Source organism: Urocitellus parryii, chromosome 16 (assembly GCF_045843805.1).
Source record: "Urocitellus parryii isolate mUroPar1 chromosome 16, mUroPar1.hap1, whole genome shotgun sequence".
Classification (NCBI taxonomy): Eukaryota; Metazoa; Chordata; class Mammalia; order Rodentia; family Sciuridae; genus Urocitellus; species Urocitellus parryii.
In genome coordinates, this window is record NC_135546.1 from 20,112,699 (window position 1) to 20,171,834 (window position 59,136).

The 59,136-nt window shown below is 60.9% G+C and overlaps 4 protein-coding genes across 8 annotated transcripts; 1 reads left to right on the forward strand and 3 right to left on the reverse strand.

The window, feature by feature from the left end:
- Nucleotides 1–396: 396 nt before the first annotated feature.
- Abtb1 (ankyrin repeat and BTB domain containing 1) lies at nucleotides 397–7,307 on the reverse strand. Of its 2 annotated transcripts, none has more exons than XM_026410914.2 (12): nucleotides 7,183–7,307; nucleotides 6,216–6,278; nucleotides 6,072–6,127; nucleotides 5,564–5,708; nucleotides 5,265–5,424; nucleotides 5,067–5,112; nucleotides 4,689–4,805; nucleotides 4,483–4,601; nucleotides 4,287–4,385; nucleotides 4,043–4,210; nucleotides 1,546–1,746; nucleotides 397–946 (listed from the first exon to the last, which is right to left on the reverse strand). In XM_026410914.2, the coding sequence occupies exons 1-12, from the start codon at nucleotides 7,236–7,238 to the stop codon at nucleotides 740–742; spliced, it is 1,437 nt and encodes a 478-aa protein (XP_026266699.1). In that variant the 5' UTR covers nucleotides 7,239–7,307; the 3' UTR covers nucleotides 397–739. The 2 variants fall into 2 exon arrangements, with proteins under 2 accessions (XP_026266699.1, XP_026266698.1); XM_026410913.2 differs by having other exon boundaries at nucleotides 5,010–5,112.
- Nucleotides 7,308–7,861: 554 nt separating this feature from the next.
- Podxl2 (podocalyxin like 2) lies at nucleotides 7,862–26,711 on the reverse strand. The gene is made up of 8 exons (XM_026410940.2): nucleotides 26,636–26,711; nucleotides 18,629–18,904; nucleotides 13,655–14,439; nucleotides 12,352–12,426; nucleotides 10,792–10,948; nucleotides 10,264–10,325; nucleotides 8,612–8,791; nucleotides 7,862–8,087 (listed from the first exon to the last, which is right to left on the reverse strand). Exons 1-8 carry the CDS (start codon nucleotides 26,709–26,711, stop codon nucleotides 7,875–7,877), a joined length of 1,824 nt encoding a protein of 607 aa, XP_026266725.2. The 3' UTR covers nucleotides 7,862–7,874.
- A 2,689-nt stretch (nucleotides 26,712–29,400) lies between these two features.
- Mcm2 (minichromosome maintenance complex component 2) lies at nucleotides 29,401–39,826 on the reverse strand. The gene is made up of 16 exons (XM_026410936.2): nucleotides 39,768–39,826; nucleotides 38,788–39,017; nucleotides 38,246–38,421; nucleotides 37,896–38,156; nucleotides 37,346–37,565; nucleotides 36,946–37,153; nucleotides 35,654–35,788; nucleotides 35,022–35,213; nucleotides 33,819–33,912; nucleotides 33,170–33,420; nucleotides 32,811–32,937; nucleotides 32,366–32,478; nucleotides 31,253–31,504; nucleotides 30,824–31,006; nucleotides 30,380–30,535; nucleotides 29,401–30,145 (listed from the first exon to the last, which is right to left on the reverse strand). The coding sequence occupies exons 1-16, from the start codon at nucleotides 39,771–39,773 to the stop codon at nucleotides 30,035–30,037; spliced, it is 2,715 nt and encodes a 904-aa protein (XP_026266721.1). The 5' UTR covers nucleotides 39,774–39,826; the 3' UTR covers nucleotides 29,401–30,034.
- A 132-nt stretch (nucleotides 39,827–39,958) lies between these two features.
- On the forward strand, nucleotides 39,959–51,966 carry Tpra1 (transmembrane protein adipocyte associated 1). 4 transcript variants are annotated; one of them, XM_026410920.2, is made up of 12 exons: nucleotides 39,959–40,092; nucleotides 42,816–43,120; nucleotides 46,282–46,411; nucleotides 46,697–46,829; nucleotides 48,392–48,508; nucleotides 48,590–48,662; nucleotides 48,779–48,858; nucleotides 49,222–49,332; nucleotides 49,424–49,484; nucleotides 49,645–49,747; nucleotides 50,570–50,650; nucleotides 51,345–51,966. In XM_026410920.2, the coding sequence occupies exons 3-12, from the start codon at nucleotides 46,296–46,298 to the stop codon at nucleotides 51,607–51,609; spliced, it is 1,140 nt and encodes a 379-aa protein (XP_026266705.1). In that variant the 5' UTR covers nucleotides 39,959–40,092; nucleotides 42,816–43,120; nucleotides 46,282–46,295; the 3' UTR covers nucleotides 51,610–51,966. The 4 variants fall into 4 exon arrangements, with proteins under 4 accessions (XP_026266705.1, XP_026266707.1, XP_026266704.1 ...); XM_026410919.2 differs by lacking the exon at nucleotides 39,959–40,092 and adding an exon at nucleotides 42,438–42,730; XM_026410922.2 differs by lacking the exon at nucleotides 42,816–43,120.
- The last annotated feature ends 7,170 nt before the right edge of the window (nucleotides 51,967–59,136 follow it).

Sequence of the window (59,136 nt, forward strand, 5' to 3'; positions counted from 1 at the left end):
TGGCCACAGGAAGTTCCGCCATATTGACTCCCTCATTTCCTTCCCCATGGCCCACTACCTCCTGGGGCCCTGGACAGCCTCACACAGGAAATGTTTTGCCATCACACTAAAATGTCACAGTCCTTGTAGGAAGGGCCACCAGGGGCTCCCTGGAGAGGAGATGGGGTCTAGGCTGAGGGAAAACGATCCTCCTGGAAGGAGGCCCAAAGAGGCCCACCACAGTCAGAGGCCAGAGGCCAATGGAGGCCGGAAGTGGAGGCAGAGACAGGGCCAAGGAGGCCTGGGGCGTCCAGGTCGGCTTCAAGCCTCCGGCCAGCCTCTGCACTGGGCTGCCTCCCCACCCCCACCCTCCCCAAGCTGTCCCCTGACACAGGCTGGGGACCTGCCGCGAAGTCACTCTTTATTACCACACATGCTGCCCGGCCCTCCCGCCTGGCCCCACACGCGGGAAGGGTCAAAGCCAGCCAGGACCGGGCTGGGCCGAGGCCAGATGCCCGGGGAGGGAGGCCTGAGAGGCCGGAGGCCCTGCCCCGGGTTTTCCTGAGTGTGCCCGGCCCGGGGTCCTGGAGCTGGTTTGTGCATTGGGTTCCCCAGGTCCTGGGTGGGCCAGCGAGCCCCCTCCGCCCACCCTGATGCTCTCAGTGTGCCAGGAGCAAAAAGACTCCACGCGCAGACGCACACGCACGCCCGTGCCCGAGGGAGGCCCAATCTGGAGGCCTGCCCGGTCACAGGCCTGGCCTCAACAGTCCAAGCCGATAGACACCAGCAGGTCCTCCAGGGCCCGCAGCCGCTGCTGGGCCTCCTCGATGGCGCTGTAGGTCTGCACGGTGCTGGCCACGTGGAAGCGGATGTCGTCCACCAGGGGGATGGAGTCCGTCTCCTGCCGGGAGGCCACGGCCGCGGCCTCCTCCCTCACGGCCTCCACGAAGTCCTCCCGCTCCACAAGCTGCAGAACAGGCGGGCTCAGCGGGTGGTGGACACCGGGTGCCCCGCCCACCCGCCTGTAACCACGCCCACCCGCCTGTAACCACGCCCATCTGCCGTCACCCCGTCCACCTGTCCATCACCACGCCCACCTGCCCCTGCCGTTGCCCCGCCCACCTCCCTGCTGCTACGCCTACCTCCCGGTCACGCCCACCAGCCCGCCCACAGCCCCACCCACATGCCCGTCGCCACGCCCACCCCACAGCCCCCCCACCTCCCTGCCGCCACGCCCACTTCCCAGTCTCGCCCACCTGCCTGCCGCCCCTCCCATCTGCCCACCACCACGCCCACCTCCCGCCCTGCCACCTCCCTGTCGCCCCGCCCACCTCCCTGCGGCCCCGCCCACCTGCCCACCACCACGCCCCTGCCCTGCCACCTGCCACGCCCACTTGCCCATCGCCACGCCCACCTCCCCCACCCCCGCCCACCACCACGCCCACCTCTCTGCCGCCACGCCCACTTGCCCACCGCCCCGCTGCCCCACCCACCTCCCTGCCGTCCTGCCTGTCGCCACGCCCACTTGCCCACCGTCACGCCCACTTGCCCGCTGCCCCTGCCCACCTTCTCGATGACCTTGGCCATGAACTCCGTGCACTGGTCCTCCAGCCGCGCCAGGCGGAACAGCTTGGCCACGCGCCACACGCCCACCACGCTGTCCTCGTCCAGCAGCTGGGCCAGGCTGCGGCCACACAGCCTCTTGAGGCCCGGCAGCAGGTACATGTCCGCCACGCTCAGCACGTCATAGGCCGCCTCGGGGGGCAGCTGTGAAAAAGAAGGGGCGACGGCGCGGCCCCAGGTCACCCGTGGCCACTCTCAGACCTGCGTGGGGAGGGCGGGGCATTCCAGGGAGCAGAGGCCACTCAGGCTCTTAAGCCTGGCCCAGATCCCCACCTGTGGGGACACAGGGACAGAAGAGAACTGAAGGGGTGCCTTCCCCCCACCCCCCGTGTCTTGGCTGAGCCCCCAAGCGCACAGACCTGGGTGGACTGTGCTACTTCTAGCTGTGTGACCCTGGGCAGGTCACTTAACTTCTCTGTGCCCGTTTGCTTGTTCGGGTAAGGCGGTCAGGGAAGAGGAACTGCCTGTGGGGACTTGGGAGCACCCAGGGCTCTGTCCCTGGCAGGGGAAGGCTAGGTGACCGACTAGTGTCAGGCTGCTGGCCCTGTGCCAGGCCAGGTACCCTGCCGGGCCAGCCGTGACATCCGCATTTGCCCAAGACCTGAGGGAGTAAGGGCAGGCATTATCCCAGGTGCTTCCAGAGGGGATCAAGGAGACACAGAGAAGTTAAGTAACTTGTGTGAGATCACACAGCTCAGGAGGGCTGGGCCAAGCTGCAGGATAGGAAAAATGAAGTAGAGAAGGAGGAAGGGAGGCCCGAGGAGCCAGGTAGAGGCTGAGGGCTTCACTGAATGACTGAGGCTGGCCTCCAACTTGTGATCCTCCTGCCTCAGCCTCCTGAGCCCCTGGAATGACAGGCAGGGCCACCCACCGCACCCGGCTTCTTCTCCCCTTCTTAAAGTGACAGGGACTGTTTCCCAGCCTCCCTCGTTGGCAAATGTGGTCACTAAGCAATCTCCGGGGGAGCGTGAGATGTGACAGGTGCAACTTTCAGTGATTCCTGGAAAAGGAAACCACTCGCCCCCATCTTCCTCTTCCTCTGACAACAGGAAGTTGCCTGTGGCTCAACTTCTGTAAGCAGAAGGTGACGCCCTGGGCAGGTGGGTGAGCCTCAGCCTGGGGGCCGTGGGTGTAAATAAAGTTTTATTGGAACACAGGCCCTCAGCCTGGGAATGCAATGGCTTCTGCTGTGCTAGAGCCAAGGAGCTGAGAGAGACCGCCTGGCTTTGAGAGCCTGAAAGAGTCACCTACAGAAGGAAGGTCTGGGGTCCCCTTAGGGGTGGCAGGGAAGCAAGAGGGAGAAGACAACCTGGGTCCCCAGCATGCCACCTGCCCTGGGACACTCGCCTCAGATCCTAACCAGAAACAAGCTTGGAGCTTGTGTGGGGCTCTTCTTTTGGTGCCGGGGACTGAACCCAACGGTGCTCAACCACTGAGCCCCGTCCCCAGCCCCCTTTGTATTTTGAGTCGGGGCCTCACTAGTTGCTGAGGCTGGCCTCCAACGGGAGATCCTCCTGCCTCAGCCTCCTGAGCCACAAGTGGGCACCGCGCACCCGGCTAAGCTGATCCAGAGTCAAACCAGCCTTGGAGCTGGGCCGTTTTGAGTGCCCAGTGACAGCACCACGGCCATCACACCCTTAAACACCCCACCAGGGGGACGGCCAACAGCACCCACTGCCAACCGGGAGGCCTCACGCTGGCGATGCCTCAGGGTAACTGAGGGCAGAGGGAGGCACCGGGGGAGGAAGTGACAGGAGAACCCAGGACCCCAGGAGTCTGCGGCCCTGGGTGGGCAGGAGGGTCGGGACCCTTAAGGACATAGGGTTACAGTCCCCATGCGGCCTATCCGCTGGAGCAACTGGGGATCGTGAGAAGTTGACCCGATGCCCCCAAGGACCGGAGTCTGTCTCCCGTTCTTGGTCGGAAGCCACCAGGGCCCCTCTGTCCAAAAGGCACAGCGCCCCCCCCACGTAGCCCCCCCATGACGTCACCACCTATGAAGACCCCGACATCCCACCCCCACATCTCCCCCCAAAGTCTCTCCCCAACATCACTCCTCCACGTCTTCCCCCACATGTCAACCCCCGACGTCACCCCCTGACGCCCCCTTCCCAAGTTACCCTGGGTCCACTCTGACCGCAGTATCTTCCTCCCCATGTTGACCCCCGACGACACCCCCTGACGCCCCCTTCCCAAGTTACCCTGGGTCCACTCTGACCGCAGTATCTTCCCCCCCATGTTGACCCCCGACGTCACCCTCAGACGCCCCCTTCCCAAGTTACCCTGGGTCCACTCTGACCGCAGTATCTTCCTCCCCATGTTGACCCCCGACGTCACCCTCGGACGCCCCCTTCCCAAGTTACCCTGGGTCCACTCTGACCGCAGTATCTTCCCCCCCACGTCTCCCCGTCTCCCCCGACGTCGCCCGGCCATAGCACACCTCGGTGCGGTCGCTGTACACGTAGTAGAGCACGTGCGTGAAGACCTCGGGGGAGATGCCTTGCAGGGTGACAACCGGGGGGTCCCCAGAGGCCGCAGGCTCCTCGTTCTCTCGGAAGTGGTCCTCCAGCAGGGCCCGGAAGTAGTCACTGCGGCCGCAGAAGAAGGCCTGGGGGAGGCCGGGCTCAGCGGGGGCCGGGCAGGGGCAGGGGTCGGGGCAGGACGGGCGACCGGGGGACAGGTACCTTGTGACACAGGAAGCTGCAGCCGGCCACGCGGAAGCACACGTCTGGGCAGCTGTTGAAGCCGTCGGGGCAGGGGAAGGGCAGCTCCCCGAGGTCGCCCTGGGACACGGGAGAGGGACCCATCGGCGCTCAGCAGGGCAGGGGTGGCCCCGGCGGGGAGCCCGGGGCGGGGCAGGGCCACCTGCAGCGCGCTCACCCGCAGCTCGGGGGGCAGCGCGCAGTCGGCCAGCAGCGCCAGGTCCTCCCGGAGCCGGGGGTCGGCGGGCGGGGGCTCGATGGTCAACACCTTGACGCATGTGCCGGGCTTGGAGGCCACTGCGGAGCGAGGCGCCATCAGGGCCAGGCCCACCCCGCGGTGCCACCCGGAGCCCTGCGCCCAGAGCGCCCCCCCCCCCCACGCACCGAATTCCGACACCTTCTCGCACTTGGCCTCCAGGTCGCCCAGCAGGTCCCACAGCTGGCACTGCTTGGCCAGGCGCTCGCAGTCGCTCACGTGCTCCACTCCGATGTCCAAGCGGCCTGGGCGCGGGGCGGACCGATCAGGACCTGGAGGGGCCCTCGGGGACATCCCATGCCCAAAGGTGCGCCCTAGGTGGTGGCCTGGCGCTGGACTGAGGGGAGGGGACAGCCACAGGTGGCCCAGCGGGCAGGCCCAGGCCACTGCCCACGCCCCACCCGAGAAGGCACCGTGGCACGGACGGGGGCCTAGAGGTGCAAGGTCACCTGGCTGTCCAGCGAGGTGGCCCTCGCCCCGCCCACTGCACCTGAGCATGGAGTCACCTGTGTACAGGTACTGCAGCAGGGCTCCGAAAGCCACCGGGTTGATCTGTGGGACACAGAGACCGGGGGGCAGGACGGTCAGGGGCGGCCGATCAGTGATCAGCGCATGCGCGGCCGTTCTGGGGGCAGCCGATAAGCGATCAGCGCATGCGCGGCCGTTCAGGCCCCTGGACACCCCCCCCCCTCGACGGGGCGCACCAGCGGATGCCGCAGCGCCACGACGCTCCGGCCCTTCCACTTGGTGTCCAGCATGTTGGCGAAGTAGGCACTGCGCGCCCCCAGGACGCAGCGATGCGCGCGGAAGGACCTTCCGTGAATCACGAAGACCACGTCACTGTGGATGCCCTGCTCCAGGAGCCTGCGGACACCGGGCAACAGCGACACTCACTGGACGGCTCAGATCAGGGCGCCTTGCACAGTGTGCGCCCAACTGCGCATGCCCAGCGCATGCAAGCCCCATCCTCTGCGCATCACCTGGTGCCCAGGGCCCAGCTCACCTCTGCAAGAACTCATCATAGTAATCCCGGCGCCTGCAGGAGGCCGTGACCTGCTTGTAATCCCGCAGAGCCCGGCGGATGGGGTCGCTCAGTGCCCCATAGAGACAGCGCTCGCCATCAAAGGTATTGGCCTCGCAGCGGGCTCCTAAGGGCAGCAGGGCTCGGCCATCAGTGGGTTGGAGCCTGATGGAAATCTGAATCTCCCGCCCCTCCTGCTTACCGCTCCACCTGTACAACTCATAAGCCCTGACGCCCCCTTCCCAAGTTACCCTGGGTCCACTCTGACCGCAGTATCTTCCCTGCAAGGTACCGGGCAAGGCAGGTAGACATATACACTCAGATCTGCAGTATAGACTGTACCCACAACTCTGGGGCTGGCCATAAAGGACACAGCCTCCCCCCCAACAGGCCCCTGAGCCCATTGAATTTACACTCTAGTGGGGCCCAAGGGACAATGCACAGGTTCATAAGCGACAGTTACATGTCCCCAGCGGGCTCCTTCTCTCACCGTTGGCCAGAAGGTAGAGGACCAACTCTTCGTGCCCACAGAGGCAGGCATAGTATCTGAGGGAAGGAAGGATGGGAATGCAGCGGCCAGAGGCGCAGGGGCCCGCCGTGCCCATCCAGACCACCCCACCAGCCTGGCACTCACAAAGGGGTGCTGTCCCACTTGTCGCGAACGTTTACCTCCACGTCTCGCTGCTCTAGCAGGTACCTGGTAGGAAGGAGGTCAGAGTTCGGGGTCAGAACGGTCATGGTCTAGGGAAGGAGCCTCCCCTAGAGCAGGGCAGACCAGAGGGAGGAAGGCTTTTGAGGACAAGTAGACAGGAAGAGCTGGACACTGAGCATCAGGTGTGGCGGGGGATCCTGGGTGCAGAGGCCAGGCTCAGGAGGGGAGAAGGATGGGACGCTGAGCTTCCTGCACTTGGGAGAGAGGCGATGGGGCCCCGATTTCAGCCAGAGCCCTCCGGCTTTGGGGGGCAGTAGGCTGGTTCTGCTCTAAAGCCAGGGGGAACGACGCAGCTCAGGTATCAGGGACAGGGGCGCCGATCTAAAAGGGCACACGTGGGACATGGTAGGTGACCCGGGAGAGAAAGTGAGAGAGGGGGTGATGCGCCAGCTCTGGGCGGACGGGCAGCCAGGAGACGGCCAGGGAGAGACCCGGGAAGGCGGAGGCCACTCAGCTCCGCGGCTTATCCACCAACTCCCGGGTGCCACCTGAAGTCGGGGAGGGCCCCCGCCTGGGATCAGCTGGGGGAGGGGGTGTCAGAAGTCCCGGGCGAGGGAGGACCAAGGATGAGGGGTGCCCGGGTCCCAACGGGGCGCCCCTGGCCTCCCCGTCGGGCCCTGGGAGCTGGCGCGAGCTGCACCGGGAACCTCTGCCTCCCGGGGGACCGCGGTCCGGTCCGCAGCGTCAGGTACGAGAAAGGAGCCACGTAGGGGGTCCCAGCCTGCCCCGGGGTCCGCACCCGGCGCCACTGGGTGGCAGCGTGCCCTCCTCCAGGGAGCCCTCCGGCTGCGAGTCCGCCCCGGCGCTCCGCGGGTGGGAGCTGAGAGCCGCTGCACGCCCGCCGGCCGGGGCGCTCCCCCTGCGCCCTCCCGGGACCGCGGGTCCTCACCGCACGCGGCCCACGTCGCCTTTCCTGCAGCTGGCGAACAGGTCGCTGGTGTCCATGGTGCGAGAAGCTCGGACCCCGGCCGAACAACCTCAGGCGGCGACGCGGCGCGCCCGGCGGGACGTAAACATGCGCCGCCCCGCCCCACAGCGACGCCGGGTCCCGCCCCGCCCCCTCGCCCCGCCCCACAGCGACGCCCGGTCCCGCCCCGCCGCAGGCCCCGCCCCTCACCCCGCCCCACAGCGACGCGAGCCCCGCCTCTTTCCCCGCCAACAACGACGCCCGGCCCCGCCCTGCAGCGCCCAGGCTCCGCCTCTCTCCCCAGTCAACACTGACGCCCGGCCGTGCCCCGCCCCCGAACACGCCCCAGGCCCCGCCTCCCGGAAGTAAGAACAGGCGAGCAGCGGACTGGCGGCCCGGCAGTCCCCGGGCGGGTTTAATGAAGTCCCGGGCGGAGCGCTCAGAGCGCCGCCCGCCGCCCGCGGGCCGGGGTTCGCGGGGCCGGGAGAGGGGGCGCTGTGCCGAGGTCGCGGTGTGGAGTCGGGGGAAGCGGGCAGCAGCCCCGCGTCGAGGGCCTGGCCGAGGGTCGCGGTCCGGGGAGGGGGCGCGGGCGCGTGCGGGCTCCGCGGCGGTCTGCTTCGGGGCCGCGCTGCTCGATCCCGGCGCGGCCCCCGGCCCGGCTCGCAGGCCCGCGCTCACAGGTGCGTGTCCTCCTCGAACACGTCCGAGTCCTCGGGGTCCCGCTTGCCCCCCATGAGCGCGCTCCAGCTCCCCGGGCCGTTGATGGCCCCGCCGCCGTTGAGGCTCGGCTGCTTCTCCTGCATCTCCGACTGGCTGTCGCTGGCCACGTCCAGCGTGGGGTTGTCGTGGCAGCCGTTCTCTACGAAGCGCAGCTCCTCGCCGTGCGACTGCAGCGGTGGGAGAGGGCGCTGGGCGCGGGCTCAGTAAGACCCGACCGGGGCACCCCCAGGGGACCCCCTGAAGCTGGCATGCTCCCACTTTTCTGGTGCCACGCCGAGCTCCTGAATGATCCTTCGCACTAGGACACCCTGTCGCCTCCCTGGGGTCGTGCGATCCCTTCCAACATCCTTTGCAAGTCAAAGCCAAAAGGCGCGCTTCGGTGGGCTTTGACCCGGGCCTGGCTCTGGGGAAACCTCGGCTTGGCGCCTGCGCAGCGCCACGGAGGACCCTGCAGTGCCACGCTTCGGGGAGGAGGAGCTGGGGACCAGGTGGGACCCCAAGGATGAGGACACATCCCCCTCCCGCAGTGCCTGTGTGGTCCTCAGCACAGCCCTGTGCACCCGGGACACTCGGCCACCACCACGCCATGCCTGCAGGCGCGGGCACTGCGTCTGGTCCTTCTCCACCGGCTCCCTTCCAGGCCCAGCCCCGTCCCGTCCCGTCCCGTCCCGTCCCTGTCCCCTGGGCTCACCACGTGCTTGAGCTTGGGCAGCCGGCGCTGCCAGCAGTTGTAGAGCAGGCCCAGCACGATGATGACGAAGCAGATGACCCCGATGATCACCAGCACCACAAAGAGCGTCCCGTAGTCACTGCGCACCTGGGTGGCCCGTGACTGGCAGCTACTTGTCGTGGAGTAGTTCTGAATGCCAATCTGGGGGGGGAGGGGCCGGGGTCCGCGGCTCAGGACCTGGGGGGGCGGCTGGAGCTTGGGACTGGGCTGGGGACAGGCACCTGTGCTCGGTGGGGACTGGGGACCACAGGCTTCCACCTTGCAGCGGGCGCGAGGGGATTCTGGTATGTTCTGGTCATTATGGGCCAGCCAGCTTCACGTCCCTGGGACAGTGCTGGGTAGTTCCTGCTGGAGTGTCACTGAGACATGGTGACAAGCACACAGCTGGTGGTCTGTCCCAGGCCTGTCCTCTCTGCCAAGAGGCTGCTGTGCCCTGGAGCTGAGCCCCGAGGGCAGTGATGCCAGGTGGCTGTGTGGCAGGCCGGGGTGCACCGGGATTTTAGTTCTTGCCGTTTCTGTGACCCAGCTGCACGTTTTGGGGACTTGCGGTTAACAAGGGTCAGTTTGTCTTGCTAGAACCACCTGCCAAGGTCCTTGCTCAACTCGTGTGCTTACATCCTTGCAGAGACCTGGCATGTCGTGGGGCGCAGTCCAGCGGCATCAGGGCCCCGTGAGGACAGAGGACCCAGGGGGAGGGAGGCAGGTGCAGGAGGCCAAGGCCAGCCCAGGCCTCCACCGTCCCCACCACCACAGTGTCCCCGAGCCCAGGATTGCAGAACTGGGGAAGATCCGATAGGCACGTGACCTCCCTTCTCTGGGTGTGAGGTCACTTGCCTATGGAGTCTGGGGCACCCAGAGGGTGCCCTGTTTGATCCTGACAGCCTGGGGGGGAGCACCCAGGTCTGGCCCCGCGTGAGCGCTGTGTTCACCAAGATAAAGCACCAGCACGGAAACAGGGTCCCCTTGCATGTGACAGATAAGGATGTGGCCCAGGGTCACGCGTTCGTATCTACTGTCACATATTGCAGAGCTCAAGAATCAAGGGGACTGACAACGCGTCACTGGGTTCCCCGAGGGGGGGTTGAGGAACGCAGGGTCCTGCCCTTCGGGGGAGTGGGTAAGGAGACTGGGGACCTCGGCTTCCCTGGGCTGCCGTCTGTCCTTCCGCCCAGGTCTCCCCAGGAGGCCCCCGGCATCCAGCACCCAAGATGGCAGTCCACGTCTGGCACCCCAGGTCCCCAGCAAGAGGAGCAATGGCGGCTGGCCATTGGGAGGTCCTGGGCTGGTGGCTCCTGGGCATACCCAGGCTTCCAGAACATTCTTGAGGTTTCCAGAACCTGTCACGCTCCCTCTTCCAGGTGCTACGGGGGTCCTGCTGTTTACCCCCACCCCCTCTTCTCCAGGCCCTTCCCTGACGCCCCCTTCCCCAGGGCCTGGTTGGGAAGGGCCCCAGGCCCCCGAGGCCTCACCCCGCCCAGACCCCGGTCTGTCTGGGCTTCCTTGATCCACGTGCTGTGGGGCCCCTCAGGGAAGTCTGCGTGTCCCCAGAGCTTGAGGGACAGACAGGAGCGAGCTCAGGAGCAGCTCAGGGATCCAAGTCCCTGAACCCTTACCTCCTCCAGGCTCCTGCGGATGTCACCCAGCATGGAGAGCACATCTTGGGTGGGCACCACCCCTGGGAGGAGAAAGGCCCCCATCAGCACGGCCCTGGCCCCTGCGGCCCCTCTGGGGGTCCCTAGACCTAGACCCCCTCTGGGACCACTGGCCTGAGTCCCTTCAGCCCCACTTTCGGGCTCTAATGACACCCAGATCCTCGGGGCGCACAGGCGCAAGCGCGCACCACCAGCTCCTGCGGAAAGGGGCGCGCCCTCTCCGCGTCCTCGGCCCCCTGTCCGTCCAGCTGACCCAGCGGGTGACCAGGTAACAGGTGTGGCCGGATGTCACCTCTGCAGCCCCTCCTGCTCCTCCCTCCCTCCCGCCACACCGTGGCGTCCCCACCTGGGCTGGAACGCGTTTCCTTGCGCCCTGCCCCTGCGCCCTCCACCTTTGCCCTGAACCCAAGCTTGTCAGTGGCCTGGAGCCCGCGACCAGGGGGTGTGCTGTCCTGGGGACCCAGGGCCCCGGCCGCCCGCCGTCCTCACCCTGCTCGCCCACCAGCGCCATGAGCAGGTGCTGCTCCTTCTCGCTGGGCTTGCTCAGGGAGATGTGCCAGTCCCCGTGGCGGCCGCTGCGGTGGCGGGGCAGCACCTCCTCCACCAGGGCCACCAGCTGGAGCCCTCGGTGGCGCCGAAACACCTCCTGCAAGTCAGAGGCCCGGCTCAGGGAGGGACAGACCCGGGTCACCCTGTGCTCCGTGGCCAGAGGCTGAGAAAGACCCTTGGGCTCCTCTGACCAGCTCTGGGGACCACCTGGGAGCCGGAGCCGGGCTGCGGGTGGGACAGGAGGACGCTGTCCCTGCTGCTCTGGCCGCTCTAGGTGAGGATGTCCCCAGTGGAGCTGGGAGCACGGGGACAGGTGGCTGCTCCTCGTGCCTGGGGTCAGAGCACAATGGGGTCGGGCATGGGGTACAGGGAGGGCTGGGGACGGTGAGGACGCACATCAGAACAGCCACTGGAGGAGCGGTGACAGGGCTCGTCGCCTGCCCACCACAGCAGCGAGGCGGCCCCCAGGATCTGGGGAGAGGTGGCCCGTGTCCCCTCTGCCACCAGAGATGTGGCCTGCGGTGGTGATGAAAAGAGCCACCGTGTGCTCTTATGCTGGTGTCCTCAAGAGACAGACGGCCCAGTGGCCCCTGGACCTGGGGACAGGGTGGAGGTGCTGGAGGTCGGACTTCTGCCCACCGGGCGCTCTGCCCACCTGTCCGTGTCCTTGACCAGGCCCAGGCACGGTCACGCCATGTGAAGTGAAAACAAGGGCCTGGTCCTAAGGAGGAACCCAGTGGCAGGGGCCCAGGCTGCGGCTGGAGGCCTCTTGGCGCACAGACCACCCAGTCACATGGGGGAAGAGACCCTCCTTTGGTCCCAGGGCCACTAGGCCCTCCAGCTCCTCTTCTTCCTGGACGGGCAAAGTAGCCACGCCCACGTTCCCAGCCTCTAAAGTCGTCCACCCCCCTCGGGCCACTCAGCTCGCCCTTGGGTGCCCTGCCACGGACAGGTCAGCCAGGGCTGCTGGCCAGGCAGAGCCACTCCCCGGGCCACCCGAAGGGAGCCCCGGCCAGCCCTCGTCTCTAAGCCACCAAAGGTGACAGAAGTGCTGCCTTTCAAGAGTGGGACAACTCCGTTCTCAATATGGGTGCCCAGAGCCAACGGTAAGGAAGCCTGAGGGTGCGGCAGCTGGTGATCCCAGTGACTCAGGAGGCTGAGGCAGGAGGATCGCAAGGTGGAGGCCAGCCTCAGCCACTTAGCGAGGCCCTGAGCCACTCAGCGAGACCCTGTCTCTAAATAAGATAGAAAAAGGGCTGGGGACAGGGCTCAGGGGTCGAGGGTCCCTAAATTCAATCCCTGATATATTAAAAAAAGGGAGAAAATGAAAGACCCCTTAGAAAACGTAAAATGCAAAAAGCATCCTGTCTCCGTCCCTCCCTCCCTCCCAGTCTGCTCTGTCCTTGTTTGGGGGTTTGTGACGTTGACGGGGCCGATGGTCCAGGGTCAGGGTGGCCCCGGGACCCCGCCCCGCTCTGCGCCTGCGCCTGCCGCACTCACGCAGTCCACGTTCTCGGTCATGTTCAGGACGATGTAGTTCTTCGCTGCCAGGTTGCTCCAGTCCTTGCAGATGACCTGGACCAGGACACGGGAAGAGGGTGGCCGCAGTAAGGAGGGGTCCCGGGGGACAGAGGCCTGACACCCTGTGGGAGGCCGGGAGACACCGGCGACCTCTACCAGGTGACAGGCCACTGGTTCTGCCCAGGAGCCACAAACCCAGGTGGCTTCAGGGACCACGCTGAGGGTGCCGCAGAGAAAAGGGGGACTGTCCCCGGGGCCGGGCTGCGGGGCCCTGTTCAGAGACTGGGGGCAGGTTGCCGGGCTCCGTGGGTCACAGGGAGACCCTATCCTGGTGTGGCTATGACATGTCCCCAGAGCCCCTGAGGAGACGATGCAGGAAGGTCCAGAGGAGGAGTGAGGGGTGTGAGGCCTGAACCCCGGCAGGGAATGGCTCCCTGAGGGTCCCCTGGTGGCCCCTGGAGGCAGGTGGGGTGTAGGGAGGAGGTGGCCCTGGGGCTGTGGCTTGGGGTCTCTATTGGTCCCTGGAGAGTGGAGTCTGGGAGCTGCTCCCTCCCCACACTCTTCCTCCATGATGTCCTGCCTCCCCTCCGCCAGGAGTGGAGCCACCATCTGTGGACTGGGACCTGGGACACCCTGGGCCCCACGTCCACTGTCCCCCTCTGCAGTGGTGCTAGTGGGATCTTAAGTGACAGCAGCAAAAGAGCTGCCTACAACAGACCCCTGCTGGGCGCAGTGACGCAGGCCTGTCATCCCCGCAGCTCGGGAGGCTGAGGCAGGAGGATCTCAAGGTGGAGGCCAGCCTCAGCCCAAGTGAGGCCCTGAGCAACTCAGCGAGACCCTGTCTCTAAATAAAATGCAAAACAGGGCTGGGGACGGGGCTCAGGGGTCCAGGGCACTGGGTTCAATCCCTGGTCCCCCCACCAAAAACCTGGCCCCTTCCTTCTCTTCTGGAAACTTCTCTTCTGGGTGTGTGTTGGGGGCCGGGGGTGGAGGGGCGCAGGCCAGCTCCCTGCTGCGCTTCTCCGAGGAGCAACACCAGAGGCCACGGGCGCAGCAGTAGCCTCCTGAACAGTGGAACCAGGAGGCCACCAAGACTCTCCCCAGGCCTTTGTCCTTGAGTGTGGCAGCTGCCCCAGGCTGGGCCGTGAGGGGTGGGGACATCCCCAGGCTTCCCTGGGGCTCTGGGGGACAGCCCCACCGACAGGCCCTGCCCCACTGCACCCACCGGGGTGGCCGGGAGGCCCTAGGGTGTGGCCGAGGTCCCCCTGTGTGCGCCCCTCACCTGTGTGGAGTCCCAGGGGGTCCTGGAGGGCGCTCCGGCCGCGGGGCCCCCCTGCGGCTGCTGGCTGAGCGTGTCTGGCCCCGGGGTGGCAGGGGAAGGGGTCGGCTCCGAGTCTCGGGGGGCTGGTGGGAAAGAGGCTGAGGTCCTAGGGTTGAAGTGACCCTCGCCTGGGGCTCTGGTTGCAGGGGACGGAGCCAGGGGTGGCAGGTCCCCTGGCCGGCCAGCCAAGTCGGGGGCCCCCACGGCGGCCTCTTCACGGGGTCCTTGAGGGACCTGGAACTGTACCCCGAGTCCTGCCGCTGGCAGCACGGTGGCCGTGTCCTCCTGGCTGGGCAAGTCCTGGTCCCCCGGGGTCACTGAGCTGGGGGTGACAGAGGACGGCGACAGGCTGGGCTCCGCACTGCTCTCCGCGTCCACGCCCGAGGACGCCTGGCCCCCAGAGTCCTCCTGCCGGGGTCTGGTGGCCCCCGGGGCCCGGCTGCTGCTGGCCCTGGGGGGAGAGTCTGGCGCCTGTGTGGTGGCCTCCGCCTGGGGTCCTGTCACAGGAAGCAGCTGCTCCTCCTCCTCCTCCTCCTCCTCCTTCTCCCTCTCCTCCTCCTCCTCCTCTTCCTCCTCTTCCTCCTCCTCCTCCTCCTCCTCCTCCTCCTCCTCCTCCAGGGGCATGTGCCAGGGAGGCTCCACCAGGTTCATCTTGGGCAAGGACGAGGGCAGGCCCAGCAGGTCCTGGGGCTGGTCCGTGTCCTCCAGGGGACCCGACTTCTCCGTCAAGTCCGGGAAGACGTAGTCTAGAGACAGGAAAAGTGCGTTGGCTTCTTCCAACATGGACCTACTGGGATGCACTGAGCAGGACTGAGCGACAGGAGAGAGTTATCACCTGCCTACAGGGACAGGGACACGTGGGGCGAGAGTGGGCAATGAGGCTGGGGAGGAGGGCGGGTTGTACACACAACACAGGGGTCTGGCTCTTGTTTTTTGGTCCCAGGGATTGAACCCAGGGGCCCTCGACCCCTGAGCCATGTCCCCAGCCCTTGTTATATTTTATTTAGAGACAGGGTCTTGCTGAGTTGCTCAGGGCCTTGCTAAGCTGCTGAGGCTGGCCTCCACCTTGGGATCCTCCTGCCTCAGCCTCCCAAGCAGCTAAGTGATTTCCTGACTCTAAATAAAACATAAAAAAGGTATGGAGACGGGGCTCAGTGGTTAAGTACCCCTGAGTTCAATCTCTGGTACCAAAAAAAAAAAAAAAGAAAGAAAGAAAAAGGAAAACATCAATATTTTCAGATTCAATATGAAATTATACCCATAAAACAACTACATAAAAGAATAAAAATTCTTTACTTCAATATAAGTCAGAACTTTCTAATAGATTGATTCAAAAATAAAATTCAGTGCATAGCTGGGTGCTGTGGCGCACACCTGTCATCCCTGTGACTTGGGAGGCTGAGGCAGGAGGATCCCAAGGTGGAGGCCGGCCTCAGCAGCTTAGCAAGGCTCTGAGCAACTCAGGGAGACTCTGTCTCTAAATAAAATATAACAAGGGCTGGGGACGGGGCTCAGGGGTAGAGTGGTGGCCAGGCATGTGGAAGGCCCTAAGATCCATCCTCAGCACTGGGGGAGAGACAGACAGACAGCCACACGGACTGACACGAAGGGAGGGATGAAGGGAGGGAGGAGGAGGAAGGAAGGGTCCATCACAGGGTGAGATGTCATGTCTGAAGGTCCCTGGGACAGCAATGTAGGTGACAGCATTCACGAGCTCTGCAGCTGGGAGGCTGAGGCAGGAGGATCGCAAATTGGAGGCCAGCCTCAGCCATTTGGCAAGACCCTGTCTCAAAACACCAAATGAAAGACCTGAGGACGTGGGCTGGTGGCAAAGTGTCCCTTGGTTCAGTTCACGTCACCATAAGAAGAAAAGGCCAGACTTGTCCTGGACATGGAACAGAGTCCCACTACTGTGAGGCACTGATAAAAAGAAGACAAATATACACCCCAAAGGTGCTGCCTCCAGGAACCCACTTCCTCCAGCCACAGCCCGCCTCCAGCTGCTGAGGCTGGCCTCCAACCTGCGATCCTCCTGCCTCAGCCTCCGGATGGCTGGGATGAGAGGCGTGCCCTGTGCTGGCGAGGCGGGATGCAGAGCGGGCTCCCGGCCTCCAGATTGGCCACCCTCTCACAGATGACCTTCGGCACCAGCTGAAATATTAATGAACCGACTCCTCCATTCAACTCGGGAATTTAAACAGGCATCTGGGGGCCGGAGTCCTTGGATGGTCACTTTAAATGTCCTTTTAGGTTAATGTCAAATCGCTGAAAATTGTCCCCTGAGTGTGAGTCTCAGGCCAGTTATTCAAGCAAGCCATAATGCAAAAGCACTCAAAAGTCAAAGGAGATTTGTGAGAAATGGAGGAGCACAGGCAGATCTTTCTGGTATGATTAAAACTACTTTTTAATGGCCAACCTCAGTCGGCATCCAAGAAATGCATATTAAGGGTGGAGGACTAACTGGGTGGCAGAGCGCCTGCCTGGCATGCGAGAAGCCCTGGGTTCCATGCCCAGCGCTGCCCAAAAGAGAAAAGAGAAAAAGAAATATAAATGAAAAAACAGAGGGCAAGTCAGGAGTGGTGGCCCACGCCTGTGATCCCAGCAGCTCAGGAGGCTGAGGCAGGAGGATCGCCAGGTGGAGGCCAGCCTCAGCAGCTCAGCGAGGCCCTGTCTCTCAATGAAATGTAAAAATGGCTGGGGACGGGGCTCAGGGGTTGAGGACCCCTGGGTTCAATCCTGGTACCAAAAAAGAAAAAAAAATCAGACATTCAGAAAACAGAATTTCCCTTGTGCCCCAAGGCACAGCCCAGCCTCCGCGCTGCCAGAAGGGACAAGACGACAAGTCCCTGTTGCCCTGGATACTTCTGTGACAATTCTGGGGCTGGAGAGGTGTGTTTGCCGGCTTGGGAGGAGGACGTAGGAGAAGCACCGAGACGTGCACACGGCAGCCCTCGTATCCAGGGTCTGTTTTATAGACACGTTTCCCACAAGGGACAGAAACCGACAGAGAGTCACCAACAGGCAGCATTCATGACTCTGGGTGATGGGATGATGGTAAATTTATTTTCTTCTGTTATTTGCACTTTTTTTTTTTTTGGCACCAGGGATTGAGTCCAGGGGTGCTGAACCCCTGAGCCCCGTCCCCAGCCCTTTTTCTATTTTATTTAGAGACAGGGTCTCACTGAGTCACTTAGGGCCTCGCTAAGGGGCTGAGGCTGGCCTCCAATTTGCGATCCTCCTGCCTCAGCCTCCTGAGCTGCTGGGGTCACAGGGGTGCACCACCCCATGCCTGGCTGCATTTAATTTTTTTATCTGCTGTGTATTACCAGCATAAAATAAAAATTGCAGGGCTTGCTTCTTCCCCAGGGTGTGGGTAAAAGGGATTCCTTGGATGCTCCTGTCACTTGGCTCTACAGGTATCTGCCCATCGCTCTTGGTGATCGTCACAGTAAGGGTGCGATGGCCCAGAGCTGGGGACCATCCCTCACAGACACAGTCCAAAGAGGGTCTGCTGTGTCCTGATGATCGGGTCTCGCCAGACTTCACTACAGAGGAGGACTGAAGGCCTCAAGTCCACAGAGGAAAGGGCAGCCGACCTTGAAGCGGAAACCTAGGGCTTGGGACTTGGCTCTGCCTCTGTGTGATCCAGTGTCACTTTAAAGCCTCTGTCACCCAGTGTCCTTAGCTACAACAGAGATACTCATCACGCCTGCTTTTACGAGTTTTGTAGATCTGCTCTGACATTTAAAAAAAGAAAAATTCACTTCCAAATGATGTGCCAAGCAGGGCACAGTCGGCACAGGCCTGTCATCCCGGCAGCTCAGGAGGCCGGGGCAGGAGGCTCGCTAGGTGGAGGCCAGCCTCAGCAACTCAGTGAGGCTTTAAGCAACTCAGCGAGACCCTGTCTCTAAATAAAATATAAAAAGGGCTGGGGACGGGGCTCAGCACCCCTGAGTTCCATCCCTGGAACCAAAAAAATAATTTAAAAAAGGGGGGGCTCTGTCAGTTTTTCTGCAGGGTCGCCCCGGGCTGGCGTGGAGGAGGGTGCAGACCTGAGATGAGCAAGATACCAGCCACGGGGAGGCCTCCAGGTGGCCACATGGCTCAGGTTCAAGGAGCGACAGTGGTTCTCCTTGGGAGACCTGGGGCAGCCCACGGAGATGAGCAGACCCAGGAGGCAGCCGGGCTCCCGAGCGCCCCCCTGCGGCCTCAGGAGGAAGGACGAGGCGCAGCGGCCTCTCCGACGGGACTCCCAGACCCGGGAGGGAAACTGCTTCATGACCTTCCACACGGGGTCCACGTGGCGACAGGTCTCAGTGGGAGAGGGCAGTGAGATCCCACCTTCCACCATGCGCCATGATAAATTACGGTAGATTAGAGAAGGAAGGGAGGGAGGAGTGCATATTTCAGTGACGCAAAGACTAGTCATAAAGCAAAGAAAAACAGGCAAAAATGTTTAGAAACATCTAGAAAGAAAGACACTTGTCAAGCTGAAAAGATAAGTGTGTCAAATATTACCATAAGGCAAATGAAAGTAGTTGGCCGGGCGCAGTGGTGCAGGCCTGTCATCCCAGCAGCCCGGGAGGCTGAGGCAGGAGGATCGCCAGGTAGAGGCCAGCCTCAGCCACTTAGCAAGGCCCTGAGCAACTCAGAGAGACCCTGTCTCTAAATAAAATCCAAAATAGGGCTGGGGATGGGGGTCAGGGGTTAAGCACCCCTGGGTTCAATCCCTGGTACCAGAAAAAAAAGTGGGGAATGCAGAATAGGGCCTCAGTAAATAAAGAGTGGTTAGTATTAAAGAAGCACAGACTCCCGGAGACTTGGCTTTGGTGTCCCGGGGACGGCAGTGCAGTGAACCTCGTGGGGGTCAGAGGGGATGCTGGCAGGGGCCCGCCCCTGCCTTTGCGGCCGCCCCACGGGAGCGGGAAGCGCTACCTGCGGTGGGCCCCAGGTCGAGGCTAGAGGCGTTGAGCTCCTCCTCCTCCCAGAAGTACTGAGGCGGCTGCAGGATCCGGGACTCCTCGCTCTCATCGCTGGGGAAGCCCGAGCCGGGGGCCCCCAGGCCGGCTCCCAGGCCCATGGACTCACTGGGCTCCTCCCCGTCCAGTGGCTCCAGGCCGGTGGGCAGCAGCAGGTCCAGCAGAGAGGTGGACGTGAGGCCCTCGGGGCCAGGCTCATCGGTCCCGGGTGCACGGGAACCCAGGGACACTCCTGTGCGGACACAAAGGCCAGACGTTAGGAGAGGCCAAGGGCGGCCCTGGGGCGCTTGACCCCTCAGCCACCACGCAGCCCTTTTTATTTTTTATTTAAAGTCAGGATCGCACTGAGTGGCTCAGGGCCTTGCTAAGGTGCTGAGGCTGGCCTCCACTCGTGATCCTCCTGCCTCAGCCTCCCAGGCCACTGGGATTCGATTTTGTCTCTAACCATCACCTGTCACAAAGAAGATGCCAGAGGCCGGGGATTTCGATGACATCTCTAATACCCAAGGGCTGCCAGAGGATTCTAAGATGCCATCTTCATTTCAAAAGAGGAACAATTGCTCAGACCTCCATGTGACAGTGGCTAAGGGGAGATAGAGGGAGATGGTAGGGGACAGAGGACTCAATTGACTTGGCACCCTCTGGGCTGGGCACAGTGGCACACGCCTGTATACCCAGCTGATCCGGAGGCTGAGGCAGGAGGATTGCAAGGTGGAGGCCAGCGTTAGCCACTCAGCAAGACCCTGTCTCAAAATAATAATAATAATAATAATAATAATAATAAAAGGTCGGGGATGTGGCTCAGTGGTAAAGTGCCTCTGGGTTCAATCCTCAGTACAAGAAAAAAAAATCTGATATTATTGGGGTCGTGTGCTCAATGCTTTGCAAACAGTGTCTGAATTTTGACCTCCACAGCCACCTTATGCGGTGGTAGACGCTGAAAGAAACAGGCCCATTCAGACTGTTCTACCAGAAACTAGGGAGCCTGGGGGTTGAGGGGTCTCTGCACCCTGCAGACCCGTCGCAGCACCAAGAAGGATCCCCCCCAAGGGCAGCGCCTGGCCCCACGGTGGGAGGAGGCACCAGGGGAGGAGTTGGGAGCAGTGTTTCCAAGACAGAAAATGACAGGTTGACTGAGTCAAGGAGGTCACTGAGAGTCCATGTGGCTTCAGAGCAAGCACCGGGGTGACAGGTAGAAACGTGGGTCAGAGGCCACATGTAGTGGCGCATGCCTGTCATCCTGGTGGCTCGGGAGGCTGAGGCAGGAGGATCCCAAGGTGGAGGCCAGCCTCAGCAATTTAGTGAGGCCCTAAGCCACTCAGCGAGACCCTGTCTCTAAGTAAATAATAAAAAGGGCTGGGGACGGGGCTCAGGGGTTAAGGGCCCCTGGGTTCCATCCTTGGGACCAAATTATCATCACCGTCGTCATCATTCACGGGCCTTGAGCTCCAGGAGGCGGAGTCACAGCTGCAGGGAGGCCCTGGGGCGAGGCTGGGAGTTGGGGAGGCAGTGGCCTGTTCCCTGAGGAGCCCTGGCCAGGGGCCCTGCCCACAGGGGAGCCCGGAGTCACCCCCCAGAAGCCTCCTGTGCTCGGGGACACCACGGTCAAGGTCTGAGGTGCCACTTCCGGGTGGACTTGGCTCCGAGCCCAGACCCCGCGTCCACACCAGGGACTCAGAGGCAGAGCCAGGCGCCTGGGTGGGGTGGTTCCTGGAGCCGAGGTCCTCAGAGCCCCAGAGCTACGGCCACCGATGTGGGTCCACCTCCCTTGGAGAGTCCTCTGTCCCCAGGAATGGGTGAGAGGTGACTGGGTTCCGTGACCAGAGGTGGGGCCGAGCCAGTGGGTTCATCTGGGGATGAGCCAGGAACAGCTGCAGGCTGGGGGAGGCTGGGGAAGGAGGCCAGGCGGGGGTGAGGCTGGGGAAGGAGGCCAGGCTGGGGGGAGGCTGGGGAAGGAGGCCAGGCAGGGGCAAGGCTGGGGAAGGAGGCCAGGTGGGGGTGAGGCTGGGGAAGGAGGCCACCAGGAACGCGCCTCTGAGGTCTGTGTTTTGTCCCTGGGGAGCAGGGCTCTCTTCACCTCCTGGGGGCCATGTCCTGAGCTGCTGTCCTCCAGCCCCTTCTGCCATGATGTCCTGTGTCACCTGAGGCCCAGGGCTGTGGAGTCCACCAACCACAAACTGAACCTCTAAAACCAGACTCCAGGTAAGCTCTCCTCCCTGCAGTGGGTCTGGCCAGGCCTTTTGGTGACCGAGGACGGAGCAGCCTGACGCACGTGGACTTCGGCCCTCGGATCCTTTCCACCCAGGCCTCCCAGGACCTCCCCCTCCTACCCCCTCCGCCATCCCTGGGTGCCAAGGACAGACTCAGGGGGTTCTGTGCCTCCAGGTCCCAGGGCTTTGGGCCGGGCTAGCGGGGCTGGCGCTGCAGAGTGACTTCCCACAGAAAACACGGCCACTGGTCCCAGTGTCCCAGCTAAAGCAAGGACGAGCCACCGCCCAACTCAAACTGGAAGGAGTCCCCAAAGCCCAAGAACCCCTGGCCGAGGGCCACCTGCACTGCCCTCCTGCAGACGCGAGGGTGGACACAGTGTTGTCCCATGCCAGGGCCTTCGGAACCGCAGGGCACGGGGCCACCTGGGGGGGCTTGTTAAACAGGAGGGCGAGACCCCACCCCGGAGCCGGAGTCCAGGTGCCTTAATTCTCTAGCAAGTTCCCCGCTGATGCCCGTGGCCCAGGAATCACACCTAGGAACAGCTGCGCTGAGCCACTAAACTTGGGAGTGTTTGTTACGCGGAACTAGCTGACGGATACAGCCAGAGAATCACAATGGAGTTCTCCTGGCAGATCCGAGTGGGGCCTGAGTGCTGATTGCCTTCTGTCATCCCCTTACCCACCTATCTGTCCCCCACCCATCCACGCACCCACCCGTCCACTGACAGAGACCTCACAGCAACAGGGTCGCAGCAGGTGCTGACGTGCCCTGGACACTAGGGATGGAGCAAAGTTCAAAGGCAACGAGTGGATGTTTGATGATGGTCTCTTGAGCTCAGACGGGCATCCTCCAGGTTTGCCCCACCTGAATGCAAAACCCAAGCCGGCAAGAGGCTCACGGCAGCAGGGCGCAGTGGCGCACGCTGACATCCCAGCAGCTTGGGAGGCTGAGGCAGGAGGATCGCAAGTTGGAGGCCAGCCTCAACCAAACCGAGGCCCTGAGCAACTCAGTGAGACCCTTTGTCTAAATCAAATAGAAAACAGGGCTGAGGACGGGGCTCCGGGGTCAAGGGCCCCTGGTAGGAAAAGAGGAAGAAGGAAGAGGAGGAGGAGGAGAGGAGGAGAGGCTTTGGACACATTTTAGGCCTCCTGGCCTCTACAGGAGTTCTTTTAGCACCTCCTCTGGGCTCCGCTCTGGGCTGTGGATGCAGTCTGCAGGCCTTGGCCTCGCCGGTCCCCAGACCCCACTTTGAGTAACAAAGCTCAGAGAAATCTAAAATGCAAATGAGGCTCCAGGACCCGTCACCACGACAACGCAGGCCAGATGCTTTAAAGTGGCAGGGACTCCACACTGGGTCTCCCTCCCGCCCTCTGCTGGGCAGCCCCCCTCTGAGCTGCAGATGAGCCGAGCTTCCAGCAATTTCCGGGACCCCACAGTCTGGAAGCCTCCTGGGTCTTGGGACACGCTGCCCGCCACCTTTCTCCTGTCGAATCTGGCCTCCTGCCTGCAGCCTCAGCACCTGACAGCCTTCGCTGGAGGCTCCCCTGGGTGGGTGGCACGCCTCTGTCCACACACCACCCTGAACAAGGTCCTGTCCCCCAGGTGTCCCTTGGCACTTGGAATTCCAGGGCTTGCCACAGTTCCTGGCACAGGACACGGCTGGGTCCAGAGATAACGACCAGACCCAACCTTTGGGGTTCACAAACTGCTGAGGCCTCCTGGGGTCCAGGTCAAATGGCGAGTGAACAGGAGACCCGTCATCAGCACGTTTTATCCACAAAAATGTCTTACAGGAGCTGGGCCTGGTGGCACTCGCCTGTAGTCCTAGAGGCTCAGGAGGCTGAGGCTGGAGGATCACAAGTTGGGGAGGCTGAGGCTGGAGGATCACAAGTTGGGGAGGCTGAGGCTGGAGGATCGCAAGTTGGAGGCCAGCCAATTTGTATTAGACGGTCAGCCACACAGAGCCACCTGTCATTCTGAGCTTCTATGATTCTGGGCCAAGCAGCGTGCGAGGCCCTCTCAGGAGACAAAAGATGACAACGATCTGTGTCCTCAGTTAAATGACCAGATTTTTTGTTGTTGGTATCGGGGATTGAATCCAGGGGCCCTTGACCCCTGAGCCCCGTCCCCAGCCCTATTTTGGATTTTATTTAGAGACAGGGTCTCCCTGAGTGGCTTGAGCCTCACTTTTGCTGACACCGGCCTCCAACTCACGATCCTCCTGCCTCAGCCTCCGGAGCTGCTGGGATGACACGGTGGGTCACAAGCCACCAGCTGTGATAATAACCCTCTTTTGCAGGGGATACATCTCCAGGGTTGAGTAACATGGATGGCAAGGAACGAAACTACAAGAGACAGATCGGGAAAATCTCATTAGTGCATTGGGGGAACAAAAAAAAAAGTCATTTAATGAGAAATGTTGGTGATGATTAAACAATGCACATTTTGCATGTTCCCGGTGGCCCTGAGCGACCAAAGGTGGACAGGCTGCAGTTCATCTTTAGCTACGCGCTCCAGCTTTAGCACGCATGACGGAAAAGCTCACTTCAGCCTTGGTTAAATAAAAGGTAACTTCTTCTTCTTTTTTAAATGTTTTTTTTTTCCAAATATTGTTTACTTGTGGATGGACCCAATGCCTTTATTTATCTTCATGTGGTGCTGAGGATCAAACCCAGGGCCTCCCACATGCTAGGAGAGCGCTCTACCCCTGAGCCCCAACTTATTCTTCTCAAGCATCCTGGAATTCACCTGCTAAAACAACCTCTGAGTTCAGGTTCAGTGGCCCACACCTGTCATCCCCAGCAACGAGGGAGGCCGAGGCAGGAGGATCACAATTGGAGGCCAGCCTCAGCCACTTAGCGAGGCCCTGAGCAACTCAGGGAGACCCTGTCTCTAAATAAAATGCAAAATAGGGCTGGGGACGGGGCTCAGGGGTCGAGGATCCCCCAGTTCAATCCCCAGTAACCCCCCAATTTTAATTTAAAATATTAAAAAACCACGGAAGGTTGGGCTATGAGTGGCCTCCTGAAATCTCCACGTTGTCTCTGTCACATCTCAGTGAAGTGTGGTGGAGAGGACGCCGATCCCATTTAGGCTGTAGTCCGGCTGCGCAGAAGCACCTACAACTCCCCCAAACCCCTCCCGTCCTGGGCAGAGGAACCCTGTTTACCACCACTCAGGTGACAGCCTCCATTCTCTGACCCTCTTTCCGCCAGTCAAGCCCCAACTTCCTCTCCTGAGGGTCTGATAGGAATTATTATTATTTATTATTATTTTTTTGCAGTATTGGCAATGCACCCAAGTGTACTCGACCACTGAGCTTCATCCCCAGCCCTATTTTTTAAAATTTTGAGACAGGGTCTTGCTAAGTGGCTGAGGCTGGCCTCCAATTTGCGTTCCTCCTGCCTCAGCCTCCCGAGTCACTGGGATTGCAGATATGTGACACCACACCCAGGTGGCACTGTGAAATCCTGTTGCAAAAAGGAACCTGGTATTCTCCTGGTCTTTCATCCCTTTTTCAGTAAACAGTTCCATTTTCTTTTTTTTTAATTATTTTTTTTAGTTGTAGTTGGACACAATACCTTTATTTTATATATTTATTTTTGTGTGATGCTGAGGATCAAACCCAGGGCCTGGCACATGCTAGGTGAGCGCGCTCTACTGCTGAGCCACAACCCCAGCCCAGTTTCATTTTCTTGAACTTATTTTTTTCCTTACAACGACTGTTTGGTCTTTATATAGACCTTGATATTTTCAAAAGTGTTGGCAATCCGTAATTATTTAAGTAATTACTAGAGGATCCTCCTTTTCAAACTCGCCTACCATGAGATGACACCAAAACATCGGCAGAGAACACCATTCTGCTGTTCATTTTGTGCCCAATAATTAATCTGCCTTGTTGGGTACAAGGGCACACACCTGTAATCCTCGCAACTTAGTCGGGAGGCTGAGGCAGGAGGATGGCAAATTGGAGGCCAGCCTCAGCTACTTAGCAAGACCCTAAGCAGCTCAGGGAGACCCTGTCTCTAAATAAAACATAAAAAGGGCTGGGGACAGGGCTCAGGGGTTAAGCACGCCCTGGGTTCCATCTCTGGTACCAAAATAATAATAATAATAATAATAATAACAACAACAACAACAACAATAGTCATAATAATATCTGCTTTAGTTGAGATTGCACCTGACTTAAAATTGCAGAATCACAGTCTTTGCGGGACTGATTAGTTTTTTTCCTCTAGCACCCAAGATGTGTCACTTCATCATTCCCAGGACAGAAGGTGAGAGAAGAAAGAAGACAGGGGTGGAGAATGGGGGTATTCACCCAAACTCAGAAAAAAAAAGGCCCATAAGAGAGGCTGATGAATTAGAGGCTGAAAACACAAACACACACACACACACACACCCACCCACCAGGGCCCAGGAGGCCCAGTGGGGTCTCCCCTGTCCACCTCGGTGCCTGCAACCTTGCAGCCAGGTCCTGCGGGACTTCCACCGTCAGGGACACGCCCACCTCCCCGTGATTGACAGCTTCGAAATCCAGATCCTCCCAAGGAGGCCTGGGCTCGCGCCAGCCTGGGAGGTGCCCGGCGGCGGCATCTGTCACGCAGCCCCCACAGCCTGGCGACAGCCACAACAGAGACGCTCGGGTACTATCACCCAGCCTCGTCGCACACCTCCACGGCCGAGCGCGCCTGCAGGACCCGCCACGGTGCCTGTCCAGCCCGGAGGACCGGGAGCAGGCGACAGGAGAGGAGGGGACAGGCTTTTGTTTTGGTCCCAAGGACTGACCCCAGAGGCACCTGACCCCTGAGCCCTGTCCCCAGCCCTGTTTTAGACTTGATTGAGAGACAGGGTCTCGCTGAGTGGCTCAGGGCCTCGCTAAGGGGGCTGAGGCTGGCCTCCACCTGGCGATCCTCCTGCCTCAGCCTCCAGAGCCGCTGGGGTCACAGGCGGCAGTGCCCACGGGAAGGAAGGCCCCCGGGGCCATCGAGGGAGCCCTGCCACCGTGCACACCCCCTGCCAGGACCTTCGCCTGGTCGCAGGGCCAGGAAGGTCCCCCCTCTGGGGCTGACCACGTGGCCTTTCAGCCACGTCCCGAGGTGACCCAGCTCTGCGGATGGACGCACGGGCTCCTGTCCCTGGCTGAACCGCGTCCCTGCCTCCCACGGCGCATCCGTGTCCCGCCCCGCTGTCACCCGCCCACCCCGGCGCGCCCCGGGAGGCTGTGGACGGGGACCCCGCCGTGGCCCTGTCACTGTCACCCCTGCCCGTGGGCAGTCGGCCCTCGGAGGACGGCGCTCGCGGGGCCTGCAGCCCCCCCCCGCCCCGGGGACCCTCGCCAGTGTCGCCGCGCGCTCCCGCCGCCCGTGCCCGCGCACACACGCCCCTCGGCCGCGACCCGCGCACCTGTCACCTCCCGGGCGGGCGGGCGGCGCTCGGAGCGCGACGGAGGGGGGGGCGCAGGGACCCAGGTTCCCGCGGCCCGGCCACCGCCCGCCGGCCCCGCGCCACTGTCGCCGGAGGGGCGGGGACCCGGGGACAGCGGCGCGTGTCGCCGCACGCCCACCCCGCGCCGGCCACCGCCGCCGCCGCGCTCCGGAGGGGGTCGCCGTGGCCGCCCACGCCCTGTCCCCGGCGGCGCGGGGCGGGCGGCCCGGGGGGACACGCGCGGCCTCGGCCCCGCCGCCCGCGCGGCGCCTTTGTTGGCGGCCCGCGTCGCCGTCCCGCCCGCCGCCCGCCCGCCCGCGCTCACCCGCGGCCAGCAGCAGCAGCAGCAGCGGCGGCAGCAGCAGCGGCGGCAGCCGGGCGGCCCGCAGCAGCCGGCCCATGGTGCAGCCGTCGCCGCCCGCAGCCGCAGCGGCGCGGCGCCCCGGGCCCGCGTCAGGGACCGCGCTGGCGGCGGCGGCGGCGCGCGCTCTCCTCATTGGCCCGCGCGGCTGTCACTCACGCCTGGCCCCGCCCGGCCGCGTGCCGCGGGCGCGCCCCCGCCGAGACGAGGTGGGCGCGCGGGCGGCCGTCCCCCTCCCTCCGCAGCGCCCCCGCGTCCGAGCGGCCAATCAGCGCCCGAGGAGGCTCCGGGGGGCGTGGCCGAGCTGCCAGGACCACGGGCCTCGCACCTCGCCTGGCAGCTGAGCGTGCGCTGCTGCTGCTGCTGCTGCTGCTGCGCTGGCTGCTGCGCTGGCTGCTCTGCGCAGGGGGACCTCGGGGGGTCCGATCAGCACTAAAGAGAAGCTGGCACTGATGACCATGTGCAGGTGACCACCCATCCCGGGCTCTTGGATTGGGAGGACTCTGGGCCCAGGCCACAGCCAAGGACCAGACTTAGAGCCCAGAGGTCCAGTTTGCTTCTGTTTTTTTTGGGGGGTGGGTGGGGACCAGGAATGGAACCCAGGGGTGCTCACCCTCTGAGCCCCGTCCCCAGCCCCTTTTTAGATTTTATTGAGAGACAGGGTCTCGCTGAGTGGCTGAGGCTGGCCTCCAACTTGCGATCCTTCTGTCTCGGCCTCGTGAGTCGCTGGGATGACAGGAGTGCGCCATCTGTGTCAAATGGGCTTTCGAAATGTGTCCTCAGCCCTCAACCCTGGTGTGTATCATGGGAGATGATCTCACGCGAGTCTTGCAGGATAAATCCTTAGGAGAAATAGGGTTGGCAGGAGCAGAGGTATAGAGGAGAGTGGGTTTCAGTCCAAGGAAGCGATGGGAGCATAAGGTGGCATCACAGGGCAGTAGATGGCACCTGTGTTGTGAGTATCAGGAGGCTAAAGGGACAGAAGGGAAAGAGAAAGGACATTCTTGGTTATTCTGGACCAAGTAAGTAGACCCTTCTCCAGCTCCATCCATTTATCAGCAAATGTCATCATTTCATCCTTCTTGATGGCTGAGTAATATTCCACTGTGTATCTAGACCACATTTTCTTTATCCATCCACCTGTTGAAGGACACCTAGGTTGGTTCCACAGTTTAGCTAGGAAAAAGTGGCTATGGACGGCAAGATGAAAACAGAGACCATAAAATGAGAATTTACGCAGTGAAGACATTCTTTAATTCATAGAACTCTGTGGCTTCATTTACCCTGGGGTCGACTTCAAACTCTGTGGCCCAGGTGATTTGGTGGATCCTAGGCAGGTAGGTGACGATCCGATAGTACAGGATCTCCAATGTCAGCATGACAAGTTTGGCCGTGACCCAGAAGCAATTCATGTTTTTCAGCCGGGTGTGGTGGTCCACGCCTGTCATCCCAGTGGCTCAGGAGGCTGAGGGGGTAGGATCCACAAGGTGGAGGCCAGCCTCAGCAACTTAGCAGAGCCCTAAGCAACTTCGCAAGACCCTGTCTCAAAATACAAAAGGAGAAGGGCTGGGGATGGGGCTCGGTGGTTAAGCACCCCTGGGTTCAATCCCTGGTACCCCCCCCCAAAAAAATGGGTGACTTCCCACTCCTGTGGCTGGACCTGCTGTGGGGTGTCCCTGGTCGTGGGTTCCTCTGTGAACATGGGAAAGGGACGTCCATCCATTCCCCTGTCTCTCCCAGTCCCCTCCCCTCCCTTCCCTCCACTCCCCTGCGTCTCATCCAGTGAACTGCCATCCCCCCCTTATTGTAAGTCAGCGTCCCCATATCAGAGAGGACACTCAGCCTCTGGTTTTGGGGGACTGGCTTATTTCACTCAGCTTGATCGTCTCCAGCTCCATCCATTGACCAGCAAATGCCATCATCGCATTCTTCTTGATGGCTGAGTAATATTCCACTGTGTATATGGACCAGTTTCTTTATCCATCCCCTGTTGAAGGGCACCTCGGCTGGCTCCACCGTTGAGCTATTGTGAACTGAGCTGCTATAAACACTGATGTGGCTGTGTCCCTGTCGTGTGCTGATTTTAAGTCCTGTGGGTATAAACTGAGGAGTGGGACGGCTGGGTACCATGGTGGTTCCATTCCCAGTTTTCTGAGGAATCTCCGCCCTGCTCTCCAGTTTCTGGGAATGACAGGAACACACCCCCACAAAACAGTACAGCCAGATTAGCCTGTGGATCTGAAACGGTCATTGCTTGAAAAATAAAAAGCCAAAGAGATTGAATTGATGGAGGAGGAAATCATGATCCGAAATGCATGTGTCTAAATAACTCCAGGGTTAAAGAGCATATCATCATTTAAATTTAAGTATATTGAGAAACTCATAAAGGAGAACACTGCTCATAAGGAACCGTGAAATATGGCCAGGTGCACGGCTGTCATCCCAGTGGCTTGGGAGGCTGAGGCAGGAGGATCGCAAGGTGGAGGCCAGCCTCAGCCAAAGTCAGGCCCTGAGCCACTCAGCGAGACCCTGTCTCTCAATAAAATATAAAAAAGGGCTGGGGACGGGGCTCAGGGGTTAAGCTCCCCCCAGGTTCCATCCCTGGGACCAAAAAAAGAAGAAAAAATAAAAGAATTGAGGCCAATAGATACCAAGGTTTCAATTTTATTCAACTTTATTAAAAATCTGAACTACAGAAAGAAAAAATTATGTACAAAGCAATGCGGAGAAATAACCTGGGATGAGAATCCTATTAATTAATATAGGAGTAAAAGTGGTGAACGATCCATGTGCCCCGTGGCAGATTCCTCACGTCCCCCAGCTGGGGACAGAAGCCACACTATCACAGGAATCACAAGCCCTCAAGTAGGAGCTGTGAGTCCTTCTACAACAGGACAGAATTCCTGAAAAAATCTGCAGACAGGAGGCACCACGGGTAGGAACCTAAGCAGCCAAAAAACGTCCACTTAAAAGATCTGACAGGCGCCGTGGCGCATGCCCAGTATCTCAGCCACTTGGGAGGCTGAGGCAGGAGGATCTCAAGGTGGAGGCCAGCCTCAGCAAAAGACACTAAGCGACTGTGACCAGCTCTAAATAAAATACCCGATTGGGCTGGGGATGTCACTCAGTGGTCGAGGGCTCCCCGAGTACAATCCCTGGTACCCCCCACCCCCTAAAGTGTTCCTGATGCAAAAAAGTGAGGCCAGAGCAATAAATACCACCGGTGACGCTAGACATCCTGAGTCTCCCAGGAGTTTGGGTTTCGCGTCCACAAAGCACAAAGTGACTGAGCGCTGGGTCTGATTTCCCCGAATACGGTGTCATCGGGGAGTCCCTCTCCGGGTGGCCCCCGGGAGGGGGGCCTCAGAACTGTTGCAAGATCAATTTCCGCTTCACGTCGAGGCTGAACTTGTTCATCCTGAAAAGGTCACTGTCGTAGAAGGCAGAGAGGTTGTGGATGTTGATCTGCCGAGCCTAAAGGGGGGACAAAGGCCAAGTGTGTGACTCGGTGGACATCAGGGGCCCCGGACGAGGCCATGTCCAGAATCCTCGCAGCTCGGGAGGCAGAGGCAGGAGGATCGTGAGTTGGAGGCCAGCCTCCACCAACTTCCGGCTATGGCTCGAGGCCCCTCCGCCAAGCCCCCGAGGATGACGGATGGCTCCCCAGGGAGCCAAGCCCCAGCCCCGACCTCCCACGGGAGCCCGTACCTTGTCCACCAAGTCCTTCTCGGGCACTTCGATCGTGTCCTGCTGGGCCCCAAAGCGGTTACGCTGATAGGTCACCTGCTCTGCCACCAGCTGCTTCAATATGAAGAGCAGCAGCTCGTTGTTGTCGCGACGGAAGGAAAGATAGCGGGCGAAGGTCTGCGGGAGGAGGGACAGGTCAGATGCCACCCAGGGGGGACCATTTCTGGTCCCCTCCCCCCAGGCTCCCAACAGCCAAGTGAGGGGCAGGGCCACCCACCCCGCCAGTCCCCAGTTCTGGTCTTTTGAGACAGTTTCTTAAAGTATCACTAAATTGTAGAGGCTGGCCTCCACCTTGGGATCCTCCTGCCTCAGCCTCCTAAGCATATGGGAGGCAGACCAGAGCCCCCGGGGTCTGCTTCTGGCCACGCTGCACAGGGGGGTCCCCCAGGCTGGGACGGTGCCCACCTTCCGCATGCTGCGCATGACGCTGAACTTCTGCGTGTCGATGAAGCTCTCCAGCATGACGCGGATGGCCATGTTGACGTCGTCCTCGATCACGTAGTTCCGCAGGTGGATGCGCGCGTGGGCCTCGGCCATGCGGATCATGGACTCGATGTGACGCACGGTGATGGGGATGCTGCCCGTGGCCTGTGGGGTGGGGATGGGGCAGGCTCAGCGAGGGCGGAAGGAGCTGCCGAGCGACCTCAGGGCCTCTTCCAACCGCAAACCGGTCCACCCCAGGGTGCTGCCACCCCTGAGCCCCGTCCCCAGCCCTTTTATTTTTTTATTTAGAGATAGGATCTTGCTGAGTGGTTGAGGCCGGCCTCCCACTTGCGATCCTCCTGCCTCAGCCTCCCCAGCCGGAGCGCACACAGCGGCGGCCCAAGCGCTCACCATGGACTCCTTCCTCAGGTCGCTGTACATCTTGGCCACCTTGTCCTGGTCCATCTGGTTGAGCTTGGGGTGCACCTTCTCCTTAGCGTAGATGATGTACTTCTTGAGTACCTCCTGGGGCAGCGGCTCCACGCCGTACGTGTTGGGCATGGCGGGCTCCGCGGCGCTGCCATTGACCAGACCCCCGTCCTCCTTGTTGCTGGGGTGGTGACGCACGTGGCTGCCCACCACGAAGCGGGCCAGCATCTCGTCCTACAGTCGTGGGGACAGGCCCTGAGCACCGTGGGTCACACACATCCTGCCACCATGTTTGATTTTTTGGTCCCAGGGATGGAACCCAGGGGCGCCTACCCCCGGAGCCCCGTCCCCAGACCCTTTTGCTATTTTATTTAGAGACAGGGTCTCGCTGAGTGGCTCAGGACCTCGCTCAGTGGCTGAGGCTGGCCTCCACCTTGCGATCCTCCTGCCTCAGCCTCCTGAGCCACTGGGATGACAGGCATGGGGCATATGCTCTTATATTGTCTCCAGACAGTTTTTAGAGCCCGGAACACGATGCTAAACGTGACAAAGTCCTCCCAGAGCTCACTGCCTGGTGAGAGAGAAGCAGTGAGCTCTGGGAGGTGTCCAGGTGGGACACAATGCCGCACCCCCACAAGGACAGCTTCACAGAAGTGCCCTGGCCCAGGAGTGTGGGGCCAGCCCGGCAAGTCCCCATTTCAGAACAAAAGACTACACGGCACCAGCCTGTAATCTAGCAATTTGGGAGGCTGAGGCAGGAGGATCGCAAGGTGGAGGCCAGCCTCAGCCACTGAGCGAGGCCCTGAGCCACTCAGCGAGACCCTGTCTCTCAATAAACCCATGGTTCTGGCCTCAGTGGGCAGAAGATGGAAAGCCAGATGACCAACCCCAGGGACCGCAGCCCCCGGACGCAAGGGACAGGAGCAGAGAGGAGCAGGGGACACAGGAACAGGCGGAGGACCATGAAGGGCACTGGGGAGGAGGGAGCAGATGCGAAGGAAGGAGACATCAGGACAACTTGGGGACAAGGGGACGAGGCTGGGCCTCGGGCCGTGCCCATGCGGTGGTCCTGACTGTGGGCAGGCGAGGCCGTACCTGGACAGGGTCCACGGTGTCCCTCACCACACACAGGACATCGAAGCGGGAAATGATGGGCTCTGTGAGGTCCACATTCTCCGAGAAGGTCAACGAGGGGTCGTAGCGGCCACCTGAAACCCCGAGGAGCCCCGGTTGGCGTGCAGGACCCCAACCCGCTCCCCACCTGGGGAAGTTACTCCCAGCCCCAAAATGGCTGCCCGGTGTCTGCCATCTGCTCTGGACCAGGAGCCAGTAAAGGGATTCCTATAGCCGACCCCAAAGAGCCCACGGTGCGGCAGAAAGCCATTCCCCAGGAAGGACAGGTCAGAGCAAGACGCGAGGGAAGGACCGGGCACGGTGGCACACGCCCGTTATCACCACAAGGGCTCGGAGGCTGAGGCAGGAGGATCGCAAGTTAGAGGCCAGCCTCAGCCACTCGGCGAGACCGTGTCTCTAAGCTTACCAATGGGGTTGGCGGCGGCGATGACGGTACAGCGCGCCTGCAGGGAGGTGACAATCCCGGCCTTGGAGATGGAGATGCTCTGCTGCTCCATAGCCTCGTGGATGCTGGTCCTGTCCTGGTCATTCATCTGCGGGAGACACAGAGGCCCGGGAGGCTGAGGCAGGAGGATTGCAAGGTGGAGGCTGGCCTCCGCCACTTAGCAAGGCCCTGAGCCACTCAGCGAGACCCTGTCTCTCAATAAAATAGAAAAAGGGGCTGGGGACGGGGCTCAGGGGTCGAGGGACCCTGGGTTCAATGCCTGGGACCAGGAAAATAAAATAAAATAAAATAAAATAAAAATTCCAAATCCTGGGACCCACCTTGTCAAACTCATCGATGAGACACACTCCTCGGTCCGCCAGAACCAGGGCCCCAGCTTCCAAAGTCCACTCTCTGCTGACCGGATGCCGCTGGACGTAGGCCGTGAGGCCCACAGCCGAGGCCCCCTGGCCCGTGGTGAAGATGGCGCGGCTGGACACCTTCTCGATGTATTTCAGGAACTGAGACTTTGCTGTCCCGGGGTCCCCACACAGGAGCACGTTGATGTCACCCCGCACTTTGTGTTTCCCGCCTAGAGACAGAGACAGCGGTGGACAGGTGGGCGGGGACCAGAGGACAGGGCTGGATCGTCCCCCAACCCTCCCCAAACCTACGCGTTAGATCTTTCCAGATACATCCTTTGGGTGACCTGGGGACTGAACCCTGAGCCAAGCAAGTGCTCCACCCCTGAGCCCCGCCCCCAGCCCCTTTTTCTATTGTATTGAGAGACAGGGTCTCGCTGAGTGGCTCAGGGCCTCGCTCAGTGGCGGAGGCTGGCCTCCACCCTGCGATCCTCCTGCCTCAGCCTCCCCAGCCCCTGGGCTCACACTGCACCTGGCTGATTTTAGTTCTTTTATGGAAAAAAAAGAATTAAAAGGAGCCACTACAGAGAGCCACCAGGAGAGGCACGTGGGACCCCCGGGTGCTCACCTGGGTTCTTGGGCTCCCCGCCAAACAGTGCCAGGGCCAGGCCTCTCTTGATGTCCTCGTGCCCGTAGATGGAGGGGGCGATACTGGCAAAGACCTGAGGGGAGCAGGGGACACGCAGGTGAACAGGAACCCAGGGGCCCTCCACCCCTGAGCCCCGTCCCCAGCCCTTTTCCTATTTTATTGAGAGACAGGGTCTCGCTGAGTGGCTCAGGGCCTCGCTGAGTGGCGGAGGCTGGCCTCCACCTGGCGATCCTCCTGCCTCAGCCTCCCGAGCGGCTGGGGTGACAGGCGTGGGCCACCGTGCCCAGCTCTATGTACATGGATTTGTCCTCAACCTCCACAGCTCCCTGCCCTGCCAGGCTCTGCTTGGCAGCACCTGGAGACACCGCCGTGTCCCTCACACTGTCACCCAGGGTGACATAATCCACTCCCGTGTCTCAGCTTGTTCATGAAGGACATGGACACAGAGGAGACCCACAGCCCAGGAGTTCGGGGGCTGTTTTGGGGGAAATGAGGCCCGTGGGCAGCCGGCGATCCTCCTTCCATCCTTCCTCTGCCTGGGGACTGCCCGGGTGTCACCGGGCTGCAGAGGTGGCAGGTCCCCGACACCGTCCCATCCAGCCCCTCCCGCCTCCCGGGATGAGGTAATGTCTCTGCAGGACAGAGCCACCGGCCAGCTCTCTGCTGGCCATGCAGGACGGACGCCCCAGGCTCAGCTTCTCTTCAACCAAGCGACCAGTGCAGCCGGACGTCTACCCTACGCCCTGACCAAAGTCTTCCAACAGGTAACAGGTCCTGGGGCCCAGTCCCATCTTGGGCCTGCACTTCCTGAGGATCATTCAATCCTAACAAGACCCTGGTTTCCTTCTGGTCTACAAAGGAGGGACATTGCCAGGTGCCCCTGAGACCCCAGGGACTCGGGAGGCCGAAGCAGGAGGACCACAAGTTGGGAGGTCAGCCTCAACCAAGCGTTGAGCAACTCAGCGAGACCCTGTCTCTAAGTAAGACGTGAAAGGCAAGCGTCTCCATTTCTGCAGGGATGCCTGCTGACCCGGGTGTCACAGGAGGTGACCTCGACCTCTGACCCCCAGGAACCCTGACCCAGGGCACAGGGAAGTCCTACTGCTGATCCCACTGCCCGTGCTCAATATCAAAGCTGCTCCAGTTTGGCCACCGAGCCCGGTTGTCCCCGCCGCCACCTGCCTTCTCCCCGATCTGCTGGTCCTTGGAGAGGCTGGTGATCATCTTCACGTCCTCGTCCGTCAGCTCCCCGACGGCCACCTTGTTGTCCTTCTTGGCCACGTGGTTGGCCAGGATGACGGTGGCAAAGACGGGGAAGCCGTGGGCCGTGTTGAGGGACCCGTCATAGTTGTTGTGGTAGATGCCGGTCAGCTCCTGGGGACGGCGAGAGGCCAAGTGGTCAGGGGGCGTGACCTTGACCTCTGACCCCTAGAGTCGTGACCTTGACCTCTGACCCCAGGAACCCAAATTCCTCCCCTCTCTGCTTTCCGGTGGCTTCCTGTGTTCTGCTTCAACACAGGCCCCAAAGGGGACAGGGCCAGGCAACCCTGACACCGAGACCTCAGAAACCACCATGAACCTTTTTTTCTTATATGTTGATTATCTCGGTCATTTTGTCACAGCAACGAAAGCTGACAGATACACCATCCGTCGCGGGCGGGAAAACCTCTTTGCCCCAAGGACTCAGGACCTCATCTCAGGCCACGCGGCTCTGCTACCCATGACCGCTGACCGCCCCCCAACAGGTGTGGTGGCTCACACCCGTTCCCTCTGGACCCCGGCCCCTTCCCCAGCGCACGCGCCTGGCCACTTACGATCTCGTCCCCCGGCTTGCAGCTGTCCACCAGATCGGCGAGGAGAATGGCGTCCTTGGAGCGGGGCAGCCGGCCCGCGGCCACTTTGCCCGGACTCTCCTGGATGCGGATGCGCTGGTAGTTCTGATAGATGGTCTGCGAGGGACACAGAGGGAGTCCTGGGGTTCCTGCTCCCCACGGACAAGACTTTCCTGTCCCTAAAGCGTCCCTTTTCCCGTCGACTGAACCTGACGGAACCCACAGGACTGAGAACAGGCAGCCAGAAGAGGAAACAGAACCCCAAAGTCGCCAAGGAACGAGCCCACTGGGGCCCAGGAGGCTGCAGCATGGACCTGCAGGGCCACCGTCCCCCGAGAACGCCCTCTATTGGCTACTTGGGTTCACGTTCTGGTGCTGGAACCTAAGCTGTGTGATCTTGGGCAAGTGAATCCCTCTCTCTGTGCCTTCACAGCAGAATAGGGATGATCCCATCGAAACCAAAAACTCAAGACAAGGATCAAATCAAGGCATGGATACGGAGCCCCTGGAGCCATGCCAAGGTCAGCAAGTGTCAATAAAGCCCCAAAGTGACAGGACCAGCCAGCCGTGCACAGAAAGTTCTCGACTTTCAGCCAAAATAAACCTTTCCGCTTTATAACTTGCTTTATCTCTGGTATTTTGTTACAGTAACAGCTGGCAACGAATTAAGGTAGTTGAAAGCATAAAACTCGGATCAGCATTTTTGCTGGAGCTCGGATCCTCCAGGCCACTTGGCTGGGTGGTCCCCTCAGCCGGTCACTTCTCTGAACACCTATTTCTCCCTCAGGAGAGTGGAGCCACCTGCTTCACGGGGCTTCAGAAGACGTACATTCTGGGTTCCCAGGACGTGGGGCCTGAACCTGCCCATGGGCAAGAGACTCAGGGGAAGGGCGGGACCCGTGAGGACCCCAGGGAAGGCCGGCGGACCTGGGGAGGTCCCTGGGCAAGACCGGCTTGGGCCTTCCCACAGTGGGTCTTTGGCTGTGGGCAGTCACAGGCAGAAGTTCTAGAACCTTCCGGGCACTTCCTGGCCAGGTGAGTCCAGCTTGGACAACTTGTAGGAATCACAGAACCGCGAGAAAGGAGTAGCCAAGCCCGACAGCGGACAGGCAGGGAAGGGGAGCTGGGCACCCTCCAGAGGAAACAGAAATCCTAGCGGCTCGGGAGGCTGAGGCAGGAGGATCGCAAGGTGGAGGCCAGCCTCAGCCACTTAGTGAGACCCTGTCTCTAAATAAAATAAATGCGGTGTGGTCACCCTGCCCGGGGCCTCTCACCTGTTCCATGTTGACCTCGAAGGGCCCGGCGGACTGGCACTCGGGACAGGAGCCCGGCTTCACCTCCTGGTTCTGGGACTGGCAGAAGGGACCAAGGACGAAGTTGCACTTGTTGCAATTGTACTTGACCATGCTGAGCTGGGGCAGGACGCCCGTGCAGCTGGTCACCACGCCGCTGGTGCGGATGAGCTGGTTTAGGTGCAGCTGCCTGGGGGAGAGGTCAGAGGCCAGGATGGGAGGCCGAGGTGCGTCGGAGGCCGGGAGGGGAGGCCAAGGCGCGTCAGAGGCCAGGATGGGGAGGCCAGAGTCGCGGGGCACCTGGCGCGCCACACCCCCCACCCCACCTGAGCACCCCGTGGTCATGACCACCCTGGACCCCAGGGTCCCCTCCCCAAGTCACCTCAGGGAGCGCAGCTCCTCCACCAGGGGCAGGTGGGAGATGCGGACGTGGATGTGGCTGGCGATGCGGTCGTACTTGGGGTACATGGCCAGCACCACCTCCAGGGCCGCCTCGTCGAAGATCTGCAGCAACTCGGCGGGCGCCTCGGGCAGGAAGTAGGCCAGGACGTGCTCGCGGGCAGCCAGGTCCTCGTAGTTGACCACCAGGCTCTCCTTGTTCTCTGCAGGTGACAAGGGGGGACGCTCGGCTCACGGCCCAGGAAGCTCACCCCCCCCCCGTGTGGACATCCAGCCAGAAAGCCCCCCGTTGGAGGTGGCTGTGGGACCAAGGCTGGAAAGGAAACTAGTAGCTCGGGAGGCTGAGGCAGGAGGATCGCAAAGTGGAGGCCAGCCTCGGCCACTTAAGACCCTAAGCAGCTCAGCGAGACCCCCTCTCTCAATAAGATATAAAATGGGCTGGGGACGGGGGGGCTCAGGGCTCCAGAGACCCTGGGTTCAATCCCTGGCACCCAAAAGAAAACTCCAGATCTGTAGCCGATCTGCCCCAGTACCTTTGCACATGTCGCTGATGCGCTCCTTGAACACGTTGTGCCCGTGGCCGTCCACGTGCGTGCGCAGGAAGTTCTTGAAGCGGTGGTGGATCTCCAGCCGCGGCCCGGCCATGCTCACCCACTCGCGCACCGAGTGTCCCTTGAGGTCCTCCAGGTTCTCGATGCTCTCGATCATCTCCTCGTCCTCGTCGCCCTCCTCCGTGGCGCGCTCCACCTGGCGCCTCTTGCGTGCAGGGCGCTCATCCTCCTCCTCGTCGCTGTCTGTCGAGGCCGGGGACAACTGCGGATGAGGCCGGTCCCCTGCGTGGTGGCCCTGCCCCGCCCCTCCCACAGTGCACAACCTGACCTACCGTACAGCAGCCCCCTGCGCATGCGCCCCAGGCCCCGGCCGGCCTCCCGGTCTCGCTGCCGCATGACCCGCTCAGCGGCCTCCCTCTGGCTGGCGGTCAGCTCCTCCACGTCCTCGTCATCCAGGGCCAGTCCCTCAGTCTCGTAGGCGTCCAGCTCTGGGATGGCCCGGTAGTCCCTTGAGAGAGCCCCCAGATGGAACCAGTCAGTGACCACCCCCGCCCCCAAAAAGCACCCAAGGCCTGGAGCTGCCCCCATGAGGCTCAGGAACCCCAGCCTGCCACCTCCAGGTCCGAAAACTGCCCGCCTGTCCTCCCAGCGGCTCGGGAGGCTGAGGCAGGAGGATCGCAAGGTGGAGGCCAGCCTCAGCCACTCAGCGAGGCCCTGAGCCACTCAGCGAGACCCTGTCTCGGAGGGGCCCTGTGACTCATGAACTTGTCCCCCGCCCCCAGACCCTGGACCCAGAACTTTCCAGCACCCTCAGTGAGGTCACCAGGACAAACGGGCTCCCTGCCACCAAGCCCAGAGCCCGCAAGGAAGGTACCTCTCCATGCCGTCTCCAATAAGCTCCTCCCCATCCTCCTCGTCCTCCACGGGCCCCTCGGTGCCCAGCAGCCCCTCAGACTCATCCTCAAAGGGAGGCAGGTCGCGGCCAGGGCTGGAGGTGAGGGCATCTGTCCTCCGGGAGCTCCGCCCAGGGCTGGAGGTCAGGGGGTCATTGGCTCTCCGTCGCCGGGCAGGACTGGACGCCAGGGAAAGAGACTCGGATGATTCCTGCCAAAGAAGATGCCACCATCCAACAGCCGCGTTGCAACCTCAGGACCTTTGCACTTGCGGTGCCACGCTGCCTGCATGCTCTCCACGGAGCAAATATCTCAAGTGACAGTTGGGAAACGAGTGTCACCACCCCCCTCCAACACGGCGGATCACTCCGTGACCCTCCATTTTCTTCATGAAAAACATCGCCGTGAAGAAGTGCCGCGCCAATCATCCCAGCGGCTCGGGAGGCTGAGACAGGAGGATTGCAAACTGGAGGCCAGCCTCAGCCATCGGGGAAGGCACTAGGTGACTTAGGGAGACCCTGTCTCAAAATTTTTTTAAAAAAAAATAGGGCTGGGGACAGGGCTTGGTGGTTACGTGTCCCTGGGCTCAGTCCCCAGAACCAGGAAAAAAAAAAAGTGCAGAAAGAGGTGGCGACCCTGCGCCTAACTTGTGCACGCCAGGTATACAGATGGCGCCCAAAAGGTGCGCAGAGTGGAAAATAAAAGGGGCCGGGAAGGTCGGGCTTAGGGAGGGCCACGGGGACGCGGGTGTCCCCAAGCGGAATCGAGCAGCGCGGGTCCCCATCACCACGCGGGTCTTGCAAGTGAGAGGGGGACAGAGGGGACCGACGTCACCCCGGCGTCCCCACCCGGGGCCGGCCGCACAGAGGCGACATGCGGCCTCCACCCGCCGTCTCGGCGCTCGCACGCCACCCCCGCGGCCCGCCCGGTGTCCCCGCGAGCCCCGCCGCCGCGCGCTCACCGCCATCGCCGCGCCGCGCTCCGCTCCGCAGCTCCGGCCGCCACCAGGTTTCGCGCCAAAAGCGGCCCACGTGACCCGCCCGAGCCCGGGAAAGCGCCCGGAATAACATTACGTCACGACGCAGCGTCCGTTTGCGTCAGGGGGCGGGCCAGTGGGCTGTACCGCCCGAGGCCACGCCCACGAGGGCGGAGGCCACGCCCACGCCGCCTCCTGGAGCTCGGCGCTCGCTGCGCTGCACAGACCAGCAGCCGAGCGGGAGCTGCCTGCCGCCGCGGGGGACTTGGGGCACGGACCCCGACGACGGAGCGGCGTGACCTTTATCAAGGTAAGGGCCATTTTAGAGACGAGGCCACGGAGTCCCAGAGCCTTGGTGGAGGAGCGCGGCTTCCTGTTCTGAGGAGCGGACCGGTGCACTTCTGCAAAAGCTCTAAGGCTCCGCACTCTGGTTGGGTGGGAAGTTCATCTGATAGTCTAATCCGAGTCATCCTCAGCCAGAGGAGCCAAGACGCCAAGAGGGCGTCCAGCTAGAAGGAATGGCATGTGCGAAGCTGTCCGTCTGCTCGCGGAGTGGGCGTGGAAGCCATTCCTTGGATCTGGTGAACAGGTGGTTAACCCCAAGGAGGGACATCCCCAAAGATCGCATCACCAAAGATCTGGAGGTCTTCCTAGGGAGTCTGAGCTGAGGGTCCCAGGGGTTGAACCCAGGGGTGCTTCACCCCTGAGCCCCGTCCCCAGCCCCTTTTTCTATTTTATTGAGACACAGGGTCTCGCTGAGTGGCTCAGGGCCTTGCTCAATGGCTGAGGCTGGCCTCCACCTTGCGATCCTCCTGCCTCAGGCCTCCTGAGCCGCTGGGACAAGTCCCTCATTCTTCCTACGGTTGATCTTCTACCTTCTGGAGCTCCTCTCTCAAAGTCCCCCGTTCACTAGTCACTGGGTCATCCAGCCTGTTGAGCTCAGTGACATCCACAGGGTCAGCCAGAACAAGGCTCAGAAGAATGTCACACAGTGGTTTAGCTCCTTTCAGATTAGCAAAGGGTGGTCCAGTCCCCCCAGGGCCAAGATCGCCCTCGCCTGGATCCGTTCCTGTAAAAGCAAAGGATTCCTGATAGGGATAGAAGAGGGGTGTGGCCAGATGGAAGGCCACACCCCAAGTATCTGTGGCCTCCCAGAGGATCAGTCTGCACTAGGCAGATGAATTCAGCCAGGCCCGCTCACCCATGAGGCACAGAAAAGTAGACAGGGTAAGAAAAGTGAGTATGTGAGGAGAGGGATTATTCATCCTCTTGTGGTGGGGGCCAACCCCCCAACATGATGGAGGTGGTCAAGAGGGGTGCTAGGCGGGCCCACGCCTGTCATCCCAGCGGCTCGGGAGGCTGAGGCAGGAGGATGGCAAGGTGGAGGCCAGCCTCAGCCACTGATCGAGGCCCTGAGCCACTCAGGGAGACCCTGTCTCTCAATAAAATAGAAAAAGGGGCTCGGGACGGGGCTCAGGGGTTAAGCACCCTGGGTTCCATCCTGGGTACCCAAAATTTAAAAAAAAACAAGGTGGCGTGGATCTCTGCCATTTTTTCTCTGGTGTGGGTTGTCTTGGTCGGTCGTGGGTGACGTGGGTGACGTTGGTGTTTGAGGACTTTCTCTTGATTTTTATCATTTCGACCAAGGAACCCTGATGGGCCTGCTGCCAACTACTGAGCGCATCTGTTTTTTTAGTGACGTCTTCAACCTTGAGGGTCAAGTGCACCCCCTTGGTCTCTGATGGCTATGCACGACCAATGGCTTTTATTGGCTTTATTTAGCAGGGATTCAATCCAGATTGAACCCAGGAGTGCTTCACCCCTGAGCCCATCCCCAGTCCTTTTTATTTAGAGCCAGGGTCTCCCTGAGTTGCTCAGAGGCTGAGGCTGGACTCCAACTTTCGATCCTCCTGCCTCAGCCTCCTGAGTCTCTGCGATGACAGGCGTCCGCCCCCTGCGACCAGCCAAACTGCTGTTTATTGAACTTTGTGAAGGTCACGCTCTGCCCTGTGTGTGGGAGATATCGACAGGGAATGAGCCCTGCCTCAGTTTTCCCAGGGAAGGAGGTGACGCGGATGCCCTCAATTATTCCACAAATACAATAGAATTCACAGAAACCTACAGGTGGGGTCCAAAATTCAAGAGCAGAAAAATGCAGAATTGTGCATTTTGGTAGTTATAGAAGCCCCCACCCGCTGTGTTCCAGAGGAGGCCTCTAGTCTTAAGACAAACAGAAAAGAAGCCAGGTAGGGTGCAGTGCCAGCAGCTGGGGAGGCTGAGGCAGGAGGATCGCAAGGTGGAGGCCAGCCTCAGCCACTGAGCCAGGCCCTGAGCCACTCAGGGAGACCCTGTCTGTCAATAAAATGCAAAACAGGGCTGGGGAGGGGGCTCAGGGGTTAAGCGCCCCTGGGTTCCATCCCTGGTGTCCCCCCCAAGTAAAAAATGATATAAAAATTGGTGTCCCAGCTTGGTGGCTTCCTAGTTGAGTGGCCTCCGTTTTCCCGCCGCGGGGTTGTTAGGAGGAGTGGCTGGGACGCTGAGGTGGCGGGCCGCGCTGGGGGAACTGCGTCGTGCAGACGGAGGGACGTTCCTGCCCTTCCTTCCTCGGGCAGGTGACCAGAGGTCACCAGTGCTGGGCGCCTGGGGCGGTGGCACGCGAGAGGGCGGTCCCCGGAGGCCCCGCCCTGGACCGTCCACAGGCGGCCACCCTGGCTGGGGGAAGTGGCCGGCTGGCGGCGATCTGGTCGGTTGACAGCTGCTGACAGCTGCAGGCGCCGTGGGTGGGGAAGCGGGTGGCCTTGTGTCCTCCTGCCCGCGGTTCCGCACCGCTTTCCGGGTGAGCCCCCGGCCAGCAGCTTCGCCATCCCCCGCAGCGGCCCGGTCTCTTTAAGAGATTCGCGGGGCGCCCCGCCTCTTAGAGATCTGATTGGTCGCCTCCGCTCGTTTCGGTAAGAGGTCTATCCCGATTGGCTACCGAGGGCCGGGGGGGCGGGCCTGAGTGTTTCAAGTAGGGACTGTGGATGTTTTTCGCAGTTTCGGATGGGCGAAAAACACGCTCCGGCTTTCTGGGTCGCCGCTGCTGGCAAGGGCTGCCCGGTGTCCTCGGGGCTGGCGGGCCCTGCGCGCTGGTGACATCTCTCCCACCTCGCCCACCGCCCCCCATTCGCGTGGAACCGGCTTCCGAGACTCTTGCGCGACGCTCCCCGTCCCCTGCCACCGACCCTGGCCGCGGAAGGCCGGAGTCCCCGGGGCCTGAGCTGGGTCCTGGCACTCGGCGGCGGCGACAGTGGATGGGCGGCCCGGGCGGCCAGGCCTGAGCGCTGACCCTGGGCTCTCAGGTGAGAAGGCGACCCCTCTCCCCACCTCCTGCCACCTCCAGGCCGGCACGAAGTCCTCCCTCCTCCTGTAGGGACAGTGGCCCACCTGTGTCCCCAAGAAGGTCCCCCACGAAGGTCCCCGACCCACTCAGGGCTCAGCCTCACCCGGCAGCTTTGGGGAAGTTTGAGAGAGGCCTCTGGGGGGGGAGGGTGATTTACAGGAAGAGGGCAGAGGGGACTTGGGGACCCTTGGGGACAGCCACAGGGGAAGGGTCGGGCAGGGACCTGGGCCCCCTGCGGCCTGAAGGGTCACAGCGTCCCTGTCCCTGTGCATAAACACGGTGGCAGCACCTGCCCCCAGAGGAGGCCTGCGCTGTTTATAAGTCAACTCTGGGTAAAGGCCAAGGGACACCTGGAAGGCCAAGGACTCTACCCCCCGGGGACCGAGGTCACAGGCGAGTGGCCAGCGATGGCAGACTGAGTGTCCCCTCACCTCTCAGCGAGCTGGGCACTGTGGGGGGACCCCCCTCTCCCCGCAGCCCCAGCTGGCAGTCACGCCTGTCCTCACGTTTTATTGAGCACCTACTTTGTACCCGCTCTGCTCTGGGGGACTGGGCCGTGTGGACACACAGCCAGGGCCACTGGGGTATTCCCCCCACCTCCACTTGGGTCCTGGGGATTGAACCCAGGGGTGCTTGACCTCTGAGCCCCGTCCCCAGCCCCTCTTTTAAACTTTTTTATTGAGTGACAGGGTCTCACTGAGTTGCTGAGGCTGGCCTCCAACTGGCGATCCTCCTGCCTCAGCCTCCCCAAGCACTCTGCCCTACTTAGGACAGCTTGGAAAGGAGGTCAGGCCCTGTAAACAAAACCCAGGTGAGCTGGCCCGGGAGACATAGCTAAGGTGGCTTTCTCAAAGGAGGTAATGACAGGGCTGAGACTCGGATGACGAGACCTGGACCTGTGGGCTGGCTAGAGGACAAGCCAGCACCTGGGCCCCTAGGTACGAATGTCACCGGCAGCTCGCTCCTCGGTCCAGGTGCCAATCTATTAAGGAGGTTTTGAGAAAAGGGTAAAAAGAAGGCTCCTTGCTTTGCTAGCTAAGGAGAGATTATCTGTGACACCCAGAGAGGGGAAGTGATTCACCTAAGGTCACACAGCAATCAGAGCCTCCTGTCCCAGAGGCTATGATTCTGTCCTTCACCAGGGAGAGGGGACTCAGAGAAAATGAGACTAGGGCGGGGAGACCAGGGAGGAGAAGGTCAGGGGGAAGAAGATGAGGGAGGAGAGGTTTAGAAAAAGAAGATTAGATAAAAAAAGAAACATGTAGCTTATTTATTTATTTATTTAAATTTTTTTTGGCATTAGGGATTGTACTCAGGGGCACTTGACCCCTGAACCCCGTCCCCAGCCCTATTTTGTGTTTTATTTAGAGACAGGGTCTCGCTGAGTTGCTCAGGGCCTCGCTAAAGTGGCTGAGGCTGGCCTCCACCTTGCGATCCTCCTGCCTCAGCCTCCCAAGCCTCTGGAATGACAGGCGTGGGCCACTGCGCCCAGCTGGATTTAAAAAAAAAGATAAAATAAAAATCACTTTTTTTTTCAGTTATTTTAGCAGCTTTGAGACATAATGACAATTCTGGAATGGCCATAACTGCAGTGTGGTCAGCGGAAGAGACACAGGTCCAATGGCCACACTCTTGTCCCTACTTGTTACCAGGGGACTCGATGTAGAAAGAGCATCTGATAAGCCCTGCTTCAGGCTCCATAGCAACAGAGGCTTCAGAAGGGACCCCCCTGGGCCCACAAAAAGACTCCTTTCTCCTTTGACCCGCCCCCCAAGTTTCTTCCCTGGTAAGAGATGCAGCCATTTCTTTGTCTGTGGCTTTTGTGGACATTTTATGGGTCTGGTTTTGTTTGATCCTTAAGACAACCTTGCCAGGTGGGTGTTGTTATCCCTGTGACACCCAGAGAGGGGAGGTGACTCACCTAAGGTCACACAGCAAGCATGTGGCCGAGCCAGAAGTCCAAGCCCTGTCAATCAGACGATGGTAGCTGGAGTTTTTCAGGCCTTTGGGTTTGTGGAGTCTCCACTTCCGGGTATGGACTGCAAAAATCTCAGGGCAGATTCTCATTGGTCAGGGAGATGGAGCTTCCTGATTGGCCAGCCTGAGATCACGTGCACATTCCCTGGAGTTGGGAAGGGGTGGAGTCAGGCATGTTAAATCGCAGGGTGGGGGGGGGGTTTGAAGCAGGATAATGATGAGACCCCTTGTGGGGTGACCCTCTGCTCTGCTAAGATTACCCATCTGGCCCTGCTAAGATTACCTCTCCAACTACCCTGGCCTACTTTTTCCCCCCTGCACTTTTGCCAAGTGTGTCTCTATCTACCTCAGGGCCTTTGCACCTACTTTTCTTTCCCTACAATGTTGTTTATCCAGATTCTCCCCCCCCCCCAAGGCTGCCTCCTCCCTTATTTAGATCTCTGTTCAGATGTCACCTCGTCTGGCCACCCAATCCAAAGCAATACCGCCTTATATTCTTTGGAATTTGGGCTTCGCTGTCGAAACAAAAGTCAAAATAACGAGATAATTATTTGTTGCATGACACTCTCTGTAAACAGGCCAGGACATGCATGGAGGGGCACACATTCTTACTGCTTCGTTATCCTCCAATACATGATTTTTAGCTTGTTATCGAAAATACATGGTTTCTTTCTCATGGCCTAAAAATGGCTGCTCTTGCTCCCACCATCACACCCATATTCTAGCCAATGCAAGGGGACAAACCTCATTCCATTCGTGCCTCCCTGAGGAGGGGGAAAAATCGGCCATGGGGCCCCTCCCAGCTGCAAAGGAAGCTGGGAAAAAAAGTAGTCCTTGTTCTGGGAAGCCACAGACGAGTTAGAATGCATGGGTTCTGCTACTGAAGGAAAGGATAGGCGTGGGGTACTGCGTCTCGTGGTTCTGCCTCACTCAGCTGTTTTCCTCTCTTTTTGGCATTTGCCTCTAAGAGAAATGGGGGTGGCTTTGTTATTGCTTGGGGGATCCTAAGGGAGAGGCTGAGACTAGAGGCTGGGCCTCTACCCTGAAGGCTGTTCTCTGTGTGGGAGCCCCTCTGGGGTCTGTGTTTCCCTGGGGGCCTGAGACCCAGAGGCCCCCCCTAAACCTAGGGTCTTGGCTCCTCAGGGTGCTGCGGCAGGATGTCCGCCCCGGGAGGCACCAACGGGAGCTCGGAGCCCGCGCCACCCCTGGCGCCCAACATCACGGTGCCCCACCGCTGCCTGCAGCTGCTCTATGAGGACATCGGCTCCTCCAGGTGCGCCTGCGCTGTCCGGGGGGCATGCAGGGAGGGGCTGGGGTGGGAGGACCTCGGCACCTCCAAGTGCGCCTGCGCTGTCCAGGGGGCGTGCAGGGAAGGGCTGGGGTGGGAGGACCTTGGCACCTCCATTTGCGCCTGCGCTGTGCAGTGAGGGGCTGGGGTGGGGAGACATGAGCCCCTCCAAGTGCGCCTGCGCCATCCCCGGGGATGTGTGGGGAGGGGTCTGGGTGGGAGGAGGGATGCCCCAGCGCGTCAGCCACCTGCTCTGCACCCCTCTGTCAGGGTCCGGTACTGGGACCTCCTGCTGCTCATTCCCAACGTGCTCTTCTTCATCTTCCTGCTCTGGAAACTTCCATTTGCTCGGGCCAAGATCCGCGTCACCTCCAGCCCCATTTTTATCACCTTCTACATCCTGGTGAGTTCGTTCCCATTGGTGACAGAAAACCCAACTCCCACGGGCTGGAGCCAAAGTAAAGGGGGGGAGGAATTCATTCTCTCTGGAATAAAAATCAAGCTTCAGGTATGGCTGGATCCAGGAGGTGAAAGGATGTCAGCAGGGCTTCTTGACTCTGCTCTCTGCTGGCCTTAGCTCAGATATGTCCCCCCTCCCCGCCATGTGGTGTCAAAGACGGTCAAGAGCAGCTTGCGCTAATGTCGTTCCATCAGGGGGTGCCTCTGTTCTAGGGGTACCAGGGTAGGTAGGCCTGGCATGTCCTCTGAATGGTGCACCCTGAGCCAGACACCGTGATGGCACGGAAAGGGGTTCTTGGGTGCCCCGCCAGATCACATTGACTGAAGGAGGTGGATGGTCCCTAAAAGAAAATTGCAGAACTGGCAGTAGAGGGCAGGGGAAGCCGGGTAGGAAACGGTCCACAGTAGTCTCTGTCCGTCTGTCCGTTTTCTGGAGATTTCTTTGGAGCAGATTGATTTATTTATTGGTACCAGGGACTAAACCCAGGGGTGCTTCACCCCTGAGCCCTGTCCCCAGCCCCTTTTTATATTTTATTTAGAGACAGGGTCTTGCTGAGTTGCTCAGGGCCTTGCTAAGTGGCTGAGGCTGGCCTCCAACTCGAGATCCTCCTGCCTCAGCCTCCCAAGTTGCTGGGATGACAGATGTGCTGACCTGTGTGCAAGAAGGTTCTTCTAGAGGAAGGGCACAGACCCCAGGTAGACAGAGGTGACAGGTGCCTTGCCCAGGCATTTCTGCAAAACCTGTTGAGCCCGAGTCCTCTGTGGCCTCCTTTCCCCCAATTCCTCTGCGTCTCCAAATTAGAAACCACAAACAGAATAATTCCGAAGGCAAATATGTACTTAGCCCTTCCCGGATGCCAGGCATGGCTCCTGCCACCTTATATTAACCCATCAGATGCCACCACCGACCAAGGACAGCAGGTGTGACTTTTACTCCTGTCTTATAGACGGGAAGACAGGCACGGCTGGTCACCGTGGCGCACACCTGTCATCCCAGCAGCTTGGGAGGCTGAGGCAGGAGGATCAGAAGTTGGAGGCCAGCCTCAACCACTTAAGGAGCCCCTCAGCAACTCAGTGAAAACCTGTCTCTCAATAAAATATAAAAACGGGTTGGGGAACGGGGCTCAGTGGCTAAGCCATCCCCAGGATCACAAAAAAGAAAACAAAGAGGGACCGAGGCACAGTCACTTGCCTGAGGTCGCGGAGCAGGAAGGCAGTGGAGCGGGGATCAGAGCCCCCTTGGTGACCCCTGCTAAGCCCTGGGGTGCAAGGCAGGAAATCGGGGCCCAGATGGAAGGGCAGGCCTGAGGTCAGCAGCCGTGGAGACTCTCCATGTCTCTGAGCCTCGCCTCCTGGAGGCCGCTCCCAGCCTCTCTGCCTCCCTGTGGTCTAGTTTGGAATCCTTCCATCCTTGAGGTCTCAGGAGAGTCTTGTAGAAGCAGCGGGGTGGCTTACTGTCCCAGCTGTGGCCTGACGCCCCTCCCCACACCCTCCCTCCCCCACCAGGTGTTCGTGGTGGCCCTGGTGGGCATCGCCCGGGCCGTGGTGTCCATGACGGTCAGCGCCCGGGCCGCGGCGTCAACAACCGTCAGCACCTCAGACCCTGCGACTGTTGCCGACAAGGTGTGACAGGGCCCGCTGGGAGGTGGGGAGGCTGGGGGGGGACCCAGTCCCCGCCTGACACCCTGCCCGCCCTGTGTGCAGATCCTGTGGGAGATCACCCGCTTCTTCCTGCTGGCCATAGAGCTGAGCGTGGTCATCCTGGGTCTCGCGTTTGGTGCGTGCGACGCCGGGGCTCTGGGGCTCTTTCCTTGTCCCCTCCCTGGCTGGGACCAACCCGGACCCGGTTCCCCGGGGCTGGATTCCACGCACTGACCAGCACGTCTCTTCCAGGCCACCTGGAGAGCAAGTCCAGTATCAAGCGGGTGTTGGCCATTACCATTGTGCTGTCCCTGGCCTATTCTGTCACCCAGGTAAGAGGCCGGGTGCACGGGGGACAGGATGTCCATCAGGGGAGTGTGACAGATCGATTGCCTATTAGCCAGGAAAGTGCTGGGGGCTCCTAGGGTCTCGCTGAGTGGCTCAGGGCCTTGCTAAGTGGCTGAGGCTGGCCTCCTCCTTGAGATCCTCCTGCCTCAGCCTCCCACGTCCCTGGGATGACAGGCGGGTGCCCAGCGAGAACCTACCATCTTAATAAGCAGAACCAGAGGAGCACACCCCCTCCCCCCAGGACAGGTCCCCAGGCTGGGCCCGTGGCTGAGAGCCAAGGGAGGCTGGGGGAGGCGTTTGGCGGGTGGTGGCAGCCTCTGGAGGCTCCCCCTGCCTCCTGCCTGCAGGGGACCCTGGAGATCCTGTACCCGGACTCCCACCTCTCCGCCGAGGACTTCAACATCTACGGGCACGGGGGCCGCCAGTTCTGGCTGGTCAGCTCCTGCTTCTTCTTCCTGGTGAGCTGGGCCGGCGGGCAGGGGGCTGGGTGCCCAGTTGGGGTGGGGAGCCTGGGCCAGGAGGCCCACCCTGCCCCTGTCCTCTCCGCAGGTCTACTCCCTGGTCGTGGTCCTGCCCAAGACGCCGCTGAAGGAGCGCATCTCCCTGCCCTGTGAGCAGCGGGCAGGCGACTCTGGGGACAGGGACACAGCAGGGACAGGGATGGGGGGGTATTGCTGGCCTAGAGCTGGGGGATCCTGGGCGGGAGGCCCGTGAAGGGTGGGGGAGGCCTGGGCAGGCGGGACAGCCGCTCAGGACCCTCTGGTCCCCAGCGCGGAGGAGCTTCTACGTGTACGCGGGCATCCTGGCGCTGCTCAACCTGCTGCAGGGGCTGGGCAGCGCGCTGCTGTGCGCCGACGTCATCGAGGGCCTCTGGTAGGCGGGGCTCGGAGGGGACAAGGTTCTGCCCTCTGGGGGAAGGGTCCTGGGGGTGGGGGGGAGTGAGGGCGGGGCCTGGCCCAGGGTGAGGGCGGGGCCTGGCCCAGGGTAGGGGCGGGGCCTGGCCCAGGGTGAAGGCGGGGCCTGGCCCAGGGTAGGGGCGGGGCCTGGCCAGGGTGAGGGCGGGGCCTGGCCCAGGGTGAGGGCGGGGCCTGGCCCAGGGTGAAGGCGGGGCCTGGCCCAGGGTGAAGGCGGGGCCTGGCCCAGGGTGAAGGCGGGGCCTGGCCCAGGGTGAAGGCGGGGCCTGGCCCAGGGTGAAGGCGGGGCCTGGCGGGGTTGGGGATGAAGGTGGGACCTGGCCTAGGGGAGAGGGTGTGGCCTGGCCTAGGTGGGGGCGTGGCCTGACTTGGCGGAGTCTGGCCCAGGGTAGGGGGCGGGGCCTGGTCAGGGAAGGGTAAGGGTGAGGCCTGGCCCAGGTTAGGGGCGGAGTCTGGCCCAGGATGAAGGCGGGGCCTGTCCGGGGTTGGGGAGATGAGGGTGGGCCTGGCCTAGGGGAGGGGCTGTGGCCTTGCCTAGGTGGAGGCATGACCTGACCCAGGGTGAGGGCGGAGTCTGACAGTGAGGGAGGAGTCTGGCCCAGCGCAGGGGCGGGGTCTGGCCCAGCATGGAGGCGGAGTCTGACAGTGAGGGAGGAGTCTGGCCCAGCGCAGGGGCGGGGTCTGGGCAGGCCCGAGCAGCCTGTGGACCTGGAGGACGAGGACAGGGTGGCCCGGAGCCTCAGGGCCAGTGGCACTGATGATAATCCGCCCCCATCTCCAGCTGTGTGGACGCCACCACTTTCCTCTACTTCAGCTTCTTCGCGCCGCTCATCTACGTGGCCTTCCTCAGGGGCTTCTTTGGGTGAGTCTGGCCGGTCCCGGACCTGCTCTCTGTCCAGCACACCCAGGCTCCAGGGCCACGGGTGCCCTCACGTGGTGGACAGTGAGACTGCGCCATTTGCTTCCTGCGCATGCGCGGGGTGGTAGCCGCACTGGGATCCAAGGCAAGGCTTGCATGGTGTCTGCACGCGCGCATGCGCCTAGACGTGCACCCGCGCAATCTCGCGCCTACGTGCGCGTACACGTGTGCAAACAGATGGAATAGGCGTCCGTGAACGCGGACTAGGGCACTTTCCCCAGGAGAGTGGCTGGGCATGGCGCTCCTGCGTTGCTGTCTTGCACTCATTCATGAAGCTAGCTTTCGCTGAGCACCTACTATGTGCTGGCATTGCTGTAGCCAGTAGACACCACAGGCAGGATTGAAAACAAGGCTTGTGCCTGTCATCCCAGGAACTGAGGAGGCTGAGGCAGGAGGATCGCAAGTTGGAGGCCAGCCTCAGCAATTTAGGGAGGCCCTAAGCAACTTAGCGAGATTCTTGTCACAAAACTAAAAAAATTTTTAAAAAGGGCTGGGGATGGGGCTCTGTGGTGAAGCGCCCCAGTTCCATCTCTAGGACCCCAGTCTGGGCGGTGACCTTCTTAGGGTGGGCCTCCATACCTGGGCCTCTCTGGACTCCCAGGGTGAGGCCCCCAATCCTCTCTCTCCTACCCACCAGCTCGGAGCCCAAGATCCTGTTCTCCTATAAATGCCAAGTGGACGAGACGGAGGAGCCGGACGTGCACCTGCCCCAGCCCTACGCCGTGGCCCGGCGGGAAGGCTTGGAGGCCGCGGGGACTGTCGGGGCCTCGACTGCCTCCTATTCCAGCACCCAGTTCGATTCCGCGGGCGTAGCCTACCTGGACGACGTGGCGTCCATGCCCTTCCATGCGGGCAGCATCAACAGCACCGACAGCGATCGGTGGAAGGCCATCAACGCCTGAGAGCGGCCTCCCAGGACCTGCGGGGACAGACGGGACAGGGGCCCGAGGCCGGACTCCCAGGTGGAGCAGATGAAGGGTTGGGGCCAGGCCTGCACCTCCTGCCCTCCAGCCCCCATTTCCCCTTGGTGGCCAGTGCTCCAGCCGGGACCCCTCGTCCTTTTTCCATCTCCTCGCCCCGCTCAGCAGGCCAGACTGGGTCTCCCAGGGACAGAACCTCATGGCACAGGATGGCTGCTGCCCACCTCCCCTCACTGCCCCACTCCGCAGCCACTGGTCTCTTCCGAGCACACAGCGTGGGGGACCAGCGGTGGTGTGTATATTTTCTTGATTTATTTTTTTAATAAAAAGGAAAAGAGTGAGTACAAGTGTTGATGTGGAAGTTTCTAGAAGGTGGAGCCAGCGGGTTCCTCCGGGCAGCATGAGGGGGCTCCTCTTGGCTCAACCAAGGGACAGCTCAGAGTCAGCCTGGCCTTTCCAGACAAGACCCACCCTCCCCTGGAGGCCAGAACTGCACCCCAAATCTGCTGGAAGACTGCATTCCAGAATGTTCTACATTGGGATTCAGACCCCCCCCCCCAGGGCAGGGGGCAAACACAAGATCCTTCTGGATCTCTCAAGGTTGCAGTTTTCTCCAAAGACCTGCCCTGTGCCTGGTACAGTGGTGCCCGCCTGTCATCCCAGCCACTGGGGAGGCTGAGGCAGGAGGATCGCAAGGTGGAGGCCAGCCTCAGCCCCTTAGCAAGGCCCTGAGCCACTCAGCGAGACCCTGTCTCTCAATAAAATAGAAAAAAGGAGCTGGGGACGGGGGCTCTGGGGTGAAGCTCCTCTGATGTGTAATTATCAGGACTGTCATTATTAATAATCATTAATGTCATTAATAGTAGTTATTATTCATAATTAGCATAATTAATTACTCCCTTGAGATGAGCGTGGGGTGTGAAACTAGCTGTTAGATCCTCAAGACAGACAAAGACCGATTTTTTTTTGGGGGGGGGTGGTGTCGTACTGGAGATTGTACCCAGGGGACGCTTACCCCCTGAGCCACCTCCCCAGGCAGGTCGGGTCTGCTGGTTCTAGGGCGAGTGGGGACACACGGACAGTGGCATCAGGAACAGCTCCTACAGTCCCCTGGGCTCCTTTACCCTCCACTTTTTAAAAAAAATATTTTTTATTTCTTCTCCTTAGCCCTCTGTGACAGTAGCATGTATTATGCCATGTCCCACCTACACGGGGTGTGACCTCCCACTCCTGTGGCTGGACCTGCTGTGGGGTGTCCCTGGTCGTGGGTTCCTATGTGAACATGGGAAAGGGACGTCCATCCACTCCCCTGTCTCTCCCAGTCCCCTCCCCTCCCTTCTCTCCACTCCCCTGCGTCTCATCCAATGAACTGCCATCCCCCCCTTATTGTGAGTCAGGGTCCCCATATGAGAGAGGACACTCTGCCTTTGGTTGTTTTGGGGACTGGCTTGTTTCACTCAGCACGATCGTCTCCAGCTCCATCCATTGACCGGCCAATGCCATCATTTCATCCTTCTTGATGGCTGCGTAATATTCCACCGTGTCTATGGACCACACTTTCTTTATCCATCCCCTGTTGAAGGGCACCTAGGTTAGTTCCCCAGTTGAGCTATTGTGAGTTGAGCTGCTGTGCACACTGATGTGGCTGTGTCCCTGTCGTGTGCTGATTGATTTTGAGTCCTTTGGGTATAAACGAGGAGTGGGACAGCCGGGTCCCATGGTGGCTCCGTTCCTAGTTTTCTGAGGCGTCTCCGCCCTGCTCTCCAGAGTGGCCGCACCAACCTGCAGTCCCAGGGGCCCTTGCTGGCCACCCAAGCGCCCTACGTTTTCTTTTCTCATATTTTCTGGAGACAGAGGCTCGGCTGAAGGCGTCCCGCAGATCCTGGTCCAACCACCCGCAGAGAAGCTTCTAGAAAGCCCGTCCAGCCAAGATCTCCTTAGGGGCTCCCAGGCCCTGGGACACCCCCTGGGTCCTGCCTGGCCAGACCCTAGTGATGTCCTGGGGACGTGAGCTGTTTCCCCTCTCCTCTGGCTCTGGGAACCCCTCTGCCAGAAGAACCTTCTAGAAGGTTCTAGGTCTTTCCCTCTCGCTCCGGTTCCAAATACTAACCTTTATCATCGCCCCACGTGGAGTTGCCCCGCGGACTTGCGTGATATTTGGAGAATTAGCTGTCACCATGTCCATGGGAGGAGAGGTCACACACGACCCGATTTTCTGCTCCTAAAAACAAACAAAAAACCAAACAAAACCTCAAACAATAATAAAATCACAACCACCTCCCATGCACAAGCCCCAGCCCCAGTCCTGACAGGTCCTCTTGGTCTGTGTGGGCCATTCTGTGACCCCTATGAGACAATCTCAAGTTCAAGGTGGACCTCAGCAACTTAGCAAAATAATAACAATAATAATAATAATAATAATAATAATAATTATTATTATTATTATTATTTGGTAGTGCTGGGATTGAACCCAGGCCCTTGTGCATATGAGGCAAGCGCTCTACCCACGGAGCCCCGTCCCCAGCCCTTTTTCTATTTTATTTAGAGCCAGGGTCTCACTGAGTGGCTTAGAGCCTCGCTCAGTGGCTGAGGCTGGCCTCCACCTTGCGATCCTCCTGCCTCAGCCTCCCCTCCCCAACTGCTGGGATGACAGGCGTGTGCCCCATGGCGCCCGGCATAAAGAATCCAATACCCCTGTTTGTCTTTGGGGGAAGGGAGCTGGCAATACTTGGGTCAGAGGTGGGGAAAGATGGGCTCATGTTAGTCACAAACCTGTTTATATTTTCATGAACATTTTTTTTTGTGTGTGTGTGTTGGGTGTGGTCGCACGCCTGTCCTCCCAGCGGCTCGGGAGGCTGAGGCAGGAGGATCGCAAGGTGGAGGCCAGCCTCAGCCACTTAGCAAGGCCCTGAGCCACTCCTCGAGACCCTGTCTCTCAATAAAATAGAAAAAGGGGCTGGGGACGGGGCTCAGGGGTTGGGCACCCCAGGGTTCAGTCCCTGGTACCACCCCCCAAAAAATATATATATATTTTTGCTTTATTTGCATGTCTCCTATTTGAAGGCCTGAATTAAAAAAGAAGCAAGGAAAGGCATGCTTAGCACGTTAGCAGGGACATCCCCGGGGTCTAGGGACACACACACACACACACACACAAGCCACCCAGCGTGCTCCTGGCCCATGTGCAGATTTTCAGGGACCCCATTCTGAGTCTCACGGGTGGATGGGTCTCACATGGGGCTGGGAATGGGTGCAGGGGACACGGATTGAGAGGGAGGGAGCTGGGGACAGTGGCATCTTGTGCCTTGAATTCCCCCTGGCTGGCTGAAATGCCAATTTTCTGCTAAGGCTGGCTGTGAGCGGCTGGGGAATGGCTTGTGTTAACCAACCGAACCGCAGAGCGAAGCAATTAGATAATTAAACTGTTTTTAAATTGAATCGAGAGCCCGTGATTTCTCTGGGACATGCACTGTGACGTGGATGGGAGAGGAGGGGAGCTTTCTCTAAAGGACAGGAGGAGGGGGGACCGGACGTGGTGGTTGCACCACCTGTCCTCCCAGCGGCTCTGGAGGCTGAGACAGGAGGATCGCGAGTTGGAGGCCAGCCTCAGCCAAAGCGAGGCCCCGAGCAACTCAGGGAGTTGCTCTGAGCCCTGTCCCCAGCCCTATTTTGGATTTTATTGAGAGACAGGGTCTCCCTGAGTTGCTGAGGGCCTCGCTGAGTTGGTGAGGGCTGGCCTCCCAATGAGCAGTCCTCCGGCCTCAGCCTCCAGAGCCGCTGGAAGGAAAGTCCTGCTGCACTCTTTCGGGCTGGGCATCTTTTAAGAGGGCTGAACTTGACTCTTCTTTGCATGCCAGGTCCTGGGCCAGCAGGGGGTGTGACCTTAGCTCTGCAAGGACCCAGCTGCAGGACCTGCCTGGCTTTGGGTTCTGGGTGACCTTGACCGCATTCCCCCTGCGAGGGCGGTGCAGAGAAGGGAGGGGCCTCCCAAGGTCCTGGGGCATTACCTCCCGGGCGTCCCTGACGATCTGTGTCCCCACCTCGTGGGATCTAGGGCGGCTGCTGGTGTCGCTGTCTCCCAAACCGGGTGCAGCCCTGGGACCCAGCTCAGTGACTCCGCGGCGGTGATCCCGGTGCAATTCTCCGTGTGGCCACTAGAGGGCGCTGCGACACCGAGGACCGCGCACTCCTTGGCCACCAGCGCAGGGGAGGGGACACCCCGGGTCCCTTGTCGGGTGCGCGCTCCGCGGCTCAGCCTCGGATGGACGTGGCGGAGCTCCAAGCTATGCCCACCCCTCCTTGTGCACGCCCCCGATCGCTTCTCCGGGCCCCAGCTCATGTCGCACCCCCACAGTCCCCATGATGTCCCCTCCCCCAGACCTGACCCCTGAGCCCCATCCTCAGCCCTATTTTGTGTTTTATTTAGAGACAGGGTCTCCCTGAGTGGCTGAGCACCTCGTTTGCTGAGGCTGGCCTCCAACTCGCGATCCTCCTGTCCCAGCCTCCCCGGAGGCTGGGTTGCGCCCTCCCTCCCGGCCCCACCCCCAGACGTCCCTGGTAACCCCCCAAAAGCGGTGCCGCTCTGTTCCCAACTTGCCTCCCTCCCCGCACCCGGAGTCCCCAGAGCCTCCCTCCTGCTTTATTGTCTTGCTGGAGCCCTGGGCTTGAGGGTTCCGCTGACCCTGCCCAGAGCCTCTTTGTGAAATGGAAGGTCCACCGCAGCGCTCTGCTTCCAACCCTCCCCGGGGGACTCCTGGTCACCTTAAAATAGAACCCCCAGCGGCCTGGTGGCTTGGCAGATCCGGCTGACATCACCTTCCACCGCTCCTCCTGGCTCTCAGCCCCGTATCGACCTGGAGGCCAGCAGAGGATGGAGGTTGGATGAGCCTCTAAGCCTCCATTTGCAATCCTCTCCCGGTGGAGTGGGGCTCCTGGCCAACCCTCTCCATCCTTCCTGATGTCCCCTGCTCACTAAGATCTCTCCCCCGGCTCCAAACCAGCTCCAGGTCCCCCCACGGTGCTATTACCCACCCCACCCAGCCCACCTTGAACTTCAAGGACAGTGTCCTCCACCTTGGACTAGAGAGAACGGGCAAGACCTCCCTCTAGACCCTGCCCCTGAGGAGGTGGCTGGAGACTGGCTTTCTGTGAATCTGGTCTCCGTGCCACAGTCCTTGGCCATGACCTTGACTCCAGACCCCCCCTGGAGAGAGGGACCTGGGTCAGCTCACAAACTTCCTGCACTGGTGTTTAGTGAGCACTTAGTATATGCTAAGTGCTTTTCTTGAACCTCCCCCCCCCCGTGTCCTCTGTTGGAGCTGACGGTCACCTTGGGAGACGGTCATTTCTGAGACCTTCTGGGGACAGAATTACAGAATCTCATCCTAATGTCTTAGGTCTCCATTTTATGGGTAAAAAAAACATCCAGTCTCAGAGAGGTGAAGCCACCTGTCCGAGGCCACACAGCACAAGTGGAAGAGGCTGATGGCGAATTCCGAGACAGGCTGCTTCTCTCCGGAGAAGGTATATGAATGGAGAGGTCTCCGGGAGTGTCACGGTGATCATGTAAAAGGAACAGATGGGGACACTGACGTCTGATGTCCAAGTCTGACAGCTGAGTGGAGGTAGCAGTAAGGCTCTGACCTCCACGTTTCTAGGAAGAATTCATTTGGGGGGGGGGTCCCAGGAATTGAACTCGGGAGCCCTCGACCCCTGAGCCCCCTCCCCAGCCTGATTGTGTATTTTATTTAGAGACAGGGTCTCCCTGAGTTGCTGAGGGCCTTGCTAAATTGCTGAGGCTGGCCTCCAACTCGAGATCCTCCTGCCTCAGCCTCCCCTGCCTGTTGGGATGACAGGCATGCGCACTGAGCCCGGAAAAATGATGCTGATTGAATGGACCGATCCATGGCAGGTGGAGCAGATGGGGGTCTCCCGCCGCCGCCTCCTTCCTGCCATGGGGGGTCGCAACAGAGGCCAGGCCCCGCCCCTGCCTCTCCTCTGGGTGTGTCCAGCGGCGGCCAAGCCTGCTGTTTGTCTAGGCACCATGCTTGGGAATGCAGCAAGAGGCTTTGGCTGGAGCAGAGTGCCCCCATGACTGGCTGCCCTTGGTGACAGCCGAGTGCCACTGCTGTCCCTGGGTGCACGGAGTGGGCCTGTCACAATATTTGTTCAACACGCGGTGGCAGGCTAAGCCGCTCTGCAAACACGAAGTTGCCAACAGGGAATCTCCAGCTCTCCCGGGCTCCCTCGCCCGCCACGTTAGGGACAGATGCGCCTTTGGCAGCAATTGGCCCGCCTGCCCCAGGGCCCAGGCTGGTCTGGCTGGAGCCCAGCCCTCCCTGCCCTCCTGTGGATTCTTTCTAGTCCAGGCACCCCCTCAATTTTTTGGGGTGCCAGGGATGGAACCCAGGGGCGCTTAACCCCTGAGCCCGGTCCCCAGCCCTTTTTACATTTTATTGAGAGACAGGGTCTCGCTGAGTTGCTGAGGGCCTTGCTAAGTGGCTGAGGCTGGCCTCCAACTGGTGATCCTCCTGCCTCAGCCTCCCCAGCCCCTAGGATCACAGTCGTGCACCACCGCGCCCAGCCAGCGACCCCATTTCTCAGATGCGGCACCTGGGGTCCAGTGCCTCTCGGGATGCTCACCCCGGCACCTCCTGTCACCATGCTCTGGGGGTCTGTTCTGCGCATGCTCCTTCCATCTCTCCTCCTTCTGCTTTTGCCCCGCCCCCTGCTGTTACCTTGCTCCCCACCTGGAGCCCGGCCCTGCCAGGGGCCTTCCCTCCCCAGAGGGGCTCGCACCTCCCTCCACCAGCATCCAAGCGCCTTCCCCAGCCTCTCCAGCCTAGCGTGACTGTCCCCACCTCGAACTCCCACTGCTCAGCCAGTCTGAACACACAATTTAGCACTTAATTATACACTCTGCTCACTAATTGCTTTGTGCCTTATCTCCTCAGCTAGCACAAGATCCTCAAGCTGCGGCCCCTGGCTCTCGCCCCGCCCCTGGCTCGGGCCCCGCCCCTGGCTCTGGCCCGCCCCTTGGCATCCACCCCGCCCCTGGCTCCCACCCCTCCCCCTGGCCTCTGGCCCCACCCCCAAGGCTCTCACCCTGCCCCATGGCTCCCTCCCCGCCCCTGGATCCCACCCCACCCCTTGGCCTCTCACCCTGCCCCCTGGCTCTCCTCCCTGGCTCTCGTCCCTTGCCCTGGCTTGGGTCCAGCCCCTGGCTCTTGGCCCTGCCCCCTGGCTCCAGCCCCGCCCATGACTCTGGCCCCTCCCCTGGCTCTTGCTCCACCTCCTGGCTCTGGCCCCACCCCTGGCTCTGGCCCCACCCCTGGATCTCACCACGCCCCCTGAATCTTGCCACGCCCCCTGAATCTCCGCCACGCCCCCTGAATCTCGCCACGCCCCTGCCTCCCACCCCGCCCCCTGGTTTCTCGCCCCACCCTCTGGATCTCACCCTGCCCCCCTGGCTCTCGCCCCGCCCCTGACTCTGATCCTGCGCCTGGCTCC

Bases quoted from the DNA above. Each gene is read 5' to 3' on its own strand.
- Abtb1 (XM_026410913.2), bottom strand. From the start codon at position 7,238: ATGGACACCAGCGACCTGTTCGCCAGCTGCAGGAAAGGCGACGTGGGC. The intron at 4,806-5,009 runs GTGACCTTGCAC...CCCCGCGCCCAG, and splicing joins CCACCTCGCTGGACAGCCAG to GCCGCTTGGACATCGGAGTG. The intron at 4,211-4,286 runs GTACCTGTCCCC...GGCCTCCCCCAG, and splicing joins GCAGCTTCCTGTGTCACAAG to GCCTTCTTCTGCGGCCGCAG.
- Podxl2 (XM_026410940.2), bottom strand. From the start codon at position 26,711: ATGGGCCGGCTGCTGCGGGCCGCCCGGCTGCCGCCGCTGCTGCTGCCG. The intron at 14,440-18,628 runs GTAGCGCTTCCC...TCCTGTCTCTAG, and splicing joins CGACCTGGGGCCCACCGCAG to ACTACGTCTTCCCGGACTTG. The intron at 10,949-12,351 runs GTGAGTGCGGCA...TCTGACTTGCAG, and splicing joins TGACCGAGAACGTGGACTGC to GAGGTGTTTCGGCGCCACCG.
- Mcm2 (XM_026410936.2), bottom strand. The intron at 38,157-38,245 runs GTAGGTCAGGTT...CGGCCTCGACAG, and splicing joins GCGCAGGGGGCTGCTGTACG to ACAGCGACGAGGAGGAGGAT. The intron at 30,536-30,823 runs GTGGGCACCGTC...CTCCTCCCGCAG, and splicing joins TCATGCGCAGCATGCGGAAG to ACCTTCGCCCGCTATCTTTC.
- Tpra1 (XM_026410920.2), top strand. From the start codon at position 46,296: ATGTCCGCCCCGGGAGGCACCAACGGGAGCTCGGAGCCCGCGCCACCC. The intron at 46,830-48,391 runs GTGAGTTCGTTC...CTCCCCCACCAG, and splicing joins TTATCACCTTCTACATCCTG to GTGTTCGTGGTGGCCCTGGT. The intron at 49,485-49,644 runs GTGAGCAGCGGG...TCTGGTCCCCAG, and splicing joins GGAGCGCATCTCCCTGCCCT to CGCGGAGGAGCTTCTACGTG.